Genomic DNA, 72,089 nt, shown 5'->3' on the forward strand with positions numbered 1-72,089 from the left:
ATATATATATATATATATATATATATATATATATATATATGCGTTTGTGTGTGTGTGTGTGTCTGTGTGTGTGTGAGAGAGAGAGAGAGAGAGAGAGAGAGAGAGAGAGAGGGAGAGAGAGAGAGAGAGAGAGAGAGAGAGAGAGAGAGAGTGTGTGTGTGTGTGTGTGTGTTTGTGTCTGTGTTGTGTTTCTCTGTATTTGTGTGTGGTGGTGGTGGTGCTGGAGGTGGTGCTGGTGGTGGCGGTGGTGGTGGTGGTGTGTGCGTGCGTGCGTGTGTGCCTGTGTGTGTACACAAGTCATTATAAGTATTACATTTCTTTCTGAATGTCCTTAATGGATATAGTAAAACAAAAAATGTTAAACTAACAAGTCGTCTAGAAAGTACAATTTAAAATATTTCGAGGTAAACACTATAATTAGATTTTAAGCATATAAAAATCATAACCACATTTCAATTTCTAAATGTAAAAATGCATTACATTGTGTGATTATTTTATAGTTAAATTTAAAAGCATTTTACCTTCACTGTTTGTTGAGTTTCCGAGATTATTTTGGTTCAGATGGTGTTTTTGTTATCTCAGCTGAGTACTAAATCTCATAAAATGTATTTTTGTAAATATCTACCTCCTGTATATTTGTCACATTGCGATGGAATACTGCGACAGGGTATATTTTAATTTTGTTGAATCAAAGGTAAGTAATACAGTTTGCATACTTTAGAGAGTTCGATGATGTTACTGATTTATTGATTATATTATTTGTCATGATTCCAGTCAAATGTTTTACTATTTTTAAATGTGATTGATCATTAATTCAAATAGGTGATATTATGCTCTGAAAAACGATGCAGAGATAACACGTGATTTAAAAAAAATTATTATGCGGTGTGTATATATATATACACATATATATACAGAGAGAGAGAGAGAGAGAGAGAGAGAGAGAGAGAGAGAGAGAGAAGAGAGAGAGAGAGAGAGAGAGAGACAGACAGACACAGATACGTAGATACATACATACATGCGTATACGTACGCACGCACACACACACACACACACACACACACACACACACACACACACAAACACTCATACACGGAAATAGCCTATGATATCTAAACAGATAGTCTCTGTCAAGTACAGACGTATCCGAGCAGTACAGACGTTGCAGAATTTTTTTATAAAATGGTGTCTTAGTTTTATTTAATTTTCCAGATAACTGTACAACACACGGGTCATCATGAAATGTTTGATATTAAACCTGGTGGTTTGGCTGCTGATCTATATATGTCTGCGTAACATTGATGGATCACGTGTTAGTGTTTATTATGCTGAAGAGTTCACCGGAGCGGTGCATGAATATACGAAAACGTTCGAAAATGTGCGGTCAGAAATATCTTGTGCAGTTTCCTGCTCCAGAGACCCAGATTCATGTAAAACCTGGTACTACAACACACAAAAAGAAACCTGTCACATCCAAACCGCCGCTGTGAGTGTGAAAACATTTCAATATCTATAAAACAAACCCATCAATAATAATACTAATGTGGCAGATGATGTTTTAATATTGTGTAAATATGTAATTTGTTATTTTAATATTTCGCAGGTATTTGTCAGATATTGTTGTCTGCCAAATAGTATTTATTCTATTAGTTTTCTCAGTCAGGTACCCTTTATCTGATTGGCTAATAGCACTGCATGCTTTTCACGTGCACACACTACATGAACAGCAGACATGTTTGACGGGTTTTGACAGGCGACAGATCAGAATACATTATAGGTACAAATTAATTTCTTTCTTTTAGTTAAACATTATTAATAATATATATAAATATATTGCTCACATACTAGCGAATTAATGCAGATAAATGATTACATTGTTTTGATAATAATATAACTAATTGTGCAAGTTCTAGGAGTCCTACGACTAAGTATAACAAACTACTAAATGTTTTAAATTATTTCTAAAAAGGAATCATATAAATATATTATATCAATAACACTTAATTCTTCAGCGTAAAGATATGTTTGTATTTTAAACATCAACTTATTTTAATATTTCCACTATCATAATTGTACGAAGATATGCGTGTATGATTTATGAGTGTATGCTGTGCCAATGTTTTATTTTGTTGCAGGTTCGTAAGCATCTGTAGTTTATGATGCTTAATAGTTTATAATTTATTCCCCAGGTTTTCACACTCTTGTTGACCACCGGCATTGTTTACGCTCGTGTACCACACATACAGGGTATGACATAGTTAGTTAGTAATCAAGCAGTTATTTCAATTAATTATTAATCTTAAACTTCATTATAACATAATTGTAATATTTAATATAGTAAAGTATTTTTTGTATTCTGACAACATTCCACAGTAATTTATTTTAAGTCAATTAGGTTAATGTATTCACTAAATCTCAACCATTTGTTATTCTTGTAATTACCTCCCCTTGGAATTGATTATCCCGATATCTATCATATACATGTAGGTGTGGACCAAAATGTTATTCAGGTTTAGTTTAATCAAACAGATTGTTTGATTAGGAAGATATTATAGTTTAGTAGATGTTACTTATAACCGTGACATTAATGGGATACGAATTGAAATGTTATATCTTTTTTTAATATTGATGACCGGTGATGGACATATTTTTATGATGTTGTGATTGACATGTATGATCGAACTATTTTTATGACGATGATTTTTATGACGCATACATGTAATTATTTATAATGAACGCCTGTTATATATTGTATATTTTATTCTTCCAGGGCGTTGTTTGCAATGACATAATGAACTTTATGAAGTAAATCATTTCCAAACGTCGTGACGTGTTGTTTTCGTCCTTTGAACCCTGTTACACTAATGATAACAAACTTTCTGAGAGTACTGTTAAAGCAATACATGTCCCTTACCGGGCCCAACAATTTTTCGTATCTCTTGAATTCACGGGTCATACCTCTATGAAAAGTGAGTAAATCAACAGGGATTTTAAACTTGATCTGTAACAGTACATGATAAAGCTACACAAAATTTCAGGCCGATATCTCAAGGCATTCTAAAAATAAAAATCTGGAAAAACTATGTGGGTCAGGCGGACTGACAGACAGACAGACGGACAGACAGACAGAGAAACGGACAGACCGACAAAAAAACAGACATACAGACAGAGAAACGGACGGACGGACGAACAGACATACATACAGACAGAACAGACTGGCAGAGAAACGGACGGACGGACGGACAGACAGACGGACATACAGACATACTAACAGACAGACGGACGGACGGACGGACAGAGAAACAGACAGAAGGTCGGAGATGAAACCTCTTGTCATCTCCGGTTGAACAAGCAGTGGACTAATAATCAAACAAATCATTAACAGTTGGACGAAAAGGAGTATCACCCCACTTGGTAAAATTGCATTAATCAAATCTTTATTAAATTCTAAACTCTGTTATCTTTTACTTACATTACCCAATGGCTCAGGTGATTTTTCAAGATGAACACAATACGATTCATTTGTTTTAATTTGTGTGAAATAGAAAGCCAGATAGAATTAAAAGAGACACTCTGTGTAAACCAGTCCAAGAAAGAGACCTTAATATGATAAATGTGTTAAATTACGTGAAATATTTAAAGATCAAATATTTAAAGAGATCAAATATTTAAAGATCAAGTGGATACGTAGGTTCCTTAGTCAAGAATCAAGATGGAAGCATTTACTGATAAGAAAGTACCCTAAATTTGAAATTTTTGCTGTTTTTGGAAATGACTACTCTAACATTATAGTTAAAAATATTTCAAATTTGTTTTCGGAAGATTGTTTAACAGCTTATGATAATTGTGTGGAAGAACATCCAAGTAACAGAATTTTGAGATTACCTGTCTGAACCATTTTCTTTAATAATAATATTAGAATCGGCTTTCAATCTTTAGTCAAGCACAACTGGTTACACAAGGGTATAGCACAAGTTTGTGATTTGTACGACGAGAATGGAGAATATCTTTCTCTGGATGTTTTTAAAGATGTGCATGATATTAATGCCTCTTGTTTTGGACTATTTTGGAATTGTTCATGCTTTTAAACAATATCTTAAGAATTTGAATTTCAAGACTGAACACACTATTATATCTTTAGATGATACTCCTGTTATACGTAAATTGTTTTCCGCGAATAAAGGCGCAAAACCGTATTATTATGTTTTGGAGTCATCGACGATTAGTAATAAGGCTAAAACAAAATGGGAAAATCAATTTGAATCTGAACTCAAGTGGTCTAACATTTAGTAAAACTTTTTAAAACAACTCTATAAACTGAGCTCCAATGGTTTCAGTATAGAATATTAAATAGAATATTAACAACCAACACATTTTTATATACAATAAACATAGGAAATGAAGATAAATGTACATTTTCTTCTGGGCAAAGGGAAACTTTGACACACCTGCTTTGGGAGTGTAAAATTGTTTTAAAAATTTGGTTAAATTTTATGCACCGGATTGAGGCAATTTGTACCCAGGCAAATAAGATGATTCGCTTTAAAGAAATGGTTATTCCTGTCCGTTAAACTAACATGTAATAACAGATGTAGAATTTAATTTTGAATTGTTATTTGAAAAAATTCACATTTATAAATACAAAGTACAAAAAAATCAAATCTTAACTTTACACATTTCCAAAAGGAAATTCAATGTAGATATGCAATAGAACAATCAGACTATCGGCAAAACATAGCATTCATTTGCTTAAAAATAAATAGATATTGTATTTTTCACTTTTTCAATGGAAAGTCCAATTAATTATCCTGCCTGTGGGATGGTACATATTATAAAAAGATCCTTGCTACAAATGGAAACTTGTAGCTGGTTTTCTCTCTAAAACTATAAGTCAAAATTACGATCCAATAGCCGATGATTAATAAACTACTGTTCTCTAGTGGTGTCGTTAATCAAAACAAACGTTCCGGATTAAGGAGAAACGGAATTAGCGCTATTATATTGCGATCCAAAATCTCTTAATAATATCTATACCTGAATGACTGTACAGTATTGTTCATGCGATAATGCTCTACACATATTGTTTTCAGACTAAAACACACCAAAGCAGAGTCAGTTCGTCCCATGGTCAGACATCGTGGAAACAATGGAACCTGGAGGACACACAGCCTAGAGGTACCCGTTTCTTATATTATATCAAATATTGTTGGCCAAAATGTTTACATGTCCTAGTAACACTGATAAGCCCCGACATCCTTGGGAATCCAGTAAAAAAAAAATTGTTTTGTTTAACGATACTACTAGAGCACATTGATTAATAATCATCGGCTATTGTATGTCAAACATTTGGTAATTTCGACATTTAGTCTTAGAAAGGAAACCCACTACATTGTTCCATTAGGGATCTTTTATATGCACCATCTCAAGGACAGGATAGCACATACCACAGCATTTGATATATCAGTCGTGGTACACTGGTTGGAACGAGAAATAGCCCAATGAGCTCACCGACGGGGATCGATCCCAAACCGACCATGCATCAAGCGGTCGCTTTATCACTGGATTACGTCCCGCCCTAAAATGTTAACAGGTTCTAGTAAAACGGACAATCACTGACATCCGTAGGAATGGAGTAGGTCAGTGTCTGAGGGGTTAAACAAATATTAGAATGATGAGAAACACGTTTAATATATAGTCAGTAATATTTTATGCAGAAAAATATATTAGATATGTAATTACAATCGTTAAAAAGTCTCTGTTAGTCGATAACATGTTAAAAATTGCAGCAAACTCAGGAATGTCCCTTTAAGTAGCACTGGCAAATCTCATTGGTATTGTCTTTATGTGTAATACATTGATTGTTAATTATTTTGTTAGACTTACTGAACAGCAATTTCAACAGAAATTAAAATAAAAAATTGACTCCTGTATTAAATCCACTTCAAAAAGTAAAATATTTCCAATTTTTAAAAATTCCAAATTTTGTGTTTGGATTTTTGGAACAGTTTTTATATATATATATATATATATATATATATATATATATATATATATATATATATATATACATACAAAGCCCGTTACTTTTTCCGTGGATCCTGCCTGGTGTACGTTTAATGCATGAGGAAATGCTATACTGTTGAAAATATGTAAACATTTTAATTATGTTGCCAAATCAAATATATCATTTATAAGTTTAATATAGTGGAAGTCTATGTTTCCATTAATGCGGCTCGGTCCGTTATACCTCCAGCCAGTGCAACATGGTTGAAATAACAATTTGAAGGAAAAAAGACTAAAAAAAGCAAAAAACAAAAAAACCAAACAGGTCTATGCATTTTAAAAATTAGTTCATATATACCAGAACCCATACAGGTCTATGCATTTTCATATGTTCATATATCAATACTATTTGTAAAAGGTTTCGGTAAATATTTCTGTACTTAGGAAATACAAATATTTATTAGATCGACAAACATTATTTAAAATATATGTAACTTTTATCCGACCGGTATTAGGATATTCGTCGGAAGTATGGGATGGGTGTTCGTTAGTCGAGGAAGACATTGTTGATAAAGTACAATTAGAAGCCGCCAGATTAATCACAGGTCTGCCTAAATTTGCATCCATAAAGGCTTTGTATTACAAAACTGGATTAGCAACACTTACTTCAAGGCGTAAATTCAAAGAGCTGTGCACAATGTTTGAAATAATGAAAGGTATGGCGCCTGATTTTATGATACACAGTATCCCACACAAAAAAAAAGAGTCCCTTACATGTTGAGAAATCGAAATGATATTTCTTTACACCTTTCTAGAACCGATTTACTTCCATCGTCATTTATCCATTCGACTTGACCGGCCTCGGTGGCGTCGTGGTTAGGCCATCGGTCTGCAAGCTGGTAGGTACTGGGTTCGGATCCATGGGATTTTTTTATCCAGATACCGACTCCAAACCCTGGGTGAGTGCTCCGCAAGGCTCAATGGGTAGGTGTAAACCACTTGCACCGACCAATGATCCATAACCGGATCAACAAAGGCCATGGTCTGTGCTATCCTGGCTGTAGGAAACGCAAATAAAAGATCCCTTGCTGCCTGTCGTAAAAGAGTAGCCTATGTGGCGACAGTGGGGTTCCTCTAAAAAAAACCAGTGTCAGAATGACCATATGTTTGACGTCCAATAGCCGATGATCAAATAAGAAAAAAATCAATGTGCTCTAGTAGCGTCGTTAAATTTACTTTTTATCCATTCGACAATTAAATTTTGGAAAAACCTATGAGCTGAAATTCGAAACTGTCAAAACATAATTTCAATTAAAAAAGAAATAATACCCGATGCCCCATGCGTTGCACCAAACTATTCATTTGGTAATAGAAGAGAAAATGTATCGCATACCATGTTCAAACACGGGTGTAGTTTTTTAAAAGCAGGCTTATATCGAGTTGGCCTTAGCACCGATTCTTTGTGTAGTTCTGGATATAATTTCGAGAACAATTTTAATATTTTTTGGTGAATACATTTGATATGAAAGGCACTCATTCATTGCAAAGATTTCAGCCAATAGATTTACAACCGGTTTTAAATGGTAAAAGTGCTCTAAGTGAAGAAGGCAATAAAGAAATATTTTGTTCATATACATAACTAAACAAATGAAACAAAACGTTTCCCTTAATTAGCAAATAATGTATGGATTTAAATAAGAGAGAGAGAGAGAGAGAGAGAGAGAGAGAGAGAGAGAGAGAGAGAGAGAGAGAGAGAGAGAGAGAGAGAGAGAGAGAGAGAGAGAGATATAGAGAGAGAGAGAGACAAGAGAGATAGATAGAGAGAGAGATATATATATATATATATATATAATATATATATAGATAATAGAGAGATATATAGAGAGAGAGATATATATATATATATATATATATATATATATACATACACACACTCACTATAAAACCAATGGTGTGCTATATATTTGACGCACCCCGTACCCGCATCGATTAATGGACATACATCGTATCCCAAAACATAAGGTAGGATATTTTTTAATCGATTACAAATCGATCATTGTTGATTTTGTTTACGGGTTTTTTTTCTTCGTTTTTTTGGCGGGGTGGGGGGGTGCATGTATGTGTGTTGTTGTTGCTTTTTATGTTTGTTTGTTGTTTGCTTGTTTGTTTTAAATTCGTGTTCGATCGCAAAATCCCATTCGATTATTGAAATTAATTCAAAACGAGGATCTACATTTTAATTTTAATAAAAATGCATTCGACAGAATTTGCCTCTTTCTTCTTTTGCGTACAAGTTATACAGTGTTGATCATACTTAAGATTTGTAGTCCAGTTGTGTTGAAACATGCCGCTGTCTGTAGGACCTTTGGCAACTTTAAAATGTTTTTGCAACGTAGAAAACTGCTCACATACGGCAAACGTGAGCCTGCACACCACACAAATTTTAGTCTAGTACATGTAACTTACGGAACAAATATAAAACCCAAAAATTATCTCTTTAACAACATGCAGTCTCTCTCTCTCTCTCTCTCTCTCTCTCTCTCTCTCTCTCTCTCTCTCTCTCTCGCATGCGAATCGGCTCCCAATTGGCATGTTCTGTTTTTAAATATACTCTTCAAAAGAAGAAACGCAAAACCACATTGTCGTAACATTTGGAGAATTGATTTAATTATTGAATGGTGAGTCCGATAATTACCAAATGTTGCAGGATTGTTCACAATCTAGTCCATTGTGAGTAAGTGATAGGACACACCACCAAGGTCAAGGTCATCTGGAGTCAATACCGGGTGTGGCCTCCGCGTGTGTTGACAACTGCCTGGCATCGCCTGCCCATTGAAGCAACCAGAGTACGGATGACGTCCCGGGGGATGGTGGCCCACTCGGCCTGCAAGGCTGCTGCCAGCTCGGGCAGGGTCTGGGGCTGTGGTTGTCGCTGTCGGAGGCGTCGGTCCAACTCGTCCCATAGATGCTCAATTGGGTTCAAATCCGGTGATATCGATGGCCAAGGAAGGACATTAATGTTGTTGTTCTGTAGGAAAGCCGTTGTGAGACGTGCTGTGTGAGGCCTGGCGTTGTCATGTTGGAACACTGCGTTGGCGTTGGCCATAACTGGAACGATGTGTGGCCGGAGGATCTGGTCAATGTAGCCCTGTGCATTCAGGTTGCCCTGCACGTGGACCAGGTCAGTTCTGCCAGTGTGTGAGATGGCTGCCCACACCATGACACTACCCCCGCCGAATCTGTCCACTTCCTGCACGCAGTTTGCCGCATAACGTTCACCACGACGCCTATACACGCGACATCTTCCATCATGACGTCGGAGCAGAAATCGGGACTCGTCACTGAACCACACCTGTCTCCATCGCAGTTGAGGCCATTGTCGATGAATCTGGCACCACTGCAGTCGGAGTCGACGGTGTTGTGGTGTTAAGATGACACCTCGAACTGGACGTCTGGCACGAATTCCTACCTCACGTAGGCGGTTCCGTACGGTCTGGTCGGATATCCTGCGCAAACCTGGTATTGCTGCGGCTGTGGAGGTGGCAGTAGTCAATCGTTCCCGAAGGTGGCGTACCCGGATGTAGCGGTCCTGCCCGGGGGTAGTGACCCGTGGTCGACCGGATCTAGGGAGGTCACGTGTTGATCCATGTTGCTGGTAACGGTCCCACAGTCTGGAGATGGTGCTTGGGGACACATGGAATGCCCTGGCAACGGCCGTTCTGGATTCGCCTGCGTCTAGTCGGCCGATGGCATTGTTTCTCTGCGGTTCACTGAGACGTGGCATGTCCTGGATTGTCAACTGTCGGCCAGATACAGAGGCCATGCAAGCGAACACCCTGCACTTTTATACTGTCGGTGTTCATGTTGCACGTGCAGACAACGCACGTGCAGTGGTGACATGGTTTGCACGTGGCTGCGTTTTTGCGAATATTCACATTTTGGAACTTTATTGTACAGTAGCTGCGTTTTATCGAATGTAACCGTGGGAATGTGTTTGGGACATGCAATGACCTTATATTCACAAAGCATGAACCGGTAGGAAACATAAAATCGGAGTTATAACCCATTTGTACCCTTTTGCGTTTCTTTTTTTGAAGAGTATATTAATATGAAGATCGGTGGTTATCTTTTTGTTTTTTCCAGAATGGATATAGAAATTCAGGGACACGTAAAGATGCAAATTGTAGTTGGTTCTGAAATGGACTATAACATCAGGTTCATGATCCGAGAAAATGGACAGATGGTTCCTAAAGTGATTATCCCTGGCAAACTAGAAACAGCAAAACCATTGGAAATTAAACTTTCCTTGGGAATTAATTACTTTCAGGTAGGACTTTTACTTTGGGTACTGGAGGTCAAACATTGGTAATTTTACGTATAGTGTTAGAGAGGAAACTCGCTACGTTTTTACATTAGTAGCAAGTGATTTTGTGTATGTAAGATTTTTACTTCGGGCATATATACTCTTCAAAAAAAGTCGGGGAACCTGAAATATTAATGTTAATATCAAATATTAGACCGAACATACGTTTTGACCATTGACACCCTAGTAAAGAACGTTCAGGTCTGTTTATCAACACACCGAAACACACTCTATAGTTTGCACGTGCATCACGCAGTTGCCCCATACACGTGCGTGGGGTATCGTTCTCGATTTTGATAATTTCCAGGAAGGTCTTTTTCATTCTGTTGATCATACAGTTGTTATTATTATTTTTTTAGTCATTGTTATTGTTTGAATTTGCAATGCGATGAGCGCCTACGGGCTATTGGCATGCTGTTAACGGGCAGAAGTCTGCGTGAAGTGACCAACACCTTCAATGTTTCGATTATGGAACAGGTGCCAACAAACTCAAAATGTTGACGATCGACTCCGTTCAGGTCGTCCCAGGGCAACGATAGGAGTACAGGATCGATTCATCCGTAACCAGGCTCTAAGAAATTGAGCTAAAACGGCAAATCAAATTGTTGCAAACCTTCATCAGGCTACTGGTGTCGGAGTTACGGGTCAGACGATTAGAAATCGTCTTCATACCGCCCATCTTCATGCTCGACGGCTCCGGGTTGTGTCTACCTTGACAAATCGTCGCATTGCCCACAGACGTGTATGGTGTAGGAAGCTTCAGAACTGGGGTATTCGTCGCTGGTCACGTGTCATGTTTTGAGATGAGTCCCTATTCACTTTGGACTTCCTTGACAGACGTGGTCGGGTCTGGTGACGACGAAATGAACGGCACGCCAACGTCACAATGTGATTTCATGACAGATTTGGCGGTGGAACGGTTATGGTGTGGGGGATCACTATGACTGACAGAACCCCCTCCATATTGTGCAAGGAAGGGTCACTGGGTAGTACTACCGGGACAACATAGTGACACCCTCTGCTGTCCAGTTTCCTAGGCGCGTGGGTCGACGGGTTTTTTTTCAGGACGACAATGCCCGTGCTCACCGTGCACGAATTATCAATGCTCACCTCTAGCAGCACAACATCCATCGAATGCCATGGCCAGCAATGAGCCCAGACCTGTCCCCCATTGAACACGTATGGGACATGATAGGGAGACGTGTGCGTCAACGTCAAAGACCGCCGACCACGTTAGCGGAACTTGGTCAGGCGCTGCAAGAGGAGTGGAACAGACTCTCTCAAATGGCCATTGGGAGACTCATATGCAGTATGTCTCGCTGACTGAATGAATGTCTGACACATCGTGGCGGTATCACCCACTATTGATAAAAAAAAAAAACGTCATCTTTCAAATTTCACTTCTGACCCCAATCGTCTTTCAAGATCTTTGGTGGCCATAAAACCTACTATAATGCTGAACTACCGGTTGTAATGTTTGCCTAATTAATTCACTATTATCATATAACAATTACCCACAGCTAATAAACCTTACAATTTTGGCAGTTGTAAATTCTTATTAGAGTTCCCCTACTTTTTTTTAAGAGTATATATATCAATTGGCAGTGGGATTTGTTTTCGGAGGGGCAGGGGTTAATGACTCCAGTGACCACTAGAGCACATTGATTCATTAATCATTGACTATTGAATGTATATCATTTGGTTATTCTTACGTAATAGTCGTAGAGAGGAAACCCGCTACATTTTTCCATTTTTCCATTAATAACAAGATATATTTTATTAGCACCATCCCACAGCCTTTGACATACCAGTCGGGATGCTTTGGCAGTGGTAATGTCTTAACATTTTCTAATTAAACTATAATTAAGCTAGTAATAAATTCGAGTATGGAATTTTACAAAACATAATAAAATAAGGTGTCACGTGAAATTTTAGAATATATTACTACTACAAAATGAATGAATGAATGAATGAATGAATGAATGTTTAACGACACCCAAGCATGAAAAATACATCGGCTATTGGGTGTCAAACGATGGTAATGCAAACAAATAAAGTGATGATGAACATCGATATAAAAATTCAAGATTTAAATAAAAACAGTGTAAAGAACTGTGCAAAAATACAAATATCACAGATAGATACTGACTTTTATTCAAAATTTCAATTGTATCTAGAAGAAAACAAGGGGATTTGTGCTGTATTGGCCATTCTCAAAAAAGTTTGTTTTATTTAACGACGCCACTAGAGCACATTGATTTTTTATCTTATCATCGGCTATTGGACGTCAAACATATGGTCATTTTGACACTTTTAAAGAGGAAACCCGCTGTCGCCACATAGGCTACTCTTTTTCCGACAGGCAGCAAGGGATCTTTTATTTGCGCTTCCCACAGGCAGGATAGCACAAACCATGGCCTTTGTTGAACCAGTTATGGATCACTGGTCGGTGCAAGTGGTTTACACCTACCCATTGAGCCTTGCGGAGCACTCACTCAGGGTTTGGAGTCGGTATCTGGATTAAAAATCCCATTCCTCGACTGGGATCCGAACCCAGTACCTACCAGCCTGTAGACCGATGGCCTGCCACGACGCCACCGAGGCCGGTGGCCATTCTCAAAGATAATGTTACACCCCTGCACCACGGTAAGGTTACAACACGCGCAGGGGGAATGAATGATTAACAACACCCCAGCAAACTATGGCAAATATAAACAGTAAGTGATGATCAACATCAATATAAAAATTCAAATAAAAACACAGTGTAAAGAACTGTTCAAAAAATACAAATATCACAGATAAATAAAATTATAATTTAGAGTAAAAATCTGTATCACGTAAAAATGTAAAACAAATTCTGGATGGAATCTAAATGAACCCATCACATTACGTTGGCCAAATATATCTTTTCGTGTTTCTTTAAGATGCTGACACTCCACCAAAATGTGGCGTACCGTCAGAGTACATTGACAGTGCTCACACTGAGGTGGAGGATCCTTCTTCAAAATAAATGAATGGGTCATGTAAGTATGACCGATGCGAGGACGACACAAGACTATTTCATCCTTCCTGCACTGTCTATAGGAGGACTGCCACTCTCCCAAGACTGGCTTGATAGCATGAAGCTTGTTCGCAACCGCACCATCCCAATCATGTTGCCAAGTCGAAAAGATAAATTCGTTGATATTATGTTTAAAATCAGTATAAGGCACACCAACTCTGGCATGAGGTAAATCCAAAGCAGACTTGGCAGCTGAATCTGCCTTTTCATTACTCCTGATACCAACATGGCTGTGCACCCAACAAAATGCAATAACTTTATTGGCAATAGATTAAACAACACACTGTCGTTAAACATGCATTCGTAAGGCGGGGTGTATTCCATTGGTAAAACACTCGCTTGATGCGCGGTCGGTCTAGGCTCGATCCCCATCAGTGGGTTCATTGGACTATATCTCGTTCTAACCAATGCACCACGATTGGTATACCAAAGGGCGATCGATCTCACACCAGGCGAGTGCTGTACCACTGAGCTACGTCCCACTCCTTACAGAATCAAAGCAACATTCTATCAAAAGTATATGGGGGAACTTTGATTAACCAATATATTGTCAGAACCAAAACAACTGTTTGAAATCTAGATTAGCTAAATTACTTCTCTGATTAACCCTTTGTGTTCTATAGGCACGTTAGTTTTGGTGTTGGATGCAAATGATATTTTTGTGTCGGGTGGAAATAAAATTCCATACATTTCGTCAGTATAATATTTAATGACCGTTATACCACAGCTAGATATATATTGTAAAGTGCTTTCTTCATCATTATACTTCATTAAGAGGTGACAGTCATAGCTTTTAAAGGGACATTATTGACTGTACAGACATTTAAATATGTCCCCTGCTAACAAGGCTTTTAAAGGGACATTACTGACTGTACAGACATTTAAATATGTCCCCTGCTAACAAGGCTTTTAAAGGGACATTACTGACTGTACAGACATTTAAATATGTCCCCTGCTAACAAGGCTTTTAAAGGGACATTACTGACTGTACAGACATTTAAATATGTCCCCTGCTAACAAGGCTTTTAAAGGGACATTACTGACTGTACAGACATTTAAATATGTCCCCTAAACACTTTTACTTTTCTTCGTTCGTCAAACTAAACTGAAATTGATTGACTGATCAACCAAAATCGTAATATACCTAGTAACTGGCATACTAGCTAATAGACTGACTAACACAATCACTGACTGATTGACTGATCGACCAACATACTAATATACTTAGTGACTGGCATGCTAGCTAACAGATTGACTAACACAATCACTGACTGATTGACTGATCGACCATCATACTAATAGACTTAGTGATTGACATACTAGCTAATAGATTGACTAACACAATGATTGACTGATCGACCAACATACTAATAGACTTAGTGACTGACATACTAGATTGACTAACACAATCACTGACTGATTGATCGACCAACATACCAATAGACTTATTAAGTGGCATATTAGCTAACATATTTACCAACACAATTTAAAAAATCGCTCGCGTCGCACGCGTCCGGTTAGAATACAGCTTTAGGATACAGTTTAACCTGACGCGTTGATTTCAATTGCTGCATCCTAACCGCACCCGTACGGCGCGACACATTCATGTAGTCGAGCGCGCGACACAATACGGATAGGAATTGTGGTTTTTTTGTTGTTTTTTTCTTTTTTTTTCTTTCGCGCGACACGATTAATCAAACAACTTTTACTTGGCGGTTTCATCATTTAAAAAGAAAACTGACGTTATGGCCGCGTCTGGTTAGGATATAAATATTATTGCGTCGCTCGCATCACTCGTGTCGCAAGCGTCTGGTTAGTATACAGCTTTAGAATATAAATATTATCACGTCGCTCGCAGCCAGTTAGGATACAGCTTTAAAGGCATATTGTCACAGACCACTTACCTATTTAATGGGCTAACAAAACTACCTGAACAAAAATAATTTGATTTGTACTTAAATGTACTTTATTCAACCATCTTCATAACCACCATACTCCATTTATTAATGACATTTTGTAAAAATAATTGAATTATGGCAATGGTCCATAATTCAAAATCTAAAATTGCCAAGAAGGATGACATGGATTTCACTCCATCATGGTTCAGTTATGGTGATGTATGTGATAACTAGATTTGGTTTCCAAACAATGTAATTTTTATTTATTATCCATTTTTAGAGAAATAAGGTCCTTAAATCCGTGACAGTATGCCTTTAAAAACGATTGCAATAAGGTTTCTTTTCCAGGCGATTTTTCTAATAAGAGTCTGAAACATTGTGTGTTTAAAATATATATATATATATATATATATAAGTCTGATGTTAGTGTATTAAAGTAACAGACGCAATAGTCCGACTCGCAGGGAACGCCTTTTTCCATACAGGTTATTTATTTCTGAGGCGATTAATTTCAAAATGGCACACAAATTATTATTATTATTATTATTATTATTATTATTATTTATTCAAAAACACTTTACTTTCTTCTTAAGTGAAACCAAATTGAAATTATTTTTAAAAAAAACCCAACATTTTTGTAGGATTTGTTTTGTTTTGTTTTGTAATGTGTTAATGTGTTTTGCGTGTTAATATAAGTAATGTTTGATTCCAATTACCATGAAGGGACGGGACGTAGCCCAGTGGTAAAGCGTCCTAAACGTTTTATAAGCACCAGGCCAGGGGTGTCTTGTCGGTTCCTTTTTATGATTATTATTTGTTTTATGATTATTATAATTATTATTATTATTATTATTATAATTATTATTATCATTATTATTATTATTATTATTATTATTATTATTATTATATGTATTATTATACTATTATTTAATGCGTGTTCATTGTTTTGTGTTGTACTGCCATAGCCAACTCATTGAGATGAATTTATATTTTGCTATAAGTGTTTTGCAATAAACTAAACTAAGGAGGACAGCCACTCTCAAGGAGGTCCTTTACTGAATATTTTATCCCTTTCTTATGGGAGGATTGCCACTCCATGAGTAGTTTACTAAATCAAATCTAGCACTGGACAGAGCTCGCTATATAAAAAAGAAAAAGAAAAAAGAATAAGAACAGCTGTGATAACATGCACGCATGAATTACTGCTATAACAGTGATGATATCAGGTGTAAGTTCAGTTGACCGCTAGTCGCTAACGTTCGCGAGACTGGTTTTTACGCTGCACAGTAAAGCGAATCATCACTTCGATAGCCAGTCTAGTCAAAATAGTTTGCAAACGTTAGCGAAAAAAAGGCTGGCTTAACGTGGAGAAGGTGTTCGCGTCATAGATACTGCCACCGCTATAAGCGTACAAGAAATGGGGCCAGGGGGGTGGCAACTCCCCTTTCCTCAATACTGGAGCAAATCCTCAAATTCGGATTAAAAAAAGATAGATATTTTCGGGCAAAATGAGCTAACCTCAAACTTTTTGATCGTGTATTTCCATCATTCTACCCACAATGTTAGTTGTATTCCATGTAAAAGTGCTTAGTGTTTCGTTTGCAACCCTATATAGCTGTTTGACAGTAATGCTAATATGAATAAATGTATCCAGATTCTGGCATTTTCATTTAATTCGGGCAAAAAGCAACTCTACCACCGACCAACCCCCACCCCGACCCCCTACACAGCACATTACAGTTTTGAGCTTGTTAATGACATATATACCACATTACAGTTTTGAGCTTGATAATGACTTATCGTGTAGCACATTAGAGTTTTTAACTTTTTAATGACTTACTGAATAGCACATTACAGTTTTGAGCGTGTTCATGACTTAACGTATAGCACATTACAGTTTTTGGTTTGTTAATGACATATCGTATAGCGCATTACAGTTTTGAGCTGGTTAATGACTTATCGTATAGCGCATTACAGTTTTGAGCTTGTTAATGACAGATCGTATAGCGCATTACAGTTTTGAGCTTGTTAATGACTTATCGTGTAGCACATTACAGTTTTGAGCTTGTTAATGACTTATCGTGTAGCAAATTAGAGTTTTGAACTTGGTAATGACTTACCGAATAGCACATTACAGTTTTGGGCATGTTCATGACTTATCGTATAGCGCATTACAGTTGTGTGCTTGTTAATGACTTACCGAATAGCACATTACAGCTTGGAGCTTGTTACTGACATATCGTATAGCACATTACAGTTTTTTGTTTGTTAATGACTTATCCTATAGCACATTACAGTTTTTTGTTTGTTAATGACTTATCCTATAGCACATTACAGTTTTGTGTTTGTCAATGACTTATCGTATAGCACATTACAATTTTGTGTTTGTTAACGACTTATCGTATAGCACATTACAGTTTTGTGTTTGTTTATGACTTATCATATAGCACATTACAGTTTTGTGCATGTTAATGATTTATCGTATAGCACATTACAGTTTTGAGATTGTTAATGACTTTCGTATAGCACATTAGCTTTGAGCATGTTAATGCCTTATTATATAGCACATTGCAGTTTTGAGATTGTTAATGACCTATCGTATAGCACATTACAGTTTTTGGTTTGTTAATGACATATCGTATAGCGCATTACAGTTTTGAGCTGGTTAATGACTTATCGTATAGCGCATTACAGTTTTGAGCTTGTTAATGACAGATCGTATAGCGCATTACAGTTTTGAGCTTGTTAATGACTTATCGTCTAGCACATTACAGTTTTGAGCTTGTTAATGACTTATCGTGTAGCACATTAGAGTTTTGAACTTGGTAATGACTTACCGAATAGCACATTACAGTTTTGAGCATGTTCATGACTTATCGTATAGCGCATTACAGTTGTGTGCTTGTTAATGACTTACCGAATAGCACATTGCAGTTTTGAGATTGTTAATGACCTATCGTATAGCACATTACAGTTTTTGGTTTGTTAATGACATATCGTATAGCGCATTACAGTTTTGAGCTGGTTAATGACTTATCGTATAGCGCATTACAGTTTTGAGCTTGTTAATGACAGATCGTATAGCGCATTACAGTTTTGAGCTTGTTAATGACTTATCGTATAGCACATTACAGTTTTGAGCTTGTTAATGACTTATCGTGTAGCACATTAGAGTTTTGAACTTGGTAATGACTTACCGAATAGCACATTACAGTTTTGAGCATGTTCATGACTTATCGTATAGCGCATTACAGTTGTGTGCTTGTTAATGACTTACCGAATAGCACATTACAGTTTGGAGCTTGTTACTGACATATCGTATAGCACATTACAGTTTTTTGTTTGTTAATGACTTATCCTATAGCACATTACAGTTTTTTGTTTGTTAATGACTTATCCTATAGCACATTACAGTTTTGTGTTTGTCAATGACTTATCGTATAGCACATTACAGTTTTGTGTTTGTTTATGACTTATCATATAGCACATTACAGTTTTGTGCATGTTAATGATTTATCGTATAGCACATTACAGTTTTGAGATTGTTAATGACTTTCGTATAGCACATTAGCTTTGAGCATGTTAATGCCTTATTATATAGCACATTACAGTTTTGAGATTGTTAATGACCTATCGTATAGCACATTACAGTTTTGAGATTGTTAATGATTTATTGTTTTGCACATTAGCTTTGAGCATGCTAATGCCTTATTATATAGCACATTACTGTTTTGAGATTGTTAATGCCTTATTATATAGCACATTACAGTTTTGAGATTGTTAATGATTTATTGTATAGCACATTTGCTTTGAGCATGTTAATCACTTATTATATATCACATTACTGTTTTGAGATTGTTAATGACTTATCGTATAGCACATTACAGTTTTGAGAATGCTAATTACTTATAGTGTATCACATTGCAGTTGGGGTTTTTTTTGTCCGTTAAAGACTTATCGTATAGTGCGTTACATTCTTGTTCTTTTTAATGACATATCTTATGGCATATTACAGTTTTGTCTTTGTTAATGTCATATAGTATACTTTTTAAAACATCTACAGTTGTGTTATTGTTAATAACGTAATACATTTTATCGTTACATTCATTACGATTAACGTCATTTCATTGGTCGTAGCAACGTGACTTTGTTAACGTCTACCGGCTTCGGTGGCGCAGTGGTTAAGCCATCGAACTACAGGCTGGTAGGTACTGGGTTCAGATCCCAGTCGAGGCGTGGGATTTGTAATTCAGATACTGACTCCAAACCCTGAGTGAGTGCTCCGCGAGGCTCAATGGGTAGGTGTAAACCACTTGCACCGACCAGTGATCCATAACTGGTTCAACAAAGGCCATGCTCTGTGCTATCCTGCCTGTGGGAAGTGCAAATTAAAGATCCCTTGCTGCCTATCGTAAAAGAGTAGCCTATGTGGCGCAGCGGGTTTCCTCTCAAAAAAACAAAAACAGTGTCAGAATGACCATATGTTTGACGTCTAATAGCCGATGATAAGATAAAAAAAACATCAATGTGCTCTAGTGGCGTCGTTAAATAAAACAAACTTTACTCTTTTTTTCTTTTAACGTCTGATGAACGTAAACCTAACATCATTTCGTATCGGTACTCTATTTTATTGAAGGTTATTGTTTAAGAACCAAACCATTATTCAAAATAAAGTTTTATTACTAAATATGTAGTATGTTTACATTATGGGTATAAGCACTGTTTGTTATATATTTTATTTTCCTCTGGGTATGAAAAATAATGGATAAAAACACACACACACACAAAAACATCGGCAAACTTACATGTCGACCATAATCCTTAATTGACACTTTGTTTTACCGAGCTTTATTGTTTCAGAACCAAAAATAATTCAAAATAAAATGTCAACTTTCAGAGTTTCAAATTTAATTATACGTATTGTCTGTTACTTCCAGACATAAAGCAGTTACAATATTATAAGTAATGGATTACTAGCATTATTAATATCACACACACACACACACACACACACACACACACACACACACACACACACACACACAGATTATATATATATATATATATATATATATATATATATTTTGTTGTTGTTGTTGTTTTCTCTATAGTTTTATATAGTAACGTTATTTTTTGTTTCATGTAATAAAATGTTTCAGGTGTCCAATAAGTCTATTTAGGATTAGGTGGTAATACAATTTATGTTTGTTTTGTATAATTTTATGTATACTGTCATTTGACACTTTAATACAGAATTAAATCAATGATCATATAAAGTATAATACAATATACAGCTTTTATCTTGTTCACACATGAACATATCGTGTTGTACAATCTCCTTGTTAATGGCATGTACTCGTTCAATAAACACTGCTGCAAGATTCTGAGTTGAGTAACTCTTCTCATATATCCCACCCTATCCCCATCATAGCCAGTCCCAATAGAAAAGTTTATTTTGTTTAACGACACCACTAGATCACATTGATCCATTGATCATCGGCTATTGGATGTCAACCATTTGGTAATTTTGACATATAGTCTTAGAGAAGAAACCCGCTACATTTTTCCATCATGGTATAAAGTGCTCCTTTTGGCATTAGCTGGTGGAAATTTCCCCATTAGCTCGGTTGTGGCAATGCGCTGGACTTTCATACAAATAGTCCGTGGTTCGAATCCCCTAAGTTATGTTGATTTTTATCTATTACATTTGGAGCCGACGTAGGGACGACTGGGTGTGGTCTAAACACAAGAATACAATTACAGTCCAATCAAGACCCATAACAGTTCAACTGCCCGTGGCCCACAGCTCCGGGACGTAGCTTCACTTGAGGGGGAATGTGTAGTAGTCAGTTCCGGATTTATAAGGGGGCAATCCCCCCCCCCCCCCCTTTTGCCGGAGGGACCCTCCAGACTATGGATTTTCTTTATTAAAGAAATTTAATAATTTTAAAATTAGTTCATTTTTTAATTTGTCATGTAATTTAATTTCTATGTTGAGGGGCCTCCGAACCTGAACTGCCCCGGGCCCCCCAAGGTCTAAATCCGGCCCTGGTAGTAGTGATGGTAGTGCTCCTACTGACAGTAGCTAGTGGAAATTCCCCTATTAGTTCAGTTGGTAGAGCGCTGGACTTTAATACAGAGAGTACCTGGTTCGAATCCCTTCAGTGGAGGTTGTTTGTTTGTGTTGTTACAAAAATGTGCAACTATAAACCTAGTGTCCTTGACTTGGGACTTATAGACACGGACTGTTTCTGTCATCGTAAAAGTATTATCGCTATATCGCCTTTTTTACGCCGTAAAGGCGCAACAGAAATGTGAGAAACGTAAAATATTTTAGTTGTATTATCTTTATGGAAGTCAGCGCAATTATATTTAAATACCCTGCGCTATCTGGTTTGGGTAACGATTCAGTAAAACTCATCATGTCAAATGCATACTTTTAAAACACAATTATTAAAAATGCACAAGACCGTGCACGTGTACACCATCTAAAGACCACACAAAGACGAATTCCACAGACCTAGGCGCTGGACGTAGCCCAGTGGTAAAGCGTTCACTTGATGTGTGGTCGGTATAGGATCGATCTCGTCTGTGGATCCATTTGGCTATTTCTTGTTCCAGCCAGTGCTCCACAACTGCTGTAAAAGGCCGTGGTATGTATTATCCTGTCTGTGGGATGGTGCATATAAGAGATCCCATTAAGTGGCGGCAGCGGGTTTCCTCTCTCAATATATGTGTGGTCCTTAACTATATGTCTGACGCCATACAACCGTAAATAAAATGTGTTGAGTGTTTTGTTAAATAAAACATTTTCTTCCTTCCGTATAATTGCTTTGTTGAAGTGCGTTGAAAGTAAAGTGCGTTTGTTTTGTTTAACGACACCACAAGAACACATTGATTCATTCATTACCGGCTAATGGTAATTTTGACATATAGTCTTAGAGAGAAAACCCGATACATGTTTTATCCATTAGTGGCAAGGGTTCTAAATTAACCATTGCTGGATTTTTTTGCGCCACTCCCCTAGTGGCACCAGCGATTAAACTCTTACAACCCTTTGGCGTCACTTTTCAAGGGACGCCGGTTTGGGAAGTTATAATAACTTCCTAAACAACTAGTAGGCTGCCAGGATTGGACTGAACTGCGGTTGGACACGGTGGGGGGTGGGGATGATGGGATGCTGGGAGTTAGGGCATTCTTTGGGGCTATATGCGTAGGCGGTTCGGTCTTAGGTTTTGTGTAGGGCCGCCCTCCCCTCCCTCCCGACCCTCACCTGGACACACCAATGTTTAAAATATGACTGGCAGCCCCTTTCCTCTTAACCTCCCATAGGCTTAATGAATATTGTTTAAGAATTATTATTAATATTAGACCAGCCCATCTAAATTTGCGCCGAAAATATATTATATTAATAATTTATATAGGATAGGAATGTTGATATTTTTTTTAAGGGCGCAGCCAAATCTTTTTAACCCCTATTTTCCCCCTTTTTATCCCTGTCCCGAGTCAGACTCCCGATCCTATCGGAGGCCGGACTCGGGATAGGCGTGTTCGAAACCCTAGTGGTATATGGACACGTTAAACAAGTTACAAAGCTAAGCTAAGCAAGGGTTCTTTAATATGCACCAACCCACAGACATACAACGGCCTTTGACATACCAGTCGTGGTGCATTGGCTGGAACGAGAAATAGCCCAATGGGCCCAAAGACAGAGATCGATCCTGGACCGGCCGCGCATCAATCATCGGCTATTGGATGTCAAACATTTGGTAATGTTGAAATATAGTCTTAGAGAAAAAAAACCTCCACAATTTTTCCATTAGTGGCAAGGGATTTATTTTATATGCACCACCCCACCGACAGCATAACCCATACCACGACCTTTGATATACCAGTTGTGGTGCACTGGCTGGAAGAGAAATAGCCCAATGGGACCACCGACGGGGGTCGATCCCAAACCGACCGTGCATCAAGCGATCGCTCTACCACTGGGCTACGTCCCGTCCCTCGTGTTGGTCTTATTGAGAAAACCAAATTGTTCAGGATTATTTAAGGACAATCGATGAACTGACCGATTAAAAATGAATTTAATACACTATTTAGGGATACGTTTGTTCGTTCCCGCAGAGGCTAAGACGACAAATGAAATGAATAAATAGGTATGGGACTATGAGTTGTGTAGTGGTTAAGCCATCGGACATAAGGCCGGTAGGTAGTGGGTTCGCCTCCCGGAACGGTCCGCCGCCCAGAGGATGAGCTTAATAACTGAATGGGTAGATGTACAGTCATACACCGACTTCTCTAACTAACCACTAAACCTTTGTCCTGGACAGACAGTTCAGGGTCCGTGCTTCTAAAACGTTTGAGTCCAGACTCAATCTCAAATGACGTCACACGCATGTAATTTGTGTGGCGTTGCCATGTCGTTACTGTCTCAGACTCTATTAGAGTCTCGGGTGTAGACTTTTAAAAATGTATAAGCACCAGACCTGATAGTTGTTGTATTTGTCCAGGACAGCATGCTTGAACCTTAATTAAATAAAAGCACGAAATAATTACATATGAAAAAAATAAACGAAACTATGGGTGTGACTACAACAGTATCATTGCTCATGTTGAACTTTTTTTTCAAACCATAATATTAAAATATTGAGTTTTTACAAGGACAAAACGTATAGAAATCTAATTTCGCGGATACAATAGATATCGTAAGTTCCTAAATATGCCGCAAGTTACTAAATATCCGTAGGAGGTCAAACGAGATGAAACGTGTGCGTTTATTGTAAATTATTACATATGCGCGGCAGATCAGGAAGATTGCATGTGACTAAACATCCACATTTATCGTAAATTATTAAATACCTACGGCAGATTAAGACGTATCGACGTCAGTAAGGTATATTAAAATGTCTTCCAGCCCATTGTGTATTTCATCGAACATCTATTTTTTCACTTTAGTGACCTTACACAGAGAAGCTAGATTTATACTTCATCGCCGACTGTTGTTGGCGAGTAAAAACATTATTTATAAACTTTCTTTTCTTTAACGACACCACTAGAGCCTATTGAATTATTAATCATCGGCTATTGGATGTCAAACATTTGTTAATTTTGACATATTATAGTCTTTGAGAGGAAACCCGCTATATGTTTCCATTAGTAGCAAGGGATCTTTTATATGCACCATTCCACAGACAGGATAGCACATATCACGGCCTTTGATATACCAGTCGTAGAGCACTGGCTGGAACGAGAAATAGCCTAACGGGCCCACCGACGGGATCTATCCTAGACTGACCGCGCATCAAGCAAGCGCTTTACCACTGGGCTACGTCCCACCCCCGGATGTTAATAAAACACAAGCTGCTCAGAATGTTACCTGTACTCATGATGGGTGCCACCGATGTGACAGGATATGCTCATTTTTCGCGAACACCTGATATCGCCACTGTGTTTACAGTGATTCGTAAGTGCATGCCATCACAGCTCAATATATTCCACTTGGGTTTTGTAAGCGAGACCGGCCTCAGTGGTGTCGTGGTTAAGCCATCGGACATAAGGCTGGTAGGTTACAAGGTTCCCACCCAGAGTGGGTTTTAACGACTAAATTGGGTAGGTGTAAGGCCACTACACCATCTTGCCTCTAACTAACGACTAACAATTATTAACAACTAACCCACTGTCCTGGACAGACAGAATTGAAAATGGGCAGAATTTTGAAAATAGGAATTAGTAAAAAAAAAGTTAGTAGTAATAATAATAAAAATAACAAAATAAAAAAGAATTGACTGCTCGACCGAATATTTGTATAATTTGGAGCATTTTAGAAGGACAGTCCAAAGATAAAATAATATGACAAAGAAGAGAGAATCGGACTATTTTATAATATTAAAAAAGAAAGTAATTTCGACATACAATTTTGAACGAAGGTCTAAAATTTTAATTTCCGATCTACATGTCCACGTGAGTGGCCTCGTTAAGGCCGTTAGGGTGCACAGCTTGTAAGAAAGAATCTTTAATATGGGCCATCCCTCAGGCAAGACAGCACATAGCAAGGTTTTTTGTGTACCATTCGTGGTGCAGGCTGGAACGAGAAATAGTCCAATGTACCAATCGACGGGGGACGCTTTGCGGCGGACTTAAATTCCTAGGAACACAAGCTACTCAGACTGTGACTTATGGTCATGGCGGGTGCTACCGATGGGACAGGATATGCATACCTTTCGCTGTATATGCATGTTTTAAGAGTTTTGAGACCTACCTTTCGCTGTATATGCATGTTTTAAGAGTTTTGAGACCTACCTTTCGCTGTATATGCATGTTTCAAGAGTTTTGAGACCTACCTTTCACTGTATATGCATGTTTCAAGAGTTTTGAGACCTACCTTTCGCTGTATATGCATGTTTCAAGAGTTTTGAGACCTACCTTTCGCTGTATATGCATGTTTCAAGAGTTTTGAGACCTACCTTTCGCTGTATATGCATGTTTCAAGAGTTTTGAGACCTACCTTTCGCTGTATATGCATGTTTCAAGAGTTTTGAGACCTACCTTTCACTGTATATGCATGTTTCAAGAGTTTTGAGACCTACCTTTCGCTGTATATGCATGTTTCAAGAGTTTTGAGACCTACCTTTCGCTGTATATGCATGTTTCAAGAGTTTTGAGACCTACCTTTCGCTGTATATGCATGTTTCAAGAGTTTTGAGACCTACCTTTCACTGTACATGTATTTGTTAAGTGTTTTGAGACCTACCTTTCACTGTACATGTATTTGTTAAGAGTTTTGAGACCTACCTTTCGCTGTATATGCATGTTTTAAGACTTTTGAGACTTACCTGGTATGGACTATCGATTGTGCTATACGATATGTACCATACAATACGTTTTTAACAAGACCAACACTGCAGAAAATGTTGTACGATTTATGCTATTAAGAAGAACAAAAACTGTTGCCACCCGAAAGGAAAAAGCACAATGAAAGAAAGAGAGAAAAACGTAGATGGGTCTTTTAACTTTGTCTGGTTGATTTAAACAATATTTATTTTGTCAAAACTAAATGGGATTGGTCAACCGGATCATCTGCAATATATCGAAATAATTTATGGCCATTAAGGTCATTGATGTCTAGGCGAAGTTTACAGTGGAGTATCTGCTCAAGTCTAGAACCCAGATAAACATATCTAGGAATAGCGTTGTCCGATTTCTTTAATTGATTTGTTAAAGATGTCAATGATACAGCTTTCCGTACTTTGACATTTAATGCATTCTACAACCTTATTCCATAAAAAAAATCAGAGTATACTTTTATACGACTAGCTACTGTTGTTAGTGTTTTTTATTCCTTAAGCCACGTGTTCTAATATTAGATCTTGATAAACAAAAAAGTGCTAAGTACGTTGGTGTACCATCATTGACAAGTGTATACATTTTACAGAGCTTATGTCGTTTTCGTTTGTCTATTAGTGGAATAAAACCACTTTGTCTAGTTTTTAAGAAAGAAAAAGAAAGTAAATTAGTCTTTTGACTTTGTCTAGCTCTTTGAAGAAAGACAAAAAGTAAAGGAGCGTTTTTACTTTGTCTAGTCCTTTTAAAAAAAAGAAAAAGACTGAGTAAATAAGCCTTTTGATTAGTAAATGAACCCTTTCATTTTGTCTAGTTCTTTGAAGAAAAAAAAGTAAATGAACCTTTTTGACTTTATATAGTTCTTTAAGAAAGAAAATAATCCAAGCACCAAAATAAATTAGCATTTTTACTGTTGTAGATCTTTGAAAAAAAGCTAACAACAAGTAAATAAATGTTTTGACTTTGTCTAGTTCTCTGAAGAAAGAAAACAAGTAAATTAGCCTTTTAACTTTGTCTAGATCTATGAAGAAAAAACCCTAAGTAAATGGGTCTTTTGACGTTGTCTAGTTGTTTGACAAAAGAAAAACAAACAAACAAGTAAATATCTTTTGACTGCGTCTAGTTCCTTGAAGAAAGAAAAAACCGTAAATCAGCATTTTGACTTTGTCTTGTTCTTTGAAAAAAGAAAACCGACAAATAAATGAGCCTTTTGTCTTTGTCTAGTTTTGTCTAGTTTTTTGAAGGAAGGAAAAAAAAAAGAGCCTTTTGACTTTGTCTAGATATTTGAAGAACAACAAGCAACAACAAGTAAAGAGGTTTTTTTGCTTTGTATAGTTATTTGAAGAAAGAATTTAAAAAAACCCTAAGTAAATGAGCTTGTTCACGTTGTAGATAGTTGTAGTAGATCTTATTATTTTGTCTTGATTCTTTTTGTCTACTGTATTCAAAATCCAAACTGACGTCTCTGCTAAACTTTAATTCTGATGAACCGCTCCAACGACAGTGATGACGAAAGGTGTTGTTAAAATTCAATATGGCGTGCCTTGCTGGGATTATTTTTCAAAGTTTAAATTAATACATAACTTTCAGACTCTTAGTAGGGATAGAGCCGGAAAAAGAAACTTCAGTTAGACGTTTAGAAATAAGTGAGAACTCGGTGCCGTCGAACGTAGGTTTCCTTGGGTTGCCTTTCACCATAACCTGAAACAATAGCAGCAAAAACAGTCAGTCAGTCAATCAGTAAAGCAGACGGTAAAGCAGTCAGTCAGCAAATCAGTCAGCGAGGCAGTCAATAAGGCAGTCAGTAGGTAGTCAGTAAGGCAGGTAGTCAGTAAAACAGTCAGTCTGGTAGTCTCTCAATCAGTTTGTCCGTCTCTTAATAAGTCAGTCAGTCAGTAAGTCAGTCAGTAAGTCGGTAAGTAGGTCGGTCAGTCAGTCTCACGGTAAGTACGCCTTTCATCAAGCCAGTCTTTTAGCCAGCCAATCGGTCAGTCAATCTGTCTGTCCAAAAGTCAATCAGATAGCCTGCAACTCGTAGTCTTTCAGTTTGTCATACTATAAGTATGTAAGTTAGTCAGATAGTCCATCTCCGTCAGTCTGTCTATCTGTCTTGTTGTGTGTCTATCATACAGTCAGTCATTTAGTCAGTCTTTCAATGAGACTAGAGTCTCCAAGAGTACGTAATTTATATAATTATATGTATTATGCATTGTATTAGGTAACTTATTTGCAAGAAATTTCAATATACCATAATAATCTGACCTGGTACTTACATAACCTTTAGATTCTAGGTAGTACTAAACCAAATAACTTCCGGCTGGGTCAAAGTTCGAGGTGCACCCAACTTTTGATAGAGAAGTGAATACCACAAGTCCTGTGATTGGTTATAAATGTGAGTGTGTTCGTTGTAAAAAATAATAGTTTTATCTGGGTAAAAAAAATAAGCAATTTTATTTCATCTAGTACCAATGAGTCAAGTTGCCTTGTACTTGAAACATGTATGGGGTACCTGTAAAAAAAAGTACTCGAATTTTGTGCGGAACTACGGTAGTCATAGACATTACCCGTTATCTCAGAAACGAGCAGCTTGACCCCCAATTTTTTCTGATTCACTTTAAGTGTGAGGGGTGGTAGTATTTATATCCGTGGCGTTTATGTCGGTTGATACGTTGCAGGTAGGAGTTTTAGCCACATATGTTACTATTGTCGTCTATGGGATTTGATTTGGTAGTATACACCCTCTAGATTCAATGCTCTAATAGAGTCAGAGACTTTAATGCCATAACAACGTCATACAGATTATATGCGTGTGACGTCATTAGAGATTTTAACCTAGACTCTGAAGCTTTATAAGCACTGGCCCTGGTAATGTATACATTTTCAGTGTTCTGTGTTGCATACCTTTTCCTCGATTGAAGGTTAAATGTGTGACCTTTGTTTTAAAATGAATCACCCGATATAATTGCAATTTTCTATTTAAACGTTTGTAGTATTAATATTAACTTTTTTAAAATAGTAACGTACCACTCTCGCATCTACTAGGTCGAGAGTTACCGGCCTCGGTGGCGTAGTAGTTAAGCCACCATAAGCTGTATGTACTGAGTTCGTTTCCTGGTACCAGCTCTCACCCAGAGCGACTTTAGCGACTCAATGCGTAGGAGTAAGCCACTAAGCCAACTAACCACTAGTCCCTAACCCACTGTCCTGGACAGACAGCCCATATAGCTGAGGTGTGTTCCCAGGACAGCATGCTTGAACCTTAATTGGATATAAGTAAAAACAATAAGTTTAAATGAATGAATATAGCAGGGCCCGTGCTTATTAAACTTAAAGTCTAGACTTTAATAAAGTCCAGACTTTAACGTAATGCTATTTGAATGGCGTTGCCATGACGTAAAAGTCTGGACTTTATTAAAGTCTAGACTTTAAGGTTTATAAGCACGGGGCCTGGATTGGATAATTTAAACATACTAGGGCAGGACATAGCCCACTCGCAACACGCACGCCTCCTGCACGGTCAGCTAGGCTCGATCTCCGTCACGGGGCCCATTGGGGTTTTCTGCCCGTCACAGACAGTGCACCACGACTGGTATATCCAAAGGCCGTGGTATGTGCTATGTTGCCTGTGGGAGAGTTCATATAAAAGATCCCTTGCTGCCAACAGAAAAATGTAGCGGGTGTACTCTGATTACCAAATATTTGATGTCCAATAGATAATGATTGATTAATCAATAAACTCTTGTGGTGTCGTTAGCAAAATAAAGTTCAACTTTAAAAATCCTACCTGGAAGAGATTATATGCCATGGCAACGTTAACTTCAAGCGTGTCCCCTTGTTTTAGTTTTCCTGTAATGTTCACTTTGTTGGCCATGCTTCCATCGTCTAGAACATGGAGGCTGACACTGTAGTCCAGCGCATTTTGAAACATAATCTCCATTCTCAGGTGCTCGCCAAACATTATCGCCAGTCTGAAAGGAAAGGAATGTTGTCTAGCGACCAATCAAAATCTGCACATTTTAAAGCTGTGGGTCTAGATTATCATTTCATTTTCGTTTCAACTTATATTTCGTGCTTATATCCAATTAAGGTTCAAGCACGCTGTCCTGGGCACAAACCTCAGCTATCCGGACAGTGGGCTAGTTGTTAGTTGGGTAGTGGTTAGTGGTTAGTGATAGTGAAGAGGGTGTAGTGGTCTTACACCTACCTACTGAGTCGTTAAAACTCGTTCTGGGTGGAATCCGGTACCCGGCTGTGAACCCTGTACCTCAGTCTTGTGCCCGATGGCTTAACCACGACACCAACGAGGCCGGTTTAGATTATCAATCGGCTACCAGTCCAACCGGGACGACAGGTTTCTTCTCCGCCCTGCTATCTGTTACACTAGCCCGACTACTCTGGCGGTAAGACAGCTAGAAGGACCGTTGTTCCCACAATGCATCAAGATATTGAGTTGACATTGTGCATGGATTTATCAAGAAACATTGATAGTTTGATTAATTAATTTCTAGTCATTGTTTGTGCTATAGGGTGTATACTACCAAATCTCACGTCTTTGAGAATGTAACTTCTAGAAGTTCCGTAGAGTATAGCGACCGACAATCAAAATCAAAACATGATACCACTTGCCGGATGTAAGCAGATACAACCATTCAACATTCAGCGCGATAAAATTAAACACACTACCTCGCGTCGGGCTGAGTCCTTAGAAGTGGTTTTGTTTAACGACACCACTGGAGCACCTTGATTTATTAACCATTGGCTATTGGATGTCAAACATAATTTTTACAGTTTTAGAAATGAAACCCGTTACACTTTCCCATTAGTAGCAAGGGATCCTACACTTCCCACAAACAGGATAATACGGGCGTTTCTAAGCAGGACGAATCGGGGCCGGGCTAAGTAGTTCAGGACTAGTCTGATTAGGTTGGGACCGGTCTAAATAGGTCGGGGCCAGTAGGACGGGGCTGGTATAAGTAGGACGGGGCCGGATCACGTGAGAAAGCCATGACGTCATCAAGGTCACAGGAAAGTAGGTCAAGGTCACAGAAAGTAGGTCATGGATCTATGCAAGTCTCCTTACTACTGCTATCAGCCTATTCGAAAAAAAAAAAAATTGAGTGGATAAAAAAAGTTGTTTTTGTTTAACGACACCACTAGAACACACTGATTTATTATTCATCAGTTATTGGATGTCAAATATTTGGTAATTTTGACAAGTAGTTGTCAGAGGAAACCCGCTACATTTTTTCGCCTAATGCAGTACGGAATCTTTTATATCCACTTTATCACAGACAGGAAAGCACATACCAAATGTTTTTGGCCAGTTGTGATGCACTGGTTGGAATCAGAAAGAAACCCAATCAGTTGAACGGATCCACCGAGGTGGTTCGATCCTGCGACGCAGGCACCTCAACCGTGCACTCAACCGATTGAGCTAGATCAAATGACACAGGTATCAAAACTGGGTGTCGCTGGATTATTAAAGGAAGTTAATTTGTTAAAGGGACATTCCCGAGTTTGCTGCATTGTAAGATGTTTTCGACAAATAAAATATTTCTACGATTAAACTTGCATATTAAATATATTTTCTTCTTTAGAATATCAGTGTCTGTATATTCAATTTGTTTCTGGTCGTTTTAATATTTGTAAAAAGCCCAAACTGGATTTTGTCTTCAAATAATTTCGTACGTACGAAAAAACAATATTTCAGAAAATAAGATTAAATTTAACCTAGTACAAATATTAGAACGATCAGAAACACGTTTAATATACAGCCACTAATATTTTATGCAAAAAAAATATATGAGATATGTAATTACAATCGTTAAAAAGTCTCTGTTAGTCGATAACATCTTAAACATTGCAGAAAACTCAGGAATGTCCCTTTAAACGCTTTACAAAAACAAACATTTACGTGCACCACTAGTTGTGGCCGATGGCACTCTTAGAATTACGTCTAACTTTACTCGTAACTTACGTTTACACTTTTTTGTGAAACGCTCTTCAGTCGTAGATTTACGTTTACGTGTAAAACGTAACTTACGATTTTTAGTGAAATTGGGTCCTGTAGTCTAGAGCTCTGCCGTACTAAGCAGTTATAGCCATTGGTCTGAGACGTATACATCAAATGATGACGAAGGCGCGCGCGTCTTACGAACAACCACCGAGTGAAAGAAAAACATGGAGGAAAAGAGATGGGTAAAATTTAAAGTTTGTTTTGTTGAACAACACCACTAGAGCATACTGATGTATTAATCATCGGCTATTGGATGTCTAACTTTTCGTGATTTTGACATATAATCTTAAAGAGGAAACCCGCTGCATTTTTCCATTTGTAGCAAGGGATCTTCTATGTGCACCATCCCATAGACAGGATAGAACATACCACGACCTCTGGTGTACCAGTCGTGGTGCACTGGCTGGAACGAGAAATAGCCCAATGGGCTCACCTACGGGGATCTATCCCTGACCAACTAGACATCTAATGAACACTTTACCACTGGACTACGTCCTGCCTCTATGAGAGAAGTAAAACTGTCTGCTACCACAAATGACTCAACTACAGTGGGCTTTATTATAATATATTAAATATGCTACACGGTTTAGGAAAGTTACATGTGACAAAATATCTGCTTTAATATCATAAAGTATAAAATATGCTACACGGTTTAGGAATGTTACATGTGACTAAATACCTGCTGTAATATCATAAAGTATAAAATATGCTACACGGTTTAGGAATGTTACATGTGACTAAATACCTGCTGTAATATCATAAAGTATACAATATGCTACACGGTTTAGGAATGTTACATGTGACTAAATACCTGCTGTAATATCATAAAGTATACAATATGCTACACGGTTTAGGGATGTTACATGTGACTAAATATCATAAAGTATTAAAGGGACATTCCCGAGTTTGCTGCAATGTTTAAGATGTTATCGACTAACAGAGACTTTTTAACGATTGGAATTACATATCAAAATTATGTTTCTGCATAATATATTAGTGGCTGTATATTAAACGTGTTTCTGATCGTTCTAATATTTGTACTAGGTTAAATTTCATTTTATTTCCTAAAATATATCTTTTCGTACGTACGAAATTATTTGAAGACAAAATCCAATTTGGGCGTCTTACAAATATTAAGACGACCAGAAACACATTAAATATACAGCCACTGATATTCTAAACTAGAAAATATATTTAATATGTAAGTTTAATCGTAGAAATATTTTATTAGTCGGAAACATCTTACAATGTAGCAAACTCAGGAATGTCCCTTTAGATATGTCTTTCTCGAAGCAAATGTTCGGGAGTGGCAGTCCTCTTATTGGCAAACACCTTGACAGTGACACATAGAAGCAGTTATGTGAAAGCATCCTTTTGACTGCGTTGTGCATAGATACGATATTGAAAATGATACTGGTTTGTCTTTTTTCGCGAATGCGTGTGTTGTTCGTGTGTATGTGGTGTCAGGCACGGCGGACCAGGGGTGGGGTTCGGACAAAAATATTATTGCTAGTAAATCATAAGCCAGAGGTGAATTTTACTTGTCGAATGCAGGAAATTGTATTTCAGGACATCTAGTTTTCATAATTTTACGGCGAAGCATATCCCCGATCCCCCTAGGAATTTTGCTTTGCACCCTCGATCTGTCAGCCCCACCCCTGTCTGGGTATGTATGTCTGTGTGTGTATGTGCGTGTGTGCGTGCGTGCGTGTATGTGTGTGTGTGTGTGTGCGTGCGTGCGTGCATGTCTGCATTTGTCTGTACTAACCCACAAATTCCATTTGTCTGTAAATTAATACGTATGCGTTCACCTTCCATTTCCTATTACTTGCTGAGTTGCTCTCCAGGTCATGTTCCATCCAGGATGAAGTGGCGCAGGTAGCTTCACAACGAACGATTCAGTCTGTAAAGAGTACGAAAGGTTGATTTGTTTATTTGTTTAAAGTAACAGATTCTAGATTTTAAATGATAGACACTACGGCGTATTTTTCACTATTAGAGCTGGTTGGGATTTTTTTATAACAGTTACTGAAATCAGATATTTCTTAGATTTTACTGTTCAGGTTATCCATTTCCGTAGATCAGAATTGTTTCGTGGTCATCCTAGTGTTTCTAATACCACGAAATACATTTTGTTTTTGCACGTACATCTGAGAAATACCGGTTATGGAGACGCCCTCTGGTCTATATGTAAGAGTATTTCCTCATTTCGATGCCTCGGTCTCTTGTTTCACTCTGTTGTAATTTTATCCAAACGTCTTACGGGTTTGTAAATTAACCGTGTTCATTTTAATGAGTTGAAACTAGGATGCGTGATATTAAGAACACTGCAGCAAATTTTACACAACGTCTATGTGGTTATATATGGGCATATTTCAAAAGTGGTCAACACCAGGTCCAAAGAGAGAGACATAATAATATATATGTACCGGTAATACTTTAAAGAAAAATGAATTGTCACCCAAGCCAAGCGTGAGTGCCCCGACTGGTCTCGGCTATCGATGATACACGCGGTAGTTACAGAATAATAGATGGCCGACTATGCGGAATGAAATGATCCCACATGCCTGTATTTGGTTGTCGGTGTTTGTACACGGCAGCGGGCCTCATTACACAAAGTACGGATAGTCTTGTAATCTTCAAAGAACTGTTGTAATAACAATTAACGCTGTTTGGTTTTTCTCTTAAACGAGTGAATCATGTCAAATTTGTTATTTGCTACTTAAGTTTGAATTCAAAATGATTCATTACTAGTCATTTACATTCCATTCTACTTCTCGATGAAGACGGACGTCAGCCCTTGTTCTCTCCATCTGCCCCCCCCCCCCCCCCCCCCCCCCTGGGGGAACTACTCAAGTCCTATGGAACGTTGTTAGAGTACCGGGTATCGTACACCGGGTCACGGGCTTTCGTGACCTTGGTGTACGGAGACCCACCAACTCCGAAGAGAGGAAGGATTAGGAAGAGGAAACACGCGCCAGGGAAGGAACAGGGGGGGGGGGGGGGGCAAAGCCAGCGGCTAAACCGCTGGTGGCGGCTCCTTCTGTGAAGCCGCCCCCAGCCCAGCCTGCGACCGAGCGGAAGAAGACGAACAAGCTCCAGTCAGACACCACACGGCCGACTACGCCACCGCCAGCACCGTTCAACTTGATGTTCCCGGAGTTTGCGGCCAGGCACCCTATTCGCCTATCATCTTCAACTCCGGAGTTAGACCGTGCTGCCAAGGAGGAGCACGCCCGGAGTTCGGCCCAATCTGCCGTTGGAAAGAGGAAAGCTGAGACAACCGCGACCACCAGCAGAGATCCACCTCAACAACCGCCGCCGCCCCCAAAGGGGCGGAACCAGTGGAAGGCACTAAAGCCTGGACGCTTCACGGCCACCTGGACAAGCGCTATGGCAAATGTTACCGGACGAACATTACCCACCCGGACAAATTTATTTGTCCACCGCACATCCCGGGATACCGACAGATCCCCGACGGCGATGGACAGCTGGAAAGCCACGTCATCAGGCTCAACGACGGAATCGAATGTCTTTGCGTTACATACTGCAAGGGTCAACTCCACAACCAGGCTCTGCTGCTCACCCAGATGGATAACGTATCAATCCATCGAATCCTGAAGAAGATCTTCGGAGGGGAGCAGTATCCTAAGGCTGCCAAGGTGTTAGGGACCCCGGAATTTCTTCAATTCCTGCCCAACTTCGATTCCAGAGTCTGGCTGTCCTCGCCGTAGACGCCAACCTCCTACCAACCTCCTTTTCCTCCGTGAGTATGGACTTTACTAGACTTAAATTTTTAGGCCGTCATTTCAAAAAGTTTTGTTTAACCTTTTTTTTGTTTTTGTAAACAGTCGGTAACCTTTTATTTTCGGCAGTCCGTCTAAATTGCTCAAATCACCTTAAAACCATTTCGGTCGAGCAGTCAAAACTAACTTTTGGTTTAACTTTTTAGTCCAGACAGGTTTGGACGCAGATATCATATGTAAACTCAAGTACTTGCCAAGTTTCACCGAGGAATCGAAATTCAGCCAATCAGAACACGGCTCCCACTCGGTGATACTTGAGGTTTTCTTGGTGTCTGCTAGTCGGTCCGCGCTCGCTGGATTCATTTTGCAGACTTAGACTTTTGACAAGTTTCCCAAGGAATCGAATTTCAGCCAATCACAGCTAGGCCTCACTTGGTGTCTGCTATTTGGTCCGCGATCTCGCTGGACTTACTTACTAACTGGCTTTCTTCCAAATTCTGCCCACCTCAAACTTACCCCCCCCCCCCCCCCCCCTGCTCCGGAGTTGGTCACTGGCGAAGTCAGAGGCTAAATCCGTAGTGGGCGTGCCTGAACCTTCGTGGATAGGGGCACGTAAATATAGTTGCCCATTGCCCACTAGTCATTTAGTTATGTTAGAAACTGATACATCAGAGATCGAGCAATCTGGGGAAGGACCCAGCAACGGGGGGATAGCCAGATCGGTTAATAGTCATGCTTTCTTGTCATCCATATTTACTTAGTTTTATCATATGCACAGAAGGAATGTGCTAACATCTGTGTGTTGGGGACAGGGATGGAGCAGCAAACGTGTCTTCCGATATCAACGAAATGATAATACTAAAATGCAGTTTCACTTTGGGGTCTGCTGTACGAATTTCGAAAACTCGAACTCCCTGAAACTCGAACTATTTCGTCGTCCCCTTCAACTTCGAGTTAACGAAGTTCGACTGTATATATATATATATATATATATATATATATATATATATATAGATAGATATAGATACATAGATAGATAGATAGATAGATAGATATAGATATAGATATAGATATAGATATAGATATAGATATAGATATAGATATAGAGATATAGAGACATAGATACATAGATATAGAGACATAGATAGATAGATAGATAGAGATATAGATATAGAGATATAGATACATAGATAGATAGATAGATATAGAGATATAGATTGATAGATATAGATATAGATATAGATATAGATAGATAGATAGATAGATAACTTGCCTGATTCAGAATTTCACTCTCAATTTACAAAGTGCCTGAAATTTCCAGTCATTTTACAAATTGCCTGGAAAATGAGACCATTTATTTGAAAGATTGACTTAAATGAATGAGCTGATAAAAATTGCAGATAATGTATATTTCAATGATCTATTTAAACAGAATGAAAGACAATAAAGACCAAATATCTTGTTAATATTGTTAACAGATTATCCTTTTAGGAGTACCAGCCAATTAGCTCTGGGCACTTTTGTTCAGTTGATGTGAGAGTTCACTATAATCACACAGACTAACACATTGTGTCCTTAACTGGCATTCGTTTGTTTCGCAATCACCACATATAATTAAATGTAACAATACAGCTACTGAAGATTAGAGATATGTTGGGAAGCCAGTACCTAGATGCTAGGAATACAAAATGCGTATTTCAATACGCATTTTCCAATGCAGCGATGTTGAAACGTTGATACCAAAACTAAAGGGAGATCTTGAAGATTTCGTCTACTTCACTGATATAGATGGCATGTTTGACATAATAAAGCGTGCCCACATTTCAACTGGGTATGGCGGCCGAGATAAGATGATAAAACATTTAAACAAGTATGCCAATATCACCAGAGAATCCCTTGATCTTTATAAATCTGTTTGTGTTGAGTGTCAAAAGAAAAGTAAGAGTGCTACAACCAAGGGTGTGGTTGTAAAACCAATTCTGTCCAAAGACTTTGGTCCTCGTGGACAGGTTGATCTTACTGACATGCAGTCCATGCCTAAAGATTCTCATTGTTGGATTATGGGGTACCAAGCCCATTTGACACAATACTGTGTTCTGCGACCTCTGACATCCAAACGTCCTGCTGAAGTACTGATAGTTTCTTTTTATTCTCCAGAGCGACAACGGCAGTCAGTTCACAGCATCAGTCATCACCGAGCTCAAGTTAAGATGGCCTGATCTATTGATAGTCCACGGTAAACTCAGATATCCGCAAAGTCAGGGATCAGTTGAATGGGTCAAATGCGACGTTACGGACATGTTTCATCGACTCAACAGATTGGCCAACTAGACTTCGCTTTGTACAGTTTCAGAAAAACAACAGATACCATTTTTGAGTAAAACAATCCCCATGCAAGGCTCTTTTCGGGTGTGATGCACGAATTGAACTACGTTCAGCATCCCGTCCATGTGAAATCCTAGAGCGACTCGTGTCTGACGATGACCTTAAATATGCACTAACACCTTCTGATTCCACTGCAGTAAATTATCCTCAAAGCTCTGAAGTCACAGGCCAGATCGAAAAGCTGCATGACACCATTCAGCTGAATGGTAAAAGAGCAGCTGATGGACAGTTGACACAAGCAGAAAGAATGGCTAAACGCAACTGACTTGAAAATGTTGCTGGAAATCCCGGAGATAACGTGACTATTCCAATTCCTCGGTACAGACCGCGGTAAAGGTGATCCTCGAAATCTGATGGGGTGATCTTGGACAGGAATGAACATGACTTGTACCGAGTTGTGAACTCTCACATCAACTCGTCTATCATTCTGAATAAATAAGTCATAATGATATACCTTATCTTCATTTGTTTTCATCTGACTCATTTAAGTCAATCTGTCAAATAAAGGGGCTAATTTTACAGGCAATTTGTAAGATGACTGGAAACTTCAGGCACTTTGTAAATTGACTGAGTGAATCAGGCATTTTACAATTTGCCTTATTTAGACATGGACTGTATAATATATATTGCTGTGGTATAACGGGTTCATAAAAATTATACTGATGAAAAGTATGAAATTCTATTTTCATCCGACACCAAAATATAATTTCCATCCAAGCACAACTAAAGTGCCTATAAACGACAAAGGGTTAATCAGAGAAGTACGTTTGTTAATCTAGATTTCGAATTGGGAATTCGACCAAATGGAACGACACCGTCTTAGAGAGGAAGCCCATTCCATTATTACCAATTAAGGAATCCTTTATATTCACGGACATGATAAAACATACAAATGCTGGAATGAGAAATATATCAATGGTCTATTTTAACTACTCAATCATGATGGGTAGGTATAAGACCACTACACTAACACACACACACACACACACACACACACACACACACTCTCTCTCTCTCTCTCTCTCTCTCTCTCTCTCTCTCTCTCTCTCTCTCTCTCTCTCTCTCTCTCTCTCTCTCTCTCTCTCTCTCTCTCTCTCTCTCTCTCTCTCTCTCTCTCTCTATCCACTAACCCACTTTCCTGGACAGACATGACATATAGATGAACCACACCGGCCTCGGTGGTGTTATGGTTAAGACGTAGGACATTTTGCTTGTAGGTACTGGGTTCGCAGCCAGGTACCGGCTCCCACCCAGAGTAAATTTTAACGACTCAGTGGGTAGATGTACGACCACAAAACCATCTTCTCTTTCACTAACCACAAACAGCTAACCCACTGTCCTGGACAGACAGCCCATATAGCTGAGGTGTGTGCCTAGGACAGCGTGATTGAACCTTAATTGGATATAAGCAGGACAATAAGTTGAACTGAAAATAAACGAAATATAAAACCACTGTCCTAGATTACCATGTTTCTCCATTCAATCTGCTTACATTCACCACAACCATTTGTTTTGCATTCTGTTGCCTGTTCCGTCTCGAAGAAGCAGAAGTCGGGCTTGCACAGAACGGTTCCGTCATACTTCATAATTTGCCCTACAACTGACGCCAAATCTTTCACAAATGGAACTCTGCAAGAAACTCCTAGAAATGATGAAAGAAAGAAATGTTTTATTTAACGACGCACTCAACACATTTTATTTACGGTTATATGGCGTCAGACATATGGTTATGGATCACATAGATATTGAGAGAGGAAACCCGCTGTCGCCACTTCATGGGCTACTCTTTTCGATTAGCAGCAAAGGGTATTTTATATTCATCATCCTACAGACAGGGTAGTACATAACACGGCCTTGGATATGCCAGTCGTGGTGCACTGGCTGGACCGAGAAACAACTCAATGGACCCAATGACTGGGATCGATCCCACACTGACCGCGCATCGAGCGAGCGCTGTACCACTGGGCTACGTCCCGCCCTAGAAATGATGAAAGAACAAGTTCTCTGAAAATAGATCTCACTACATTCTTCACAAATGGAACTCTCCAGTGAGATAGAAATGATTAAAATAGATCTCACTACATCCTTCACAAACGGAACTCTACAGTGAGATAGAAATGATGAAAGAACAAGTTCTCTGAAAATAGATCTCACTACATCCTTCGCAAACGGAACTCTACAGTGAGATAGAAATTATTAAAATAGATCTCACTACATCCTTCACAAACGGAACTCTACAGTGAGATAGAAATGATGAAAGAACAAGTTCTCTGAAAATAGATTTCACTACATCCTTCACAAACGGAACTCTACAGTGAGATAGAAATGATTAAAATAGATCTCACTACATCCTTCACAAACGGAACTCTACAGTGAGATAGAAATGATAAAAGAACAAGTTCTCTGAAAATAGATCTCACTACATCCTTCACAAACGGAACTCTACTGTGAGATAGAAATGATGAAAGAACAAGTTCTCTGAAAATAGATCTCACTACATCCTTCACAAACGGAACTCTACAGTGAGATAGAAATGATTAAAATAGATCTCACTACATCCTTCACAAACGGAACTCTACAGTGAGATAGAAATGATTAAAATAGATCTCACTACATTCTTCACAAACGGAACTCTACAGTGAGATAGAAATTATTAAAATAGATCTCACTACATCCTTCACAAACGGAACTCTACAGTGAGATAGAAATGATTAAAATAGATCTCACTACATCCTTCACAAACGGAACTCTACAGTGAGATAGAAATGATTAAAATAGATCTCACTACATCCTTCACAAACGGAACTCTACAGTGAGATAGAAATGATTAAAATAGATCTCACTACATTCTTCACAAACGGAACTCTACAGTTAAATAGAAATGATGAAAGAAAGAATAAGCTGAATGAAAATGTATCTTATATCTTTCACAAACGAAACTCTACAGTGCGTTACAAAGTACTATAGAACGGAGTTAAAATAGATATTGCTACATATTTCACAAACAGAACTCTACCGTGTACTAGAAATGATAAAAGAACTGAATAAAAATATATCTTATATCTTTCACAAACGAAACTCTACAGTGCTTTAGAAAGTACTACAGAACGGAGTTAAAATAGATCTTGCTACATATTTCACAAACAGAACTCTACCGTGCACTAGAAATGATGAAAGAACTGAATGAAAATATATCTTACAACAACGTCTGCCTTGAGCTGGAAATGATGAAAAAACAAACATAAAATAATAATAATATATTGAAAATAGATCTTACTACATTTTCACAAACGAAAATTATCAGTGACTAGAAATGATGAAAGACCAAGCTGACTTGAAAATAAATCTTACAACATATTTCACAAATGGACGTTTGCCGTGACCTAGAAATGATGAAAGAACTGGCTGACTGAAAATAGATCTTACAACATATTTAACAAATGGAAGTTTGCCGTGAGGTTATTGAGGTAGAAATGCGAGTGCGAATAATTTGTACATGCTTATATACCACTAGAGTTTCGAGCATATCCGTCCCGGCGCCTTCTCTGGATAGCCAGTGACTTGCTCCGGGACAGAAAAAATTAAGGGGACAATTTCGAAATTTACATCCAAAACTTAAATAGTGGGCCTTTAAAATGTTGATGCTCATATCTAATTAATATAATTAATAAAAATAATTCTATTCATTAAATTTGGTCGCTCCATCAGATTGGGCAGTCAAAAAGAAATTAGATAGATAGATAACTAGTTTAACGTGTGTGTGTGTGGGGGGGGGGGGGGGGGGGGGGAATAGCAATTAGTAAAAGAACTTAGTAGGATTAAAAATTTAAAAAAAAAAAAAAATGTACAAGCCAAAAATAAAATGAATTGACTGCTCGGCCGAAAGAAGAGAGGATCGGACTATTTAATAATATATAAAAAAGGGGTAATTTCGACATACAATTTTGAACGATGGTCTAAAAGTTTAAAGTCTGATCTACATGATCTACTTGTGGGATTGTGGTGGGGTTTTATTGAACTTCAGCCCAACATGAAAATACATCCTGCCAAAACTGATTAAATCTAGATATTACTTTCCTATAGCAGTCCTTATGCAAAAATTAAATTTTTCAGGCCACCTTTTTCATATTCCTTTATAAGTAAATTTCTTTTAACTTTATAATTTTTTCCATTCCATATAAAATTAAATAGTATGGACTGTAATTCTTTTAAATAATGAAATGGTGGATCTGGGAGGACTGTCAAGATTTGAATTAAAATTGTTAATGCCAGTGATTTTATTACAGTTGTTTTTCCAATTATAGATATATTTCTGAAAGACCAATCGTTTAAGAGGGTTTTTTTAAAGATTGACATTTATCCCTAAAATTCTTAGAATAGTTGTCAACTTGCATTACATTGTATTTAATACCGAGAAGTTTAAATTTCCCATCATGATTCCATATAATTTTTATATTTGTTTGTATTCCATACTACAACCCCGTCTTGCCCCAATCCATATAGCTTGTGTTTTTTATCAAAATTTGCTCTCAGACCAGACCACGCGGCGAATTTGTCTACTAAAAGAAGTGCTCTATTCATTGACTGTTCCGTGTCGTCCAACATAAAGGATGTATCATCAGCATAAAAAAGGAGACAAATGTCCATTATTTAGTATGCAACTCGAAACATCACCATAAAAAGTATTGAACCACTGGGCAATGGACGGACCAAAACCAATGAACCGTAAAACATGTTTAATAAAAGACAATTCTAAAGAATCCAAAGCTTTTTCAAAATCTAAAAGAAGAAGAATTCGTCCTCTGTTTTTTGGAGTAAATCCATAATTAACCTAGTACATTCTCCAATGTATCGCTTTTTCATAAAACCATATTGTGTTTCAGTAATTATATCAATTAAAACACTTGAAATTCGATTAGAAATTGCTGCAGATGCAATTTTATAATCAACATTGAGTAGAAATATAGGACGCCAATTTTTCAAATAGTATTTGGGTTTTCCTTCTTTTGGGATACAAGTAATTATTCCCTGCTTTTGTGTTACGGACAAACTTTCATGTTCATAACCATAGTTTAAAGAACGTCATATCACATATACATGTTAATCTCTCCAAAAAAAACTTGTAAAATTTAGCAGTAAAACCATCAAGACCAGGAGATTTACCATTTTTCATATTTTTCGATGAAATACTACATTCTGCGTACGTTAATAATCCTTCAAATTTATCACTTTTGTCTTTGTCTAAAAAAAATAATAAAAGGATTATCATTGTTTAAAAAAAAGTGTTCTCACCGTCTTCTGTTATATTTACCTTCCTAGTTTCATATAGCGTCTCATAATATTCTTTTTGAGCGTTAATAATTTCAAACTAGTTTGTTAATTTCCTGTTGTCCTCAAGTATTATTTTTGGGATTATTTTTCGATGTAGTGTCGTTTTTCTAAATTACAGAAATATTTGGTACTGTTTTCCCCTTCTACCTTCCATTTTGCTTTAGCCCGAATAATCATTCCCTTTACTTTTTCCTCTCTTAATTCTTTTAATTCCCTTTCCATTTCATTAATGTCGTTACAAGTGTGCCCGAGTGAATTATTAGTTTCGTAAAGCTGCTTTAATTTTCTTTCCAACTCTAATTCCTTTCCATTTTTTTCTCTCTTTTTTTAAATGATGAGTAAGATATAGTTTTACCCAGTATCATTACTTTATTGGTTTCCCAAAGAAGCTGACCATTAATAGAAAATTTGGGTTCATCTAGATCATCTCCTTCTATTTGGTATTGCTTTATAGTATTTTTTATACATGTTTTAATAAGTTCAATATATTCCATGTCCTGTAATAAACTATTGTTAAATTTCCATGTTTCTCTACCACGTTCGTGTTGAATAAATTGAAAGGTAATTTTTACAGGCGAATGATCCGATTTATAGCTTACATCTATTTCAGCGCCAGTTAAAAAAGGTTGAAGATCAGAAGAAGTAAGAAAGTAATCCAGTCGACCTTGCTTGTTATTTGGACCCCTCCAAGTAAATCGTCTGATATCGGGATGCAATTCTCTCCAAACATCAATTAAATCTAAATCTGAAGTCATTAGTTCAATTTGTTCATGTGATTTAGGATTATTTCTGTTTAAATAATTTAATGTATCAATATCATAATTCATAGGTACATTAAAATCTCCTCCAATAATTACAGATACATTACCAATAAGGTCTATGCTAATTAAAAATCAGCCGAGAGAAAAAAAGACGTCTTTTTTTTGGACACCATACAGGTTTCCGTAAAATACGATATGATGTAAAGTAACGCCATTTCACGTCTATGTGAACTTTAACCAGTAAGCTGTTTCTCGTTCAAGGCACAAATTAAGCCTGTGGTATGTATTGTCCTGTATGTGGGATGCGCCAGGTTTCTATACAACGTATTTAATTTTAGTGAAAGCAATTCTGTATGCTACCAATCAGTAGAAATAACTTCCCCGCCCCCCCCCCCCCCAACAAAAAAAGCGAAAATAAAGCACACACACCGTATCACTGAAATAAACAGTCAAAGACCTTAATTAAGAGTAGGTTATATGAGATTAAATGTAAGGTTTTCCTGACTACCTGGGTACTTAAAAAATTCATTACAAAATATTAACACTGTGACCAAAGAGATTTGTGTTAGCCACCTTTTTCTTCAGGCTTGGGGTGCACTAAGCGCCATTGTTTCCACGATGTCTGATCATGAGACGAGCCGTCTTGGCTTTGGTGAGTTTCAGTCTGAAAATAAGGTATGACGATAATTATAACATGAGGAATATTGCACACTCAGGGAAATAATGAATGAATGAATGAATGAATGAATGAATGAACGAATGAATGTTTAACGACACCCCAGCACGAAAAATACATCGGCTATTGGGTGTCAAACTATGGTAAATGCAAAAATAATGTGATGATCAACATCAACTAAAACATTCAACAGTTAAATAAAAACAGTGTAAAGTACTGTGCAACAATACAACTATCACAGATAGGTAATATTAAAATTTATAATGAAAATCGGTATCTCGAAGAAATTGTAATACAGTTATTTGTTCAAATATATCTTTTCGAGATGAGAACTCTCCACCAAAATGTGGCATACCGTCAGAGTACATTGACAGTACTCTGACTGAGGTGGATGATCTTTCTTCAAAATAAATGAATGGGTCAAGTACGTGCACACTCAGGGGTGCGAACGTCTGTATCACGACATACAGAGGGTGAACGATTTACTGTCAAATTTATGTCTGGAGAAAACATTATTACCTCAGCTATTTTCTTGAAAATGGTATTCGAATATTCGATGGAAATAATGAGAAGATATTCGAATACCAACTAAACAACAACTGACTCATCAAACGAACGGGTTTTGTTTTTGTAGGTTGAATTGTGTACTATACTTTTAATACCCCCCTCCAAAAAAAAAAATAAAAAAAAATAAAATAAAAAATCCCACAAAAAAAACAACAACAAACAAACAAACAAGTTATAACAGAAAACAAATAAAAAAAACTGGCAGCTAACCTAGCTATATATGTTAACCTCTTAAAATTATAAATACTGTATTATAAATATCAAAATACGAAACACACTAAAACTGTATGACCGAAACAAATATGCGCCGGGAACTCACAGACCACCAGATCAGTTCACATGTTTTTGATTTTTGTTTGATTTGATGTTGCGCTTTTTGTTGTTGTTGTTGTTGTTGTTGTTATTATTGTTTTGTTGTTGTTGTTGTTTTGTTGTTGTTTTTTTGCTAGAAAATGTAAAATTTTGACAGTGCTCAGCTGTAAACTATTTCGAGTCCCCCATTGAACTGCCGACTGAACAGATTCGGATGGATTTATTTAACAACACTACAACACATTACAATATGTAACGAGATGACGGTGTAAGTTATATAGTGAACCAGCCAAAGCATTTTAACGGCATTGTTTGTTAATAGCAGACATCCATGTGGAATCAATCATTCATAGGCTGACAAAAATTATGTGGGTGGATGTCATTGTCAGTTTTAAGTTTTAAGGTAATTTTCAAGGTCATAAAGGTCACCAAGGTCAAAAATGGCGTTTTTACAAGTTTAATTGTCTAAGTAGTTTATAATTGCAACAGAAGCATGATACTTGGCACACAAAAATAGTTTTTAGTCATTCTTCAAATCCATATAAGTAAACATTTGAAAATCCAAGATGGCGGCCACACGTTCTAAGATGGCAGCCATTTTTACACTTTTGAACATAACTTAGAAGATTCGCTAACTTTGAGCGATGTTGGTGTCCATGTGTATGTTTTTGCGTATGATGAAACCATTTGTGCTCTTTTTAGTCCTCTTACATATATAATTATCATATTTGAAGCTATTTTAACACAATTGTCTATGCACATATAACAAGGCAAAGTATAATGATGTCTATTGTCCAGCTGGGTTGCAGCAACCGACTATATCACATCCACATGCTGCAGTGCACTGCATGTTCTTCTTGAAGCAGGAACATCGGACAGTCTTGCACTTGGACTTGCAGCCGCATGTCACCAGTTCCAAGCAGGCATCTGGGATAGGGGGAAGTCTTGTCCAGACTGCTGTCAGAGACTCTGCGTCCTTCTTCCAGGCCGTGGTGGCTACTGGGTGTGGAACATCTATGTGTTCTTTATTTGCTTGCAACCAGATCTTAGCCTGGTAGTTGGCACGTATTACGTAAAGTTTACAGGGCATCTCTGGTTGGAGGCAACATCTCCAGACCTTTCTTTGCCTTACCAAACAACTGCAGTCTGGCCTGATTGGTGGTTGGCTGTTCCGGTGTGCCATACAGGTGACACACAAACTCTTCAACTGGTGCGAGCTCTCCATCACGACCAACTCCGTTGACAAGAAGTGGGTGCTTCTGGAATGTTTTCCAGCAGGACTTCTTCCCATGACCACTGAAGGCTGAAGTGGTGTCACAGCCTGTCAGTGCATGGAAGCTGAGTAGTTTGTCCCTTACAGGCTGTGTAAGTCGCTGAGATACCTCATGTACTGGGTAACATTTCCGTTTCTTGGCTGTCCCAGCGATCATCCACACTTCAACTACAGGCATGAAGTGCACCAGAAGCAGCAGAACATCTGTGTCTCTACAGATGACCAGTACTCGTTTATATCCTCTGTCAGCTGCTTCACACGCATGCAGGATTAACCTCGTATCCGCTTCTTCGTGGTTTCCCGAAAGCTTGGTTTGATCTCTTCTTGTTGACTTTTCCTCTGTATCATTGATGAATCCGCCTCCCGTCACCATCTCATATCGCTCTGGTAGGTCTTTACCTTTTACCATGATGAAATCCGATAAGAACCGGGCAAGATCGGCCTTGTTTTCATCCAAGGCAATGAAAGTGCTCCATACCTGTGGGAGTGGGACTTGTGGTCCTTCAATAAGCTTGCGAATTGGCTTCTGTTTGCCCAATCGCTTTGATCGTGTTACTGCCTTGATTGAGTCCTCTCCTATATAGCGATCAAACACAACATCAACTCTGGTTATGTGTTCTCCAAAGTGACGTGTTGCAATTCGCATGAACACACCAGCTAGGTCGCCAAATGGTCTGGCATCCATGGGACTTCCCAAGGGACTGGATCAGTGCATGCCCATCAATCAGCACACAGGTCTTCATGTCAGCATCCGGAACATCACAGGGAGTGTGAATTCCACCCATCAAGATGCTGATCAAGTCTGCCTTCGATGTTGTGTTCATCTCTCCTCCGGGCTTTGCTAATGAGTGTGGGAATGGAGACAGCTCATGCTTAAGCACCTTCACCATTTCTACTGTTCGACCTGCGATGACAACATTGAGCAGACGCTGCAGTAGCTTCCTGTCAGCTTTGATTGTTTTCGCTATATTCTGTGTAGTACACACCTTAGCTTTGTACAGGTCAGCGAAAGTCTTTGAGTGATCCTTCTTTAGTGCATCATAAAATCCTGTGGTTCCCTCTGCTAGTCGTTCCTTCACATTGGTGATGACTGCCTGCATTCCTCTCTCTTCTGCAGTTAAGAGATCACTGACCACCTCACTTGGTGCAGTGTCTTTGGTGGCCAGGGACAGCAGAGGTATGTCCATAGTCTCTGAGTAGATGTCCCCATCCTCCTCTGCTGATTTTGTGTGTAACCTGAACACATCAAATCCTCGGAGTTGCGTAGCAAGCTTCTTCACATCATCAGCATCATGAATGAATGAATGAATGAATGTTTAACGACACCCCAGCACGAAAAATACATCGGCTATTGGGTGTCAAACTATGGTAATGCAAATAAATAAAATGATGATCAACATCAATATAAAAATTCAAGACATAAACAAAAACAGTGTAAAGAACTGTGCAAAAACACAAATATCACAGACTCTTACGGATACTGAATCTTACTCAAAACTTCAATTTTGTGCTGTATTGGCCATTCTCAAAGAGAATGTTACACCCCTGCACCACGGTGAGGTTACAGCACACGCAGGGGTCATCAGCATCACGCCTTGTTCGAGATGGAAGACTATCAGAACGGGAGAAAACAGTCTCCTCGTCGTCATCTTCTAGGTTGAAGAGTGACCTGGTTTCTTGTGAAATGTGTGATCGTTCTGACCATGTGACACAAAACTTGTCTCTGGCTTGGTCATGTCTTGTGATGCCGATGATGCCATTATGCATCTTGCATGCCCTGTTGATCCATTCAGTTGCCTGATCAACAGGGACTTGGTTGAATCGCCTTTTGGTCCACTTCACTACAAAATTTCCTTCAAGAAACTCTGCATTGACCTCTGGTGCTGTCTTCTCGAGGAGTTTCATGTTTGCAAGGTAGACTGGCCCCCACCGTGCATAGTTTGTGTGGTCATATATTGTGAGCCAGGTCAGCATCGCAGTGAATGCTTCTAGGTGTAGAATCCAGTTGCGATCCCTCTCATCTCTGATGAAGTCCAGTAGGATCTCAACCATGCTCATATACGTTGACCACAACATGAAGTTTGGATTGTCAGAGTGCACCTGGTTAGACTTCTCCATGAGGGACTGTACCTCTTCATTACGAAGTGCATCTGACAGCTGGTCGATTGCAGTGTAGAGGTTTCCTCTATGGTCAGTGTTTTTGTGCTTCTTGAACACCTGACCTACACTTTTTGCGAACTCTTCAACTGCCACATCATGTTCATGGCCATGTTCAGCCAGCCATGACTTGAACATTGGCCACTTGAGGTGCCAAAGAGCTTCGTATGTAAGTTGATGTCCTCTGACAGCACGGTAGTAGGTCTTGCCATCCAGCATGGTCTCGGTGGTGTTGGCTGCATATACACCTGCCTCAGTCCACAGGTCATCCAGTCCTGCACTGTCCATGTGTTGGCCAATGCTTTTGAGGAAGTTGAAGCAGATGTTGAGTCCTCCCATGAGAAATATGACATTCTCAAACTTGGGATTTGCCCACACCAATTCCTTGCCCCTGCTGTACAGTGGTTGGTCAGCAGTAATGATTGTGTGCTTCTGGCCCATGTGGTGTGAAATGGCCATAAAGCAGTTTATTACTGTTGTGAGTGTATCATTGTCATCTGCTGGTGCCTGGAGAATTGGCAGCATCCCTGTGGTTGTTACAAGCGGGTCAATGGCACTGGTAATATTCCATTGGAGAGGATTTATGATAGCATAAATGGCTTAAGCATGCTTGAAAATATACAAATAGACACCAAGGTCACTCAAATCGATGATTATATGCAAAGTTATGTCAAAATGTACAAAATTAACCGACATTTGGGGAAAAATGGCCGCCATCTTTGAAAAAGTGGCCGCCATCTTGGATTTTTAAATGTTCACTTATTTGGATTTAAAGAATGCCTCAAAACTATTTTTTGTGCCAATTATCATGCTTCTGCTGCAATTATAAACTACTTAGACAAATAAACCTGCGAAAACACCATTTTTGACCTTGGTGACCTTTATGACGTTGAAAATGACCTTGAAACTCAAAATGACAATTACATCCACCCACATCATTTTTGTCATCCTATGAATGATTGATTCCACATGGATGTCTGCTATTAACAAACGATGCCGTTAAAAAAAATTCTACAGGCCTTTCCATATTTGGCTGGTTCACTAATAGTTACATCATCCTTTTCCGAGAGATTTGTCTAGTTAGATCACGGTTTTTGCGGCCGTTGAGTGATGGGTGTAATGATCGAGGGCGTAGCCCGAGATCTATTACACCCGTCACTCAACGGCCCCAATAACCGTGGTCTAACTAAATAAAACTCTCGAAAAAGGATGATGTAACTAGCTTGTACCACGCCTCCGTTACAGATTTATATTGTAGCTTTATTAGTAATGTTAGTGAAAGTGTTACGTTTTAAAACAATGTTCCAATTTACTTCCTGATGAACTATATGTGACCTGTAGGCGTAACCTTCTTCAGCCATTCAGCAATCGCTAAAATTTAGGCCAGACACGCCCGTGGTCTAACTATGGGATACACCATGGGTAAAATCAAAGGGACCGACACCAAAGCGTGGTACAAAAAATAGTTAACATATATGACAAGACCATGCATCAACACATAGTTAACAATGAACACCGGATACTTAATCAAAATAGCTGACATGTTCGACGGAAAAAACACCAATTTACAAGTTCACAAGACTAGATTTTTTCATAAATAAAGCAAGGTTTCCCAATAATAACGGAACTCACCAACACAGCATACCTTAATTGTAACCCCATTGGGATTACTTCTAAAACAATTTCTTCTTCAGTTTGCAATATTTGGATACTTACAGTTTAATAAGCAATAGTATTTATCTCCAATATCAGGATTACAAGATTTTCATAGTATGTTTTCTTTAGGAATATTAAACCATCTACCTGTTTCTTTGTTAATCTTAAACTTGACGTAGCCAATTTGGTTATACAGTATCTATTTTGGTACGATAGTCTCGTCAAACAAGTTATGAAGTAAAATTTAGTTTTGAATAATGTATAAAATTGATGCCTAAAACTGTTTTATAATATCCGAAAAACTACTATTGTATGAATTTATCGCAGAGCAATCTGATTAAAAGATCTACTGGTCTACCAGTAGATTTAACAACATTGCCTGGACACCCATGTCCAGATGACATTTCGTCTGTAAATAATAATTTAAATATCGACTTATCACACTTCGCCTTTTATAACGTTATTTGGTAGTAGACAAATTCTAAAATTATCTGGCGAGACTATTTATACGGCCGCCGTAACGCAAACCGTATCACTACGTAGGTCCGGTTTAGGCGACTGCTGAACTGCAATATATATAATATATATATATATATATATATATATACAGAAGACACTCATAACGGGGAAAATAAACATGAAAAAATATCATGCATTGGTTTAACGTAGACTACTATTGGATGATTCTACGCCGACAAACCAACCACCTTGTCGGTACTAAATGTGACGTCATGATGATTTGGCAAAGCACACACACTAACGTCACGTAGTTTAAAGCGTTTGCGTTTACGTCTTTCTGGTTTCAGTGTTAAACTTGTAATAAAATGGTAGTTTAATGTAATTCATTACAGATTTTTTTTTATTACAGAATATATAGAATTTTGGGTTTTGAAAATTATCTGTGAACCGTGAATAAAATACAAAGTTAAAGCAATACCCAGAACAGTAAAGTAGTTTACATCGTTTCTATATACATGGACGTGTAACCGATGTAGGATGTATCGAAAATAAACCTTTTAAAAACCTCAAATAGCTCGGGGGGGGGGGGGGGGGGGGGGACGTAGCTCAGTGGTACAGCGCTCGCTCGATGCGCGGTCTGTCTGGGATCGATCCCCGTCGGTGGGCCCATTGGGCTATTTCTCGTCACAGCCAGTGCACCACGACTGGTATATCAAAGGCCGTGGTATGTCCTATCCTGTCTGTGGGATGGTGCATATAAAAGATCCCTTGCTGCTAATCGGAAAGAGTAGCCCATGAAGTGGCGACAGCGGGTTTCCTCTCAATATCTGTATGGTCCTTAACCATATGTCTGACGCCTTATAACCGTAAATACAATGTGTTGTAACTCGTTTATTATCGTAGATATATATATATATATATATATATATATATATATATATATATATATATATATTTTTTTTTTTTTTTTTTTTTTTTTTTCCCCCTGCAAACTACGAGTATTTAGGACACAAACTTATTTCTCGAACTCTCGACTTGATTTCGACTTATTACCTTTAGGGAGCGGAATCTAGATGTCGGTAGAGTTATTTGATTACAGGAACGAATCTACTCAGTAGATTTTCTTAATGTTTTTTCGCGTCCCAACCAGTGTCTCGTGACTGGTAAATCAAAAGCCTATCAAAGTGCATGTAAAAGACCCCTTGCTGCTACTGGAAAAACTATTGATTTATTATGTGGAGCGCTCAACATTTTAACTCTCATCATCAAGTATGTCTTCATCTGTTGCAAATTCCCTATTTTGGCTGGGCGTGGATTGGATTTAGCTCAATCGGTTGAGTGTTCGCCTGAGGTGCTTGCATCGCAGGATCGAACCACCTTGGTGGATCCATTCAATTTATTGGGGTTTTTTCCTCGTTCCAAACAGTGCATCACAACTGGTCAAAGGTCGTGGTATTTGTTTTCCTGTCTGTAAAAGTGTGCATATAAAGATCCCTTGCTACTAATGGGAAAATGTAGCATTCGACAAAACATGTTCAGATTTCAAGATATAAGTCGAAGTTCAGTATCTTTAAAAGTAAGAAAAAATATGTACGGTATGTCCTAAATATACCACAATATTATTTATTTTATGGGCGTTTCATTTAGATTGTATGAAAAAAACACGTTTGAGGCCTCAACACATTTTAAATTACTGGTGTTTAAAATAATGATAGTTATTTAACACTATGACCGAACGTTGATTCATTTCTATGGCAACGGGATTAAATAATAATCGTAACCATGTTGCATTAAGTTTACATACGCTGTCCTTGGCTGTTACGGCCGCGGTTCATATAGCCGAACTCCAATTCAATTAGATTGCCGCTTAAGTAATTCGCGAACTTGTTGGCCTATTTCAACATTTAAAACACAGGAGCAAAAGTGCAGTTATAAACTCTGAATTTTGTACTAGGATAAATATATTTTATGGTTATAATATCTGTGTTTTTTCCGTCTTGAAACGAAAGTTCAATATTAAAATTTTATATTGAAATTAGTTTCCGGCATACTTCGTAATTCACCCGAATCATTTCGTATACCCTCGGCATAATTCCAAAAAGTTTTCAAATAAATTCTTTTCACGTCACTGGCATGATTCTGCAAGAAAGGTTTTGATTGGTGAAAGGTCAACTGGACATGAGCTCCAACGGGTTGCTGTTAGATCCACAGGTAATAGTTATTAACCAGTAGAGCTAATTTTAATTAGATTGATCGCATAGATTTGTTTTAATTCTTGTATATAGGATTACAAATCGACATATTGATTAGAGTAGATGTGCCTGTACTGTCGAAAATACTGTTTTATGAATTCCAGCCACCCGCACGACGTCATTACTAATACTCTAATTTGAAACTCGATATATACTTTATGTTACAGGCATGCATGACCGATCTTATGATTAAAAGAAACCGCATTATCCATTTCATTAGTTATTTTCCCCATCTGACCTAAACACTCCAGATATTCGAATACTTGAAAATACTTTTCGACTATTGCTCGCTCCAGCCAGTGCATCACGACTGTCGATGGGATGGTGCATATAAAATATAGATTGCTGCTAATCGATAAGAGTAGCCCATGAAGTGACGAACGCGGGTTTCCTCCCTCAATATCAGTGTGGTCCTTAACCGTATGTCCGACGCCATATAACCGTAAAGGAAATGTGTTGAGTGCGTCGTTAAATAAAATATATCCTTCTTCTACTTTTCGACTATTTCAAATACCAAAGTAGCGAGTGAGTGAATATTCAAGTATTCGGACAGAACATTAGTTTCCATGGTAACACAAATGTTAAAAAATTAAAGCTCCTTCATAGCAAAAGGAACTACCAGACCACTAGATTCATATGTGTACCATGTTTCATGAAACTTTAAAGTTTGTTTTGTTTATTGACACCACTAGATCACATTGAAATGATTGATTAATTAATAATCTATTTGATGTCAAACATTTGGTAATTATGACACGTAGTCAACAAAGAAAACCCGCTACATTTTTCCTAATGCAGCAAGGGATCTTTTATATGCACCTTTCCACAGACAGGACAGCACATACCACATCCGTTGACCAGTTGCGGTGCACTGGTTGGAACGACAAAAACCCAATCAGTTGATCTTTCGATGTGATTCGATCCTGCGACTCAAACACCACAAGCGAGCACTCAACCAAATGAGCTAAATCCCCCCCCCCCCCCCCCCCCCCCATGTTTCATGAAGTTATTTTGAGATTTTCTGGAGAGCAAACCCCCGAATAACCCGCACAACACTCGGCTTATGTGCCTTCGGCAATCTCAAATTTCGTTTTTTTTAGAATTAGATTACTCCCGCCCCTACGTACTTGAGCACCTCAAGGGATGACGAACAATGTACGTATGGAAATCCAGTCTTAAATTTTCATGCGTCTGTTTTATAGACAATAAAATGTTTTGACACTCACCACAGCAGTTTGAATGCGACAGGTTTCTTCTTGTGCGTTGTAGTACCAGGTTTTGCAAGAATCCGGGTCTCTGGCGCAGGAAGCGGCACACGATATTTCCGACTGCACGTTCTGGAAAGATTTCGTGTATTCATGCGCCGCTCCGGTAAATTCTTCAGCACGATAAACACTAAGACGTGATCCGTCAATGTTACGCAGACAAATATAGATCAGCAACCAAACCACCAGGTTTGCTATTAAACGTTTCATGGTGATATGCATATAGTTCAGTTATCTGAAAAAAATGACAATGAAACTTAAAACTGTTAAAAAATATTTGTTTTTTAACAACTGTCTACCTTGCTCAGGTATGTGATTTATGAACAGACATGTTCAGTTTAAAGGAAATCACTTCGTGAAAATATATACAAAATATTAAAGCAATCCATAAACAAGATTTGAAAGCCAAAAGCAAGTATTAACTTAATTAAGTTTAAAACGACTGTAACATTACAAATATGAAAGCCATCCTTGGAAAGAATTACAAATTAAAAATGCAAGTGAAAGAACGTGTAACAAAGTTTTGAATTACCTTTACCTTACCTTGATAGCAAAGTTAAGATACAAACAGTATGCTGCTACCACAAAGATGAAAGTCATTTATTAAGTATCAGAACATATAAGTCCCAAATGATAGAGGGTTCATTTGATCATATGATAAGAACGTTAGCCAAAGTTTAACATGACATATGTATCTTTAAAAAAATCTTTAGAGTTGAGAGTGGATCTAAAGTAAAAATTATTGATTCATAAGTTGCTTTACAAAACATTTAAATGCAAATAAAATTAAAATTGCATCATATTTCTACACGTGTGAGAGGCGATCTGAAATATGACACTGTCGTCTTCGCCTAAGTATTAGCGACCTTAACGGACATAAATTTATACTATTTATCTCTGATAATCCAGTCTGTGTCTGTGGCCATCCTATTGAGACTTCTGAACATGTCTTACTCCAATGTTCAATCTATAACAGACTACGTAGACAATTTCTATCTGCATATTTTAATCTAAACTACAAACCACTTTGACGACTTCGATGATCAAGAAATTGCTGAAATATTCAAAATGATTCAACAGTTTATAGTTGCAAGCAAACGCTTTGACAATTTCCGACAACTCTCTCTCTCTCTCTCTCTCTCTCTCTCTCTCTCTCTCTCTCTCTCTCTCTCTCTCTCTCTCTCTCTCTCACGAGCCTGTGTGTGTGTGTCTCTATCTCTCTCTTGCTCTCTCCCTCCCACCCTCCACCTTTCTCTCTCTCTCTCTCTCTCTCTCTCTCTCTCTCTCTCTCTCTCTCTCTCTCTCTCTCTCTCTCTCTCTCTCTCTCTCTCTTGCACACACACACAAAAAAAAAACAACCACCAAACACAAACACACACACATACATCCCCACCTACAATCTTCACTGTTCTATCGGTCTACTTGTTGTTTTAAATTATTTTATTATTTTGTCTGCCATGTAAAATTTGTAACTGTCGAATGTATGGAGATACCTTAATATAGGCATCGACTGTTTGTCAATCCCCAACGTTAAAACAAACGTCTATAAATATTGTTTTTAAAGCAAACCTGTCTGCGCCTCGTCCGACGCATATAACAGAGTATATGAAATTTTACTTACGTCTCATCACATGAAATGAAGAGTTTCATCTGTGTTCTAGAATGCTATAGTCAGAGAGTCCTAACAATGCTAAACCTATCTGATATTCACTTCATATAAATCATCCAGAGTCTGTGTAAATGTGAAAGACAAATATCAAATGATAAAGATGTGAATTCGGGTTTTGTTACAGTGATGTGTAGATTAGAAAGACCAGCTTGAATAAAACATTTTCAAAAGATAAAGCGTTGCGGTCGAATTTTAATGGCGTGTGGGGCGGGACGTAGCCCAGTGGTAAAGAGTTCACTTGATGCGAGGTCGGTCTAGGATCGATCCCCGTCGGAGAGCCCACAGGGCTATTTCTCGTTCGTTCCAAGCAGTGCACCACGACTGATATATCAAAGGCCGTGGTATGTGCTGTTCTGTCTGTGGGATGGTGCATATAAAGGATTCCTTGCTGCTAAATGAAAAATGTAGCCGTGATATAGTCGATGGTTAATAAATCAAGTGTGTTCTAGTGGTGTCGTTGAACAAAACAAACTTTAACTTTTATCACTTGGGTGTTGTGAAGTACAGTATAGTCAATGTAGACAAAGGTGACATTTGAAACAAATTGAAGCATAATTTATTTCACCACAATGCATTTCTATAAGGTCTTCAAAATAACATATTAAAAGTGCTAAGGAATTCCTATTTGGGAAATATGGCTAATTTGCACAAATACAATATGGCGGCAAAATATTACGTGTCTCGCATATTTGCTCTTATATAAAATATTTTTTTAAATTTAATATAATACAAAAGTATTTATGTATTTATATCATTATGGATGTATTTGAAAAGTTGTAATCTTTAATTGCATGTACAGATCATTTGGATTAATTGAATATGGTTACGAATTTTTAATTTGTTTAGCATATTTGCTCATGGATGAAATATTTTATCACTTAAAGGGATAGTCCTGAGTTTCTTGCAATTTTTAAGATGTTATTGACTAACAGAGACTTTTTAACGACTGTAAATATATATCAAATATATTTTTTCTGCATAAAATATAAGTCGCTTAAACGTGTTTCTGATCGTTGTAGTATTTGAACTAGATTAAATTTCGTTTCCTAAAATTATTTGAAGATAAAATGCAGCTTGGGCTTCTTACAAATATTAAGACGACCAGAAACACTTTGAATATCCACACACTGATATTCTAAACAATGCCTATGTTTAGACGTTAAAATATTTTATTAGTCGGAAACATCTTACAGTGCAGGAAACTCAGGACAGTCCCTTTAAAATTCTGAAATGGCAGGTTTGAAGAATATGCATTGCCCTACTTATTACCAGCAAGGACCAGTGTCAAGGAAAATATCGCCAAGAAATCTGAACGACAAAACCGTTCAAGTCAGTATCTCTGTACAATTCAGAGTCGAATGGACATTTGGCTAAATAGTGGTCGATTCAATTAATCTCTATCTAGGTAGGCAATATGTAATCCTGTTATTATTGAATGATATAAGATCGTCAATATAACGGAAAGTAACGTTAGAAGTATTAGCCAGATTCGTTTGTTTTGATTTAACGAGATTAATAAGATTTTCTGGCTCACATGCACGTTGAATTAAATCGGAGAGTAGTGGAATGGAGTTTTTCTTTAACTTTGTCTTGGTTGATAGTCGTGTAAAATGTTGATAAATCAAATGTTTTAATATATGTGAACTTTAATCTGGATTCACTGTAGTTCAAGTAAATCTATGGAATCCTTGAGAATTGACGTGATTAATACCATTTGTTTTGAAGACGTTTTTGGCAATACCCAGAAAGAACATCCTTCATAGGGTAAGGATCAGTCTTTGAGACGAGGGTTTGGTGGTGCATTTCTTTTTATCCCCACAATGTACCTCCCCTTGTATGGATTATTATGAAGCTTTGCGATCCAATACAGAATTGGAATGGACATTAATCTGAAGTTCAAGCCAAATATTCGAAGGAGCGATTCATGTTGGGTTTTTTTTGCATATTTCTTCTTCAGATAACATAGTGGCCTTATTTGTGGCACTACTCGAATTATCAATCACTATTTCGTCCAGGAGACAACTAATGTAATAGCGCTTATATTTGATGGTAATGTTATTTGATGTTTTGTCAGTGGGCACTATCACAAACTATTCGTGTAGTGTAGCAAGACTCTCGGGCACAGATGGCTGTGACTAAAAGGTTTCCTGACACAATTTGTCTAATTTCGTAGTGTGTGTGCATTCGCCCAAATTTGGGTGGGATGTAGCCCACTGGTAAGGCGCTCACTTGATGAGCGGTCGGTCTAGGATTGATCCCCGTCGGCGGACCCATTGGGCAATTTCTCGTTCCAGCCAGTGCACCACGACTGGTATATCAAAGGCCATAATATGTGCTATCCCGTCTGTGGGATGATGCATATAAACGATCACTAAATGTTTGAGATGGTGTCGTTAAATGAAACAAACGGGTTTTTTTATCACCACAATTGAATGATAATATCGCTTATTGATGTAACCCATTCAAAACTGCATTTCACAGGCTCACTCTCACGTTTGGCCTACTGTTTGGCATAGTTTACAACAGCATCCATGATGATTTTAGTGTTATAGTCCCAAATTATGTTTAGCTGTTATATTTGGGACCATACTGGAATAACTGCCGAAAGTTGCGAGTTTCAATGCTTGAAAGAGCACCTGTTATGACATGTCCAACTGACTGACAGCAGAACTTTGAATTTTTAAAGCCACAAGCAGTGCCTGAAATGTTTTAACTGCTCAATCAATATTCTGGAGAACGCGTCTTTAATAGAAATGTGTAGTATATGAAAAAAGAAAGAGTTAGTGGTTCTTGGAATTTGAAATGTGATGGATCATTTCGGGAGAATTGTTTATTTCTAAGTATATTGCCTACATTTAATGAATCAATTCCCTTGTTCGCATAAATCAAATTGAGAAACACCTTTTTTTCTTTGTTTCTATGGAGTTCGTTTTTGAGCTTTGTCAAACGTTGTGTAGTAATGTCTCAAACTATAGTCCCAGGAGATATTGAAGGGTTCGAGCACGCTGTCCTGGGCACACACCTCAGATATATGGACTTTTTGTCTAGTACAGTGAGTTAGTTGTTACTTGGTTAGTGGTTAGCGAGAGAGAAGAGGGTGTAATGGTCTTACACCTACCAACTGAGCCCTTAAGAACTCGCTCTGGGTTGAAGCCTGTGATTTATCCATTGCGCCTCCGAGACCGGTTGTTGTCGTTAAACCCACATTTCAGTACAATATTCTGGAGTCGTTCCATTTGTTTTTAAAAAGAGAGGCATCATTTCTTTCACATAGACTTGTTACAGTTTCATCCGTGTGCTAATATTGTTTGCACATATCACAGTGTCCAGCTGCAGCATTGGTCATTTAGTCAACGCTAGTATAAATAATGACTATTCAAGGTACATAATATCAACCCATGTTATCACTTACTAGTGTTTTGCAGACTAATGTAGTGATTATTACCTACTGTGGCTTTAAGCATTGCTGTTGCATTACCCTACTCAATAGAACCATCAAGATGGTTATGCAATAGCATGGACATTCTGCAAGACAGATCATATTTATGGCATGTGCACCTACATCTACGTGTATTATAGTTTGTTTTGTACTGAAAAAACATTATATTTGTGGCATGTGCACCTTCATCTACTTGTATTATAGTCTGGTACTACAGAAATATCATGTTTGTGGCATGTGCACTTTCATCTACCTGTATTATAGTCTGGTACTACAGAAAGATCATGTTTGTGGCATGTGCACTTTCATCTACTTGTATTATAGTCTGGTACTACCGAAAGATCACGTCTGTGACATATGCACTTTCATCTACTTGTATTATAGTCTGTTTTGTACTGCAGAAAGATCATGTTTGTGGCATGTGCACTTTCATCTACTTGTATTATAGTTTGTTTTGTACTGCAGAAAGATCATGTTTGTGGCATGTGCAAATACATCTGCTGGTATTATAGTCTGTTTTGTACTGCAGAAGGATCTTGTTTGTGGCATGTGCACTTTCATCTAGTTATATTATAGTCTGTTTCAGTACTGCAGAAAGATCATGTTTCTGGCATGTGCACCTACATCTTCTTGTATTATAGTCTGTTTTGTACTACATAAAAATCATGTGTGTGGCATGTGCACCTACATCTACTTGTATTATAATCTGTTTTGTACTACAGAAAGATCAAGTCTGTGACATATGCACTTGTATCTACTTGTATTATAGTCTGTTTTGTACTGCAGAAAGATAATGTTTGTGGCATGTGCAAATACATCTACTTGTATTATAGTCTGTTTTGTACTGCAGACGGATTTTGTTTGTGGCATGTGCACTTTCATCTAGTTGTATTATAGTCTGTTTCAGTACTGCAGAAAGATCATGTTTCTGGCATGTGCACCTACATCTTCTTGTATTATAGTCTGTTTTGTAGCTCCAACAAATAACATTCAACTCAGATGGTCCTGTTGGTTGGTCAGTCTGTATTAGTTGAAATAGTAGGAAGTGTCCATCCCCAGTGTATCACAAAAAATCTTCTGATGTTATATTAACACGTCTCTTTTATTTCCATCCTCTTATAATAAACAGGGGCGGGTCGTAGTTCAGAGCTCGCCTGACGCGCAGTCAGTCTAGGATCGATCACCACGATATATCAAATACCGTGGTATGTGCTATCATGTCTGAGGGATGGTGCATATAAAAAATTATTTCTACTAAATGAAACATGTAGCAGATTTCCTGTCTAAGACTATATGTCAAAACACCTCAGTGTATCCATTAAACTAATTGGGTATTTTTTTTCTCGTTCCAAACAGTGCACCACAATTGGTCAAAAGCCATGGCATGTGCTTTCTTGTCTGTGGGAAAGTCACAGTGCATATAAAAGATTCCTTGCTGCTAATTGTAAGATGTAGCCACTTTCTTCTGATGACTACGAGTCAGAATTACCAAATGTTTGACATCCAATAACCGATGCTTAATAAATCAATATGCTCTAGTGGTGTCGTTGAACTAAACAAACTTTAACTTTTAATTGATATATACACGAATATTGGTACCGTTTGTCTGCACTGTCATGACATTAGCAATACTAATAAGATGGGCAGTGCCTCTCAACAGCTTGGCTAGTTAACGACATATGCCTGACTGGTCAGTAGTGTTTTATATTACACACCACTGAACTGCATGTAGTTGTGACACCAATTCATGGCAATGTTGAGTTTAATACCATAACGTGAAGATATTGTACGATAAGGCCTTTTCTTACTCTTGTCGACAATTTTCATGGCCACCTTGGATTAAAATGATGATGCATGGCCACCTTGGATTCAAGCAATGATGAAATTACTGTTCAATATTTGGTTAATTTAAAGCTGGTAGGTAGGGTTTGGATCCCATCGAATGGATACCGACTCCAAACCTTGAGTGCTTCGAAGGCTCAATGGGTATTCAAACCACTGCATACGAAGTGATCCATAACTCGTTCATTATAGTGCGTCATGGTTTTGGCTATCCTGCCTCGGTCTAAAGGCTGGCTAGTTACTGGGTTATGTGATCCGGGTTTCCTCGAGGCACAGTGTCCGACTCCAAACCCTCCAATAGCCGATGCTTCGCAAGGCTCTAGTGTGGTAAATAAAACAAACTTTACTTCTTACCGGACCAGTGACGCATAACTCGTTCAATAAAGGCTATGGTTTGTGCATATCCTGCCTGTGGACCCATAAAATGCGCAAATCTTGTTAGATCCCTTGCTGCCTGTTGTAAACGAGTAGCCTATGTGGCGACATTTACGGTGACGGTTCCTCTAAAAAAGCAATGTCAGAATGACCATGAATTTGACGTCCATTCCTGAGTTTGTCGCATAGTTTCCGACTAATAAAATATTTCTACGAGTAAACTTACATAATAAAAATATTTTCTTGTTTAGAATAGCAGTGTCTGTATATTCAATATATTTCTGGTCGTCTTAATAATTGTAAGAAGCCCAAACGTGTCTTCAAATAATTTTGTACGTATGAAAACAAATATATATTTTGGAAGTAAAATGAAATTTAACCTATTACAAATATTAAAACGACCAGAAACACGTTTAATATACAGCCACTAATATTTTATGAAAAAATGTATATTTGATGTGTAATTACAATCGTTAAAAAGTCTCTGTTAGTCGATAAGATCTTAAAAATTGCAACAAACTCAGGACTGTCCCTTTAAACTCTGAAACATTACTAAAGACATCAACAGTTTCTACCAAAAATTATAAAATATACGATTTTTTTGTTTTGGCAGCCATCTGGAATATTTCAAAATGTTCAAGGGTGCCAGGTTTACTCACTTCGGATCCTCAGTTACTATCTTCCAAAGTTGCAAAAACCACAAAGAACAATTGTGGGTACAGAACTGCTTACCGGTAATTGAAAAATGCATCAAGTCTCCTTTGAATTCTATGGTAAGAATTATTAAATCTTTGACATCCAGAAGTCGATGATCAAATAATCGATGTGGTCTAGTGGTGACACAAACAGACTAATTACAAATAAACACTGCACAACGTTCGATGTGGTCTAGTGGTGACACAAACAGACTAATTACAAACAAACACTGCACAACGTTCGATGTGGTCTAGTGGTGACACAAACAGATTAATTACAAACAAACACTGCACAACGTTCGATGTGGTCTAGTGGTGACACAAACAGACTAATTACAAACAAACACTGCACAACGTTCGATGTCGGAAACTATATTGTTATGTGCAACATTATTAGCAAAAGAAGAAAATTGTTACAACCTTTCCTGCTAGTTATAAACAGGTCATTTAAATTCAACATATTTTGATGATAAATTGTAGAACGAATGAATATTCCCCAAACTTTACATCTATGACCAAATATTATGCAAAATATAGACTTCCGTAGCCGTATTGAATATATCGAGATATGTACATCCAATTAAATATTAAAGCATTCCATACCTATCATAAACCTTTCTACTAAGCATTCCAAACGCATCCTTATATCCATAAACAGCTTTCTGCTATATTAAATTAAAACAGCATTTTATATGAGATAAATATATGAGACTTATAATATTTTGGCGACCATGTTATAGGTATTAGGTATATTTCACAAGGAGGAATTCCTTAGGACTTTCAATGTTATTTTGGAATAGATTTTCAGTTTCAGTTTATTAGAAGTGAAATCTTACTCTGCATGGTCTATATAAAGTATTTCATAAAGTCACACTGTCAAGTGGTCTATCCGCGGTCCCCTATGCATGCACCACAGTTTAACTATGGTTTTCGACGGATAAACCAAGGATTATTAAGGATAGTGGTTAGTTGACAACAGGGAGCGCTACGGGTCGCTACGGATCGCTAGGGATCGGTACGGTTTAGTACGGACCACAACGGATTGTCACGAATGATGCCGGATCGTATCCGTGGCTAACCTGGCATCCTGATCTTTGACAGTGTGACCGGGACTTGAGGCCGGGAATTACTACGACTAAGTACGGATAAGTACGGTTTAAGTACGGTTTATTACGGATTAGAACGGATTATTACCTTCTTCTACGGATCATTAAGGATGTACTACGGTTGTTCGATCCGTGATGAATTTTTGGACATGTTTAAAATTCTCACGGACATACAAGTACTACTACGATTGATCAGGAATTTAATACGGACAGCTACGGACCTTTACAGACCACAACGGATTGTCACGAATGATGCCGGGTCGTATCCGTGGCTAACCCGGCGTCCTGATCCTTGACCGTGTGACCGGGTCCTAACACTATAATGGAATTCAATCTCAACGCTTTTTCATTTGAAGTTTGTCTTTTAAAAGTTAATCTTTCAAATTTTAAAATAACTTCTTCTTCATTTTTTTAAATCACATCTCTATGATTTTGATATTTCCAATCTACGTAGACTGGTCTGCATGATTTATAGGAATTAAATGTCAGCTAGGTTTGACAATATCATGATTATTTGACACAAGCACACTATAACACAAATTAAGGTGTTCATTCCACTTAATAACACCGAAGAGCAGCGAGGGGATACATTTCTCCCATCTTCAACTCATAATGTTATGCATTAGTTCATATGTCCTCTATTAATGGTTAATATACTGTTCGCATAGTCCGATATCTATGACTGAACACAAAAATGATGATGTGTGGTAGTATTGTTGGTGGTGATGATGATGATGATGATGATGATGACGATGACGATGGTAATGATGATCATGATAATCACGATGATGTATATATATATTCTTTATTGCATTAGGCCAACTGGCCCTTGAGCATACAAAATAACATTAAGTAAATACATTATAAAACAGGAGGTGTATATATACATGCATTTCATTATATAAATGCTAACAATGTAATAATAATAAGAGGATAAGCTAATTAATACAACACAATTAAATAATTTAGGATATAGACACACACAAATAATATTAATATTATACATGAGTTATGCTGGAGAATCTTTAAATTAATTATATAATATATTATTTCGGTGTTGAAATGCTCTATAGCAAAACAGAGCTAGTTTCCTCAATAACTGAACACTTTCACTGTTACATAATTGAATAAATTTAAACATGCTAGGATTTCTTGTATAAAATTCAGGAATATATCTTCTACGAATGGTATTATAAACAGGACACATAAGTATAAAATGGTATTCGTCTTCAATAACGTTACAGTTATAACATACTCGGTCTTTGAGTAATACAGCATTTGACTTTTCCCACCTTCCGGTTTCGACAGATAGCCTATGTGCTGATACACGAAGTCTAGTCAATGCAAATCTAAATTTTTCAACATACACACAGTCTAAATATTGCTTATAACTAAATGTATCTGAGAAATTACGATATAATACAGCTCTTGTAGATTGTACTAGTCGTGATCGCCAGCTCTGTATATATATGTCTTTTAATCTCAGTGTAAATAATTCTAAAAAATGTACTTCGATTGTAACTCCTTGGTTCAACCATACTTCAGAGAAGCCGGTTTCATTCAATAAATTTCTCACATTTATGGCCCAGTTAATCTTGTTAGGAAATATAACAATGTCATTTAACATCATGATGATCATGATCATGATGATGATGAACAAAAATCAATCACCATCAATAACGCATACAAGTCATTACACATTCTTCGCTGGTCATTGGTGAGAACCTGGTTTTTATAAATACTTGTAAACATTTTAGTTTAATGTATTTGTTTCATTTTTTGGCTCGAATGTAACGACAAAAAGCTTGTTTGTTTTATTTAGGAACACCACCATAGGTGCACATTGATTAATTCATCATCGGATATTGGATGACAAACATTTCGTAATTCTGACTCGTAGTCATCAGGAAATGTTTTATCTAACGACACAGTCAATACATTTTATTTACGGTTATATGGCGTCGGACATATGGTCAAGGACCAAACATATATTGAGGAAGGAAACCCGCTGTCACCACTTCATGGGCTACTCTTTTCGATTAGCAGCAAGGGATCTTTTTATATGCACATGATAGCACATACCACGGCATTTGATGTACTAGTCGTGGTGCACTCGCTGCAGCGAGAAATAGCGCAATGGGCCCACTGACGGCGAAAGATCCTAAACCGACCGCGCATCAAGCGAGCGCTTTACCACTGGATTATTATAAAGTTAGATAACAAAGTGGCAGTTTCCTTATGGCATTCTGACTGCGTCATCATTTGGCTCGTACAGAGACACCACTAGAGCACATTGATTTATTAATCATCACCTATGGATGTCAAACATTTGGTAATTCTGACATTATAATCTTAGAGAGGAAATCCGCTATATTTTTCCATTTGTAGCAAGGGATCTTTCATATACACATTCCCGCAGTCAGGATAGCACATACCAAGGCCTGTGATATACCAGTCGTGGTGCACTGGATGGAACGAGAAATAGCCCAGTGAGCTCACCGACGGGAATCTACCTCTGATTGACCGCGCATCAGGCGAGCGCTTTACGACTGGGCAACATCATGCCCAAAATTTGGTTCTAGTCGGTTAAAGATTGTTTAAAGTTCTTATTATAAGATCAAATCCCCATTTCTACTGTGGACCCTCTATCATTTGGGAATTCCAATACTGTTTGTAACATTTTATAAAATGGCTTTCATCCTTGAGGTGGTTTGTTTTTATCGCCTTTCAGCAGCATAGCTTCAGTACCAGTTAAACGCAATAAACTGTGCCTTGCAATCTGAACAACAAACCCGTTAATTATCATCAATTTATAAATTATGCCTTGCAATCTGAACAACAAACCCGCTATCATCAAGACCATATCTCTGCACAATGGGTATTTGGCAACATAGAGGTCGATTCCATGAATCTATCTAGTACCTCGTACGTCTATAGGAGAAGTGCTACTCCCTAGGAGATCTTTTGCTATATAATGTATTCTTCTTCCTACTCAAAGAGGACTGCCACTCCCAGACTTGTTTACAAAATCAAAACTAGCACAGGACATAGCTTTATGTATGTCATTAACAAGAAGACAACTGAACATTTTCTATGCATATGTATTAACAAAAACAAAGCTGCAAATTGTGTTTTACAACTAGCACAGAACAAGATTGTATTATACAATGTCATTTACAATAACAAACACGCATAGTGTGCTATTCTATTCATCTCAACTACCAGGCCCAAACATTTTTCGTATCTCCTAAATTCAAGGGCCATAATTCTGTTAAAAAAATGGGTAAATGGTAAAACTTGTTCTATAACAGTAGACAATAAAGCTATAAACAAAATATCATCTCAATAAATTCAGGCAGTGCAAAAAAAAAAAAACATGATGTGTAAAAGAACGTAATAAAGCTATACACAAATTTCCAGTTTAATATCTTGAGGTATTCCAAAAAACTAAATCCGGAAAACTATTTTGTATATCTCCTAAGTTCAAGGGCCATAAATCTGTCAAGCATTAGGAAATCACAATGAAATTCAAATCGGATCGGTAACATAATGTAATAACGTTAATACACAACATTTCAGCTCAATATCTTGAGGCTTTGTCAAAAGAAAGTAAGAAAAACTAATCTTCGTAACTACTAAGTTCAAGGGGCCATAACTCTTTTTAAAAAGGTGTAAATCGTTATAACAGTCACGTTTGATCTGTAACTGTCAGTGATACAGCTACACACAAAATGTTTGCTCAATATCTGAAGGCACTGTGAAAAACAAAACATCTGGAAAAGTAAATGTTGGACAGGACTTAGGGAACTGAGAAGAAAAAGAAAATACGAAAACAAAAGAGAAAGTACAACGAAAAATTGTCTTCATGTTAAGAAGTGTTTTGTTTTGCAAATATCTTTCCATCCCATTCCGGTCCAATCAGCTTTTCGCAAAATCTACGATGACAGTGATGACGCAAGGTTTTTCCAAAGTTGAGTATGATGTGGCTTAGTACTTCTTTTCTCGTTCCTTAGTTAATAAAAAAGAGTCAGACGCTCAGTAAGGAAAGTTGTGCTTATAGAAACTTTGCCTAGGGATTTAGAGAGAGTAGAGAACGGGCTGTTGTGATTAAGCCTTAACTTTTTCTGGTCTTTCACGCTCACCTAAAACAAAAAAAAACAGGAAAAAATTAATTGAATCAACACTTGTGTGTCTATACGTTAGCCAGTCAGTCAGCCAGTCTCTCTGTCAGTCTGATAGTCAGTCAGTCAGTCAGTCAGCCAGTCTCTCCGTCAGTCTGATAGTCAGTCAGTCAGTCAGCTAGTCTCTCCGTCAGTCTGATAGACAGTCAGTCAGTCAACCAGTCTCTCCGTCAGTCTGATAGTCAGTCAGTCAACCAGTCAGTCAGCCAGTCTGTCCGTCAGTCTGATAGACAGTCAGTCAGTCAACCAGTCTCTCCGTCAGTCTGATAGACAGTCAGTCAGTCAGCCAGTCTCTCAGTCAGTGTGATAGTCAGTCAGTCAGTCAGTCAGTCAGTCAGCCAGTCTCTCTGTCAGTGTGATAGACAGTAAGTCAGTCAGCCAGTCTCTCCGTCAGTCTGATAGTCAGTCAGCCAGTCTCTCCGTCAGTCTCATAGTCAGTTAGTCAGTCAGCCAGTCTCTCCGTCAGTCCGATAGACTGTTAGCCAGTCTCTCAGTTACTCTGATAGTCAGTCAGTCAGTCAGTCAGTCAGTCAGCCAGTCTCTCAGTTAGTCTCATAGTCAGTCAGTCAGTCAGTTAGCTACTCTCTCCGTCAGTCTGATAGCCAGTTAGTCTGATAGTTAGTCAGTCAGTCAGCTAGTCTCTCCGTCAGTCTGATAGAGAGTCAGTCAGTCAGCCAGTCTCTCTGTCAGTCTGATAGACAGTCAGTCAGTCAGCCAGTCTCTCCTTCAGTCTGATAGACAGTCAGTCAGTCAGCCAGTCTCTCCGTCAGTCTGATAGACGGTCAGTCAGTCAGTCAGCCAGTCTCTCAGTCAGTCTGATAGTCAGTCAGTCAGCCAGTCTCTCTGTCAGTATGATAGACAGTCAGTCAGTCAGCCAGTCTCTCCGTCAGTCTGATAGTCAGTCAGTCAGTCAGCTAGTCTCTCCGTCAGTTTGATAGACAGTTAGTCTGATAGTTAGTCAGTCAGTCAGCCATTCTCTCAGTCAGTCTGATAGTCAGTCTGATAGTCAGTCAGCCAGTCAACCAGTCTCTCCGTCAGTCTGATAGACAGTCAGTCAGCTAGTCTCTCAGTTAGTCTGATAGTCAGTCAGTCAGTCAGCCAGTCTCTCAGTCAGTCTGATAGACAGTCAGTCAGTCAGCCAGTCTCTCAGTCAGTCTGATAGATAGCCAGTCAGTCAGCCAGTCTCTCAATTAGTCTGACAGTTAGTCAGTCAGTCAGCCAGTCTCTCCGTCAGTCTGATAGACAATCAGTCTCATAGACAGTCAGTCAGTCAGCCAGTCTCTCCGTCAGTCTGGTAGACAGTCAGTCAGCCAGTCTCTCAGTTAGTATGATAGTCAGTCAGGCAGTCTGTCAGCCAGTCTCTCAGTCAGTCTGATAGACAGTCAGTCAGTCAGCCAGTCTCTCAATTTGTCTGATAGTCAGTCAGTCAGTCAGCCAGTCTCTCGGTCAGTCTGATAGACAGTCAGTCAGTCAGCCAGTCTCTCAGTCAGTCTGATAAACAGTCAGTCAGCCAGTCAGTCTCTCAGTCAGTCTGATAGTCAGTCAGTCAGTCAGCCAGTCTCTCAGTCAGTCTGATAGACAGTCAGTCTGATAGTCAGTCAGTCAGTCCGCCAGTCTCTCAGTCAGTTAATCTCTCGGTCAGTCAGTCAATCTCAGTCAATCAGTCAGTCTCTCAGTCAGTCAGTCAGACCCTGTCTTTCAGTCTCTCCGTCAGTCAGAAAGTTAGTATCTCAGTTTCTCGATCAGTCAGTAAGTTAGTATCTCAGTCTCTCGATCAGTCAGAAAGTTAGTATCTCAGTTTCTCGATCAGTCAGAAAGTTAGTATCTCAGTCTCTCGATCAGTCAGTAAGTTAGTATCTCAGTCTCTCGATCAGTCAGAAAGTTAGTATCTCAGTCTCTCGATCAGTCAGAAAGTTAGTATCTCAGTCTCTCGATCAGTCAGAAAGTTAGTATCTCAGTCACTCGATCAGTCAGAAAGTTAGTATCTCAGTCTCTCGATCAGTCAGAAAGTTAGTATCTCAGTCTCTCGATCAGTCAGAAAGTTAGTATCTCAGTCTCTCGATCAGTCAGAAAGTTAGTATCTCATTTTCTCGATCAGTCGGTCAGTCAGTCTCTCGGTTAGTCCGTCTCGCAATCAGTCAGTCTATCAGAAAGACAGTCAGTCAGTCAGTCAGTCAATCTCATTCTCAGTCCGTCAGTCTCTCAATCATCATCACATTGTGTTTACATTTACCATAGTTTGACACCCAACACCCGATGTATTTTTCGTGCTGGGGTGTCGTTAAACATTCATTCATTCATTCATTCAGTCTCTCAATCAGTTAGTCAGTCAGTCTCTCAGTCAGCCCCACTGTCAGTCAGTCAGTATGTCCCACTGTCAGTCAGTCAGTATGTCCCACAGTCAGTCTGTCAGTCAGTCAGTCTCTTAATTAATCAGTCGCTCATCAGTCGTCAGTGAGTGTGTTAGTACGTCTCTCCTACGTCAAATCTCTGTCAGTCCCTGTCTTTCAGTCTCTCATTCAGTCAAAAAGTTAGTATCTCACTGTCAGTTAGTCTCCCAGTCTGTCTCTCAGTCAGTCAGTAAGTATATCAGTTAGTCCGTCTCTCAGTTTGTCTCTAAGTCAGTCGCTCAGTCAGTCGGTAAGCAGGTCAGTTAGTCAGTGTCTCAGTTAGTCCGTCTCTCAGTCAGTCTCTCATTCAGCCAGTCAATCACTCAGTCTCCCAGACAGTCATTCAGTCTCTCAGCCAGTCACGCAGTCAGTTATTCACCCTCGCGATTAGTCACACAGTCAGTCAAATCTCACAGTCAGACCCCTGTCTTTCAGTCTCTCCGTCAGTCAGAAAGTTAGTATCTCAGTCTCTCGATCAGTCAGAAAGTTAGTATCTCAGCTTCTCGATCAGTCAGAAAGTTAGTATCTCAGTTTCTCGATCAGTCAGAAAGTTAGTATCTCAGTCTCTCGATCAGTCAGAAAGTTAGTATCTCAGCTTCTCGATCAGTCAGAAAGTTAGTATCTCAGTTTCTCGATCAGTCAGAAAGTTAGTATCTCAGTCTCTCGATCAGTCAGTAAGTTAGTATCTCAGTCTCTCCGTCAGTCAGAAAGTTAGTATCTCAGTCTCTCGATCAGTCAGAAAGTTAGTATCTCAGTCTCTCGATCAGTCAAAGTTAGTATCTCAGCTTCTCGATCAGTCAGAAAGTTAGTATCTCAGTTTCTCGATCAGTCAGAAAGTTAGTATCTCAGTCTCTCGATCAGTCAGAAAGTTAGTATCTCAGCTTCTCGATCAGTCAGAAAGTTAGTATCTCAGTTTCTCGATCAGTCAGTAAGTTAGTATCTCAGTTTCTCGATCAGTCAGTAAGTTAGTATCTCAGCTTCTCGATCAGTCAGAAAGTTAGTATCTCAGTTTCTCGATCAGTCAGAAAGTTAGTATCTCAGTCTCTCGATCAGTCAGAAAGTTAGTATCTCAGTTTCTCGATCAGTCAGAAAGTTAGTATCTCAGTTTCTCGATCAGTCAGAAAGTTAGTATCTCAGTTTCTCGATCAGTCAGAAAGTTAGTATCTCAGTTTCTCGATCAGTCAGAAAGTTAGTATCTCAGTCTCTCGATCAGTCAGTAAGTTAGTATCTCAGTCACTCGATCAGTCAGTAAGTTAGTATCTCAGTCACTCGATCAGTCAGTAAGTTAGTATCTCAGTCTCTCGATCAGTCAGTAAGTTAGTATCTCAGTCACTCGATCAGTCAGTAAGTTAGTATCTCAGTCTCTCGA

The 72,089-nt window shown here is 38.2% G+C and overlaps 1 protein-coding gene and 1 long non-coding RNA gene across 2 annotated transcripts; one reads left to right on the forward strand and one right to left on the reverse strand.

Annotated features, from left to right (window-relative positions):
- The first annotated feature begins 1,257 nt into the window (after positions 1-1,257).
- Positions 1,258-2,824, forward strand: LOC121387831. Its single transcript, XR_005959889.1, has 2 exons — positions 1,258-1,486; positions 2,190-2,824. It is a non-coding gene; the product is annotated as an uncharacterized LOC121387831 (long non-coding RNA).
- Positions 2,825-25,248: 22,424 nt separating this feature from the next.
- On the reverse strand, positions 25,249-55,078 carry LOC121387456. The gene is made up of 6 exons (XM_041518575.1): positions 54,985-55,078; positions 44,980-45,070; positions 39,781-39,956; positions 33,995-34,086; positions 29,952-30,135; positions 25,249-27,868 (listed from the first exon to the last, which is right to left on the reverse strand). The coding sequence occupies exons 3-6, from the start codon at positions 39,898-39,900 to the stop codon at positions 27,740-27,742; spliced, it is 525 nt and encodes a 174-aa protein (XP_041374509.1). The 5' UTR covers positions 39,901-39,956; positions 44,980-45,070; positions 54,985-55,078; the 3' UTR covers positions 25,249-27,739.
- Positions 55,079-72,089: the final 17,011 nt, after the last annotated feature.

This window comes from Gigantopelta aegis, chromosome 13, assembly GCF_016097555.1.
Source record: "Gigantopelta aegis isolate Gae_Host chromosome 13, Gae_host_genome, whole genome shotgun sequence".
Lineage (NCBI taxonomy): Eukaryota > Metazoa > Mollusca > Gastropoda > Neomphalida > Peltospiridae > Gigantopelta > Gigantopelta aegis.

Coding starts and splice junctions, on each gene's coding strand:
- LOC121387456 (XM_041518575.1), bottom strand. CDS start 39,900: ATGAAGTATGACGGAACCGTTCTGTGCAAGCCCGACTTCTGCTTCTTC. Junction 30,136..33,994: donor CAAGTAATAGGAAATGGAAG/GTGAACGCATAC, acceptor CTTTCCTTTCAG/ACTGGCGATAATGTTTGGCG. Junction 27,869..29,951: donor TGGCATATAATCTCTTCCAG/GTAGGATTTTTA, acceptor CTATTGTTTCAG/GTTATGGTGAAAGGCAACCC.